At 45.8% G+C, this 71,678-nt stretch overlaps 4 protein-coding genes across 5 annotated transcripts; 1 reads left to right on the plus strand and 3 right to left on the minus strand.

Annotated features, from left to right (window-relative positions):
- Positions 1–23,963: 23,963 nt before the first annotated feature.
- On the minus strand, positions 23,964–28,847 carry LOC136501356 (phenylalanine--tRNA ligase beta subunit, cytoplasmic-like). 2 transcript variants are annotated; one of them, XM_066496868.1, is made up of 8 exons: positions 28,649–28,847; positions 28,498–28,548; positions 28,298–28,401; positions 28,065–28,194; positions 27,405–27,520; positions 27,237–27,303; positions 24,779–24,820; positions 23,964–24,443 (listed from the first exon to the last, which is right to left on the minus strand). In XM_066496868.1, the coding sequence occupies exons 4-8, from the start codon at positions 28,080–28,082 to the stop codon at positions 24,375–24,377; spliced, it is 312 nt and encodes a 103-aa protein (XP_066352965.1). In that variant the 5' UTR covers positions 28,083–28,194; positions 28,298–28,401; positions 28,498–28,548; positions 28,649–28,847; the 3' UTR covers positions 23,964–24,374. The 2 variants fall into 2 exon arrangements, with proteins under 2 accessions (XP_066352965.1, XP_066352966.1); XM_066496869.1 differs by having other exon boundaries at positions 28,645–28,847.
- A 1,744-nt stretch (positions 28,848–30,591) lies between these two features.
- Positions 30,592–31,323, minus strand: LOC136501785 (calvin cycle protein CP12-3, chloroplastic-like). Its single transcript, XM_066497319.1, has one exon. It carries the CDS (start codon positions 31,162–31,164, stop codon positions 30,754–30,756), a length of 411 nt encoding a protein of 136 aa, XP_066353416.1. The 5' UTR covers positions 31,165–31,323; the 3' UTR covers positions 30,592–30,753.
- Positions 31,324–36,189: 4,866 nt separating this feature from the next.
- Positions 36,190–38,218, plus strand: LOC136501806 (uncharacterized). The gene is made up of 5 exons (XM_066497341.1): positions 36,190–36,586; positions 36,653–36,865; positions 36,927–36,992; positions 37,052–37,360; positions 37,434–38,218. The coding sequence occupies exons 1-5, from the start codon at positions 36,206–36,208 to the stop codon at positions 38,127–38,129; spliced, it is 1,665 nt and encodes a 554-aa protein (XP_066353438.1). The 5' UTR covers positions 36,190–36,205; the 3' UTR covers positions 38,130–38,218.
- A 12,889-nt stretch (positions 38,219–51,107) lies between these two features.
- LOC136500530 (serine/threonine-protein phosphatase 7-like) lies at positions 51,108–55,098 on the minus strand. The gene is made up of 5 exons (XM_066495902.1): positions 54,289–55,098; positions 52,720–53,214; positions 51,947–52,093; positions 51,652–51,759; positions 51,108–51,511 (listed from the first exon to the last, which is right to left on the minus strand). Exons 1-5 carry the CDS (start codon positions 54,745–54,747, stop codon positions 51,419–51,421), a joined length of 1,302 nt encoding a protein of 433 aa, XP_066351999.1. The 5' UTR covers positions 54,748–55,098; the 3' UTR covers positions 51,108–51,418.
- Positions 55,099–71,678: the final 16,580 nt, after the last annotated feature.

The following is a 71,678-nucleotide window of genomic DNA, read 5'->3' on the forward strand; positions in this document are numbered from 1 at the left end:
AGGTAAAAGGCATAAGGCCAAATAGAAAAATAGAAAAATAGAAAAACATGAAAATAGAGGAATCAGTGACTTACTCTGGCGCTGTTGGGTGGTAGGAACATTTTAGGGATGAACCCCTAGATTCCTGCTCCAACTCATTCGGGCGGGATCGCTTTGAGCCTGCCCCCTGCTCCCAGGTAGAGAGTCTCGCCTCCCTTATCTCTGAGGGCACGGCGGCAGAGCCACCCCTCTCTGTCAGTACCTTGGGCATGGCAGTAGGTCCGCTCGCCCCATCGGCTGATGAGGCACAGCAGCGGAGCCACCCCCTCCATCAGCACCTTGGGCGCGGTGGTAGATCCGCCTCCCCCCATCCACCAATCCTCCCCTGGCACCCTAGGTGTGGCGGTGGATCCATCGGCTCCCACCGGTCCCGAGGATGAGCCGATGATTTGGCCCATCTCCGCCATTCTCAAGGACTCACTTCCCCCCACGTGGAACAGGAAGGGTCCCTACGTGGACAATTGGGTGCCCGTTAGCGATTCTTCGCCCTCTAGGACATCCCAATCCACATCGGCAACTAACTCATCAAAATCCTCCTCGTTGTCGTCGTTGTCACTGCCTGTCTCCTATCCTCGATCCCGTGCTTGCTGCTTCCATAGCATCTTCTTCTTGAGCTCCCTCGTCCTCCTATCCTACTCAGCCGTGGTGTGATTCATAGTTGCCAGGATCTAGTCCTTCGGCAGCGAAGCCGAGCTATCCCCGAGGACGAGTCTCTTTGGCTGGTCCTGCTACCATGAGGTCAGCTTCAAAGGGTCAGAAATTCAAGTGAAGAGGAGGCACAGGAAAAGGGAACTTATGAAATTGATGAACCTCAGTTCTGGCCGCATTGGGGGATGCCTCGGCACCGGATACACAAAATCAAGGACAACGCCAGCGTTGTCCTTCGAAGGCTGTATTGCCTCCTTGATCCGCTGTGCCACCTCGGTGGGGGGAGCACTTCGTCGACGAGCGCCGTCCCTTCAAGCAATGCCCCGGGTGCCATCAGGTATAGGAGGAGCATGCAGCTCATCAGCGGCGCCACCCTCCGCGTATGGTAGGCACCGATGATCCCCGATCCCTTCACACCCCTCTCCTTCAGAATTTGGAGGGCGATGAGATGGTCCTTGATCCTCTTCTTGTCTTTGTCTGGGACACCCCACTTCCACGACCCCGGGACATCTTCGATGATGCGTTCGGAGAACACCAGCAAGGGGGCGGCGACATCGTCCTTGACGTAAAACCAATGCGAATGTCACCCCTTGTTGGAGGTCGACAGACACATCGACGGGTAGTTGTTCACCCAGTTGTTGCGTAGATGAATGCTAGCACATCCTATTGGCATGCTCAGCTCTTGCTTCCCATCCTGCTTCTTTGACAGGTTGACAGCGAAGAGATACTGCCACAGATCAAAGTACGGACTAATCCCCAGGAACCCCTCACATAGGGCGACAAACATCGCAATGTGCTGGACCCCATTGGGAGTAAGGTGCTGCAACTCCACCTAGTAGTAATCCAATAGCCCCCAAAGAAACTTATGAGCAGGTATGGTGAATCCCCACTCGTGGAAGTGAGCAAAGGACACGACATATCCTTTGGGCGACGATGGCTCGTCCTCATCACCGGGCAGCCGCCACTCCTCGGCGGCGGTCAACGGGCAAAGGAGGCCACGGTGAACGAGGCCCTCTAGGCACTAAGGGGTGATGTTGGATATGCACCACGGCTCCATTAAAGCGATGGGGAAGGGGGTGGATTCGAGCTTGACAGTGGCTGTGATGTGGATGTGAGCTTGACGGCAGCAGCGATGTGGGTGCGGGAGGCTTGGGCGATTGGCTGCGGAGGTTGTAGTTACGAAGGTGAGGAGGCAAAGTATGGAACCCTGGGGGTGAACCCCGTGGCTTTATAGGGGCGACGGATGCGAGAAGAGCAACCGCCCACCTCGGTCTCCGAGCCTGCCATGATACACCACCATGTCACGTCACGGGATATGCGCCCGCGATCCCTATCCTTTTCCACCAAAATCACGTTGGGCGTTTCACCTTTCAAAGCAGACCAGGACTCTTTTCCCACAGTGGGGATACGGGTCAAAAAGCTTTTTCTCTGGCCCGCACAGGAGTTCAAGGGATGGCCCAACAGTCTCGACGGACGTCCCAACGAGGGATGGGCCTGCGAGTGACTAGAACTTAGGCGCACAAGCCTTAAGGGAATCTCGATTCACAAACAAAGTCTCAACTAGGCTAACCCTGGACGAATCCCCATGAACGGGATACCAAGGTTTCCTTTTAACTATCCAATTGACGAAAAACAAATCTCATAGCCATACCCGCGAAGGGTCCGAAATTACCCCCCGAGCGATTCTGCCTGAATCACCCGGGGGCTCGGGGGCTACACCCGACGGGTGCGCTCGCACGCACCCTCTGGCAAATCAAAATACCCCCTATGCGATTCTGCCCGAATCACCTGGGGGCTCAGGGGCTACACCCGTCGGGTGCGCTCGCGCGCACCCTCTGACAAATCAAAATACCCCTCGGGCGATTATGCCCGAATCACCCAGGGGCTCAGGGGCTACTGTCGAGGACCTAATACCGGGGTACCCAATGAGGTGGAACTAATAACCATCGAACGTTGACATTTTCGGTCAGACCAGAATGCTTTTGCGCTTCTTGCCCGAACGATGAAAGATTGGTTCCGCCTCGCCCGACCCCCGAGGGCTAGACTCCACCTCGCCTAATGGCTAAGGGCTAGCTTCGCCTAGCCCAATGCCTGAGGGCGGGCTCCGCCTCACCCGACGCCCGAGGGCTAGCCCCGCCTCGCCGAACATCCAAGGGCAGGCTCTGCCTCGCCTGACGACTGAGGGCTAGCTCCGCCTCGCCCGACGTCCGAGGGCAGGCTTTGCCTCGCCTGATGGCTAAGGGCAAGTCCCACCTCGCTCGATGTCTAAGGGCAGGCTCCGCCTCGCCCAACGACTGAGGGCTAGCTCCGCCTCGCCCGATGTCCGAGGGCAGGCTCCGTCTCGCCCGATGGCTGAGGGCAGGCCCTGCCTCGCCCAAACATCTAAGGGCAGGCTCCGCCTCGCCCAACAACTGCACCCTGATCCTTCCTAAAGACGAGCATAGGGTACGACAGGATATTTCAAGTCAACCGCATTATCGAGGGCCATGTCCTGTACGCCTACAGGAAGGCACCGTCAGGATACGATGGGACGGACGCTTTAAGCCCTTTCTGACCTAACAGTGCCCGAACAATGTTGTAGGCGTCGACTTTTGTCCCACAGTGTTGTAGGTGCCTCCATCAGCCCTCGGACGCGGATACTAACACAAGCATGCGACAACCACTACGATCCAAGACAGAATTCACATCATCTACAGTGACGGACGTATGGTCACTTTCCCATCTACTCCCCGAAGGGTCGCAGCTTGGCCCTCTAACACGCCGCACCGTCCATCGGCGTAGGATGGGACGCACCCACTTGCTGACAGAGGCCAGGGCACGGCCCTATAAGGATCAGCGAACATGCCATCCCTGACACGGTCTGCCATGTTAGCAGGGTAGGCACACGGAAAAATAAAGACCCGGCTCCCTCGAGAGACCTTCTCTGTCTTTGGTTTTTTCCTCTTTCTCCCATTTATAACCCCTGCTCCTCCTTGGTCTATAAAAGGGAGGGCAGGGCACCCCACTAAGGGGACCAATCGTTTTGACACAAAAAATAGCCAAGCAGCAACCGAGCTCTTGGCGTCCTTTCGACCCTTCCATCAGAGACTTGGGATATGTCCCTCTCTCGATCGTTTGTACCCCCTACTACGAATCTTTTTTCGGTACTAATAACACGAGCAGCAGCAAACTGGACGTAGGGAACTTCTGCTCGTACCAGTATAAACCTTGTGTCCTTTAGTACACCATCCAAGCCTAACGCGCAACAATTATAAATTTACTAGTTAGTGTTTGTTCGAAACACCGACACTAGGCGGTGGCTGATCTAGCACCGTGTCGGCCGGAACTCAAGCCCCCTTTACCTTGGTCGGAAACATGAAATCTCTCCCTCATCCTCAAAGTTTGTACTCGCTGAAACTTAGAATAAGTTAAATATAGAAATTAAAATAAGGAGGATGAGCCCCCTACTATTGTTTGTTCCCCCTTTCACAATGTATAATACTATATTTGGAAGTTTGGAGTCTACATGGATACTTTTTTTTCCTTACTTGTATTTCTCCGACCAGAGTAAATATTAGGCGTTCTTTAGAAGCTGACCGTCAAGGACAAATTTGGACAACAGTATATGCTATCGAATGCACGTACGTCTTTCCGGCCAGATTGGGTAGTAACTGATGAATTACCGGGCACACATATATAAATGGTGGTTCGAGATCTGTACAAAGAAATAAACAAACCAAGCTAGGCGGTTCAACAACTTGTCGTGCGTGCCTAGTTACTCCCTCGGCTTAAAAGAATGTAATTCTCGTTTTTTATGGAGTCAATCGATTTAAACTTTGATCAAAATTATATAAAAAATACTAATATTCCTGATGCAAAATTAGTATCATTAGATTAGTCATAGAATATATTTTCATAATAAATTTATTCAGAGATATAAATATTAATACTATTTGCTATAAACTTAGTTAAATCTGAGCTACTTTGATCATCACGAATCTATAATTACATTCTTTTCTGGATGGAGGGAGTAAACAGAAAGAGTTTGCTATCTAACGGCCTGTTCGCTGGTCGGTTTCTGGGCTGGTTTGGGCTGGCTGGTGCTGGTTTATTGTGAGAGGAAAACACTGTTGGCTGGCTGGTTTGGGCTGGCTGAAACCAACAAGCGAACAGGCCCTAAATGTCATCAAGCTGCTGGTTTATATATTCCTCAAATGCACGCAGTTGTTAGGCGGTGTTTGGATCCAGTGACTAAAATTTAGGAGGTGTGTCAGGGATGTTGCATGGGGTGTTCAGATACTAATAAAAAATAAATTACATAATCCGTCAGTACTCCACGAGACGAATTTTTTAAACCTAACTAATCTATCGTTAGCACATGTTTACTGTAGCACCACATTGTCAAATCATTGACTAATTAGGCTTAAAAGATTCGTCTCGTAAATTAGTCGTAAACTATATAATTAATTTTATAATTAATCTATATTTAATACTCTATGTATGTGTCCAAATATTTAATAGGACAATGACTAAAATTTAAAAAAAACACCTAAACACCACCTTAGCCGACCGCCTTTGCTAGCAATTAGCAACGACCAACACGGTGGCACCGGAACCTATTATAACTAATAAAACCTACAGTAGCTAGCTAGTGTACCCCAAGGACGAAGCACGTACGTACTACAAATCACCACCCTACTTGCAAGATTAATTAACGATACTGGCCCCGTTCGTTTGTCTTAAAAATGGCTTGTTCGGCTTCTTTTTTCAGTCGGAACAGTGTTTTTCTCTCACAACAATTCAGCCAGAATAGTGTTTTTCAGCCAGTTTCAGCCAAGTTTCAGACCAGCGAACGGGATGCACCTGCTATCGTGCCGCCAATACCATCTTCACTCGTACCGCCTCTAACAACCTAGCCATTATGTCACTTAAACAAAAAAAATGTATGGTTCACGTTGCTTTTGCGGCAATAAATAGGATTCAACAGACTAGGCAAACTTAGTACCCATTTTGGGTGGGAGGCCAGGCACAAAAAAAAAAAAATGCATGTTTCATGTTGCTTTTGCGTCTTCCGCTCTCATAGCCAGAACCGTGTCCGGTCGCATGTTGCTCCTAGCTCCGGTAGATTTGGCGTTGCTGCCGGAGAAGACAGCTTTTAAGTGTATGACCTTTTTCTTTAAGTGCGACGCAAACTATAAATAGATCTCCTGAATAGAGTCGTGTCGTCGAAGAAGGTCTTAAAGACAGCTTTTTCTTCGCGTGCCTTTTGTTATTCCGCGTGCCTTTTGTTACTATACGTGAACTAAAAAAAATCCTTTGCAACAGAACAGGCAATCTAGCCAAATAAATATAAACTAGTAGTGCCCCACAGACACAAGAAGCTGTAAACCTTAGACAAGACGATTGGTGCTGGCCGGCCGTACGGCACGTCGACGCCCGAGCACAAGTGGGCTCCCACCCACCTCCCTGCCTCCCTCCCTGTGCTTACTTGCTTACTAACCACTGGCTGTCACGAGCTTATTACAAGATAGGATCGGACTAGTAGGAGTATATAATGCGCTCCAGATGCCCTTCTTTATTTATTACAAATACAGTAATACAAATTGCACTTGTGTTGAAGTTGTCAAAATGGGAAACGGATTTCACCATTGCGTTCCTCTCGCCGAGACGGTAAAAAAACATATATGGAACGTCTAATTCGAACTCCGGATAAAGAAGTTGTGCCCTCGAAAAGATGCATCGTTGTCGGGAGTTCCGACCCAAATCGGGACTTCCGACCGTCGGAAGTTCCGACGCGTGTCGGGACTTCCGGTAAGTCTGAAGAAATCTGCTCGGGTGTCTAGGGTTATCCCTACGTCGAGAGTTCCGACAAAAGTTGGAAGTTCCGACTATCGGGAATTCTGACCCAAGTCAAGACTTCCGACATACCTAACAGAAAATCCTGTTCGGATCTGACCTTTTGGATTCCAATTCGAACTGTTCCAAACTCATGGGAAACTTGAAAAATAAAGCTTGGAGAGGTTTTCTACTGAGATAAGACCACCCCCTCTATATATATGAGAGGATCATGGCCGATTGAGTTCCCATCTATCCAATCCACAAACAAATCAATCTATTACCTCTACCCCAACCCTTTTACCCTCTTCTCCAACCCCCATGCTGTTCATCCTTTGATCCGACGACCAAGGATGGCGTCCTAGGCTTGCCGGCCGACCTAGGGCAACCCGGCGACGTCCTTGCCCGGACGAGGTCCCTCTCAGGAGAGCTTCGATGGTTTCTTTGCTAGTTTGCCTGAAAACTAGTCGGTTCTTCATCACGTATGCACGTTGGTTATCCTTTGGTGGTTTGCTTGTAAACCTCTCCGTTCTTCACCACGAAAGAGTGACATCCTCGCTGCGTTCTTCGGTCCGTAGCGGCCCAGGCGTCCAAGGTCCTATTGGTGTTTGATTCGGATTACTTTCGACGTCAACACATTTTTTGACGACTCCGCTGGGGACGATTGGTTTGGCTATCTCTTATAGCCGATCTCTCTGACCTAGCCTTACTCCTCGTTAATATATCTTCTTCAGCTCGCCATTACCGTTGCATCTGGCCCAAAAGGCTGATCGCATCTGGTTTTGACATCTTGTGATCTTGTTTGCGATTTTGCAAGAGGTTGCATTGCTTATCGGAAAATTCAGCAAGACGGTCAAGTTATAAGTCATGAAGTACCAAGGTGTTGCATCACAATATTACTACAATCACTCTGAGGTACAACTTGCAATTGTATCTTATGATCCTAATAGTTATTTTGCAAGTTCTATGAGCTCTCATGTTGGTGTTGCTAGCTGTAATGATACTAGATATGTTACATCGGTTAATACCTTTGTTAATGCTCCTCATCATACACATCATAATTATGAATATTATGGTCAAGAGCCGATGCATGTTGTAAATTCTTCGAGTTTTGATGCTACTAGCAACATACAACACATAAATTGTTATTCATTGGCTATAAGTTCACAATATGTGGTTCCACCACAAGACATGTTGATGAATGAGAGAATTGGCTATAACAATGCTAATTATTTAGCCAATTGCTCTGAAAATTCAGCACCATATGCCAATGCTCCTATTCATAATTCGGCTCCATATGTTACTCCCAACTCGAGCCAAATTAATGAAAATTCAGCAAGGTGCTTAAGTACTAATACTTATGATTCGGCTTCACGTGTTACTAGTAACCATAGCCGAATCAATGAAAATTTAGCACCTTATGCAAAGATCAATGCCCACAATTCGGCTTTGTATTTCGCTCATGACCATAGCCGAATTAGTGAAATTTCAGCAAGGCATTCAGGTGCTAAAACTCGTGATTTGGCTCCACATATTGCTAATAATTATAGCCGAATCAATAAAAATTCAGCAATGTGTGCACTTGCAAACAATCATGATTTGGCTTCATTTGTTGCTCTCAAATCAAGCCAAATCGATGAAGATTTAGCCCATGCTAGGAATCCATATGGTTCCTCTAAATGGAAGGTGCCCACTTATCATAGAACGTACCCATTATGCTATGATTACTTGAAAACTCCTAATGGTTGGTGGGTACCTGATTTTTATGAATTTAGTGGTGAAGATGATAAAACCACTATGGAACATATTAGTATATATCTCTCACAGCTGGGTTTTGCCGGTAAAGAAGACTATATGAGAGTGCAAAATTTTCCTTTATCTCTCACCGGTATTGTCTTTGCATGGTTTACATCTTTGCCGCAATGTACTATTGGTTCATGGTCTCAATTAGAGGAGCAATTCTATGAATATTTTAGAAAGACTAAAGAGAAAAGGTCGATCACAGTTGAGTTATCGGCTAAAAGAGGATTGCTAGTGGGCATGAAACAAAGAATTGATTCGGATGTAAGCAAAGGTTCGGCTACAAAAGCCAAACAATACAATATCCTTTCTGAATCAATCACATCTAAAAAAACAAGTCTTGCTACAGAAAAATATGGAAAACGCCAGAAACCAGCTAGACTTGATTTTTAGGAGCTAAAGGGGTTGTACACTTATCTAGTGATTACCGCATCATTGATGGAGATCAAGCCCCTACAAGCAACAAAGAAGGGCTACCTACCTACTCAGAATCGGCTAAGCCGACTTCAAAGTTAGCTGAGCCGATTGTTGTCTACCCTGAGTCAGCTAGGTCGACTGCTAAAAGCTCTAGTTTGATTTTGGTTAATTAATGAAACCCTAAGTGCTAACCTAGTTTATCAAAGTAATTATGAGATAGGTAGCACTACTTCAAGTGATGAAGCAATGGCGAAGATCATGATGATGGTGATGGCATGGTGATGATCAAATGCTTGAACTTAGAAAAGAAGAAAGAGAAAAACAAAAGGCTCAAGGCAAAGGTATAAATAGTAGGAGCTATTTTGTTTCCGTGATCAAGACACTTAGCGAGTGTGATCACATTTAGGTTAGATAGCCGTTCTATTAAGAGGGGTGAAACTCATATTAAAATGTGGTTATCAAAGTGCCACTAGATGCTCTAACTCATTGCATATGCATTTAGGATCTAGTGGAGTGCTAACACCCTTGAAAGTATTTGTGAAAATATGCTAACACATGTACACAAGGTGATACACTTGGTGGTTGGTATATTTGAGCAAGGGTTAGAAATTTCACTGGCGGAGTGTCCGCCCGTAGAGTGCGGACAGTCTGACGGTGCCACCGGCGCCCTATACAGAAAAGACAGGGGTTCACAGAGTGGACCGAACGCTGATCACGTGGTGACCGGACGCTAGGGTCCTGCGTCCAGTCAGTGGCTGCAGAGAGCGTGCAGGCATTGGTCTTCGACCGGACGCTGGCGCTGGAAGTGACCGGACGCTGACAGGGTATGTCCGGTCAGGCTGACGTACGGCGACGTAGGTGGCACAAAAAAGTTGAAGAAGGACCGGACACTGATGCTGTGTCCGGTCGGTGTGGTCGCGACTGGTACCTTACTAGAAATAACCGAACGCTGGGGTTGCTACGTCCGGTCAGTTTGAGCAGCTGTGTCCGGTCATCACTTGACCGTTGAGATCAAGTGACTGAGGTTGAACGGAGGTGACACGTGGCGAGCATTCGTTGACCGAACGCTGAGGTCCAGCGTCCGGTTGATATAACCAGCATGTCCGATCACCCCGTGTTGTGTCCAGTGAAGGGGTACAACGACTCTATTTCATGAGGGCTTTTATTTAAGCCCTATGGCCGGCTCAAGCTCACTCTCTTGACCATTTGCATGGATATAGCAACCTTGTGAGCTTAGTCAAAGTCCTCCCACTCATCTCCATCATTGTTTCATCATCATTGTGAGAATGTGAGAAAATCCAAGCGCATTGCTTGAGTGATTGCATCTAGTGGCACTTGGCATTCGTGTTTCGCTGCAGGATTCACTTGTTACTCTTGGTGGTTGCCGCCATTTAGATGACTTGGAGCAGCAAGGATCGTTGAGCGGAGGTTGGTGATTGTCTCTGGCTCCGATTATGGTGATTGTGAGGGGTCTTGTGCCTTCCCTAGCAGAGAGCTGAAAGGTAACTCTAGTGGATTGCTTGTGTCATTGAGTTACCTCACTTGTGGGTAGATTCTTGTGGTGTCTAATTGTGTGGATGAGGTTCTTGCAACACCTCTTAGCCACTGAACCATCAAGTGTTGGTCGACACAATGGGGACTAGCGTGCCGGCAAGCACGTGAACCTCGGGAGAAAAATCAGTTGTCTCTTGCCCTTTGGTATTCTCTCGGTGATTGATTTAGTATTCATCTTGTGATTGGTTCACTCCTCTACACGGCGGTATAATCACCCTACTCACTTATTTATATTCTTGCAAACTAGTTGTGGCAAGCTCTTTAGTGTAATTAGAATTGAGAGCTTGCTTTGTTATTTTAAGTTCATCTAGTGGAGCTCTTTAGAGTAGCAAGATTGAGAGCTCTTAGTGAGTAGTAACATTGCAAGTTGTGTGCCTAGTAATCATTGCAACTAGAATTGTTGGATAGGTGGCTTGCAACCCTTGTAGAGCCAGAGCAAGTTTGCATTTCGCTATTTGTCATACTAATCAAATTGCTATAGTTGATTTGTAGATTTTTAAATAGGCTATTCATCCCCCTCTAGCCATATTAGGACCTTTCAACTGCCTATACCGCCTTCCCTAAGTCGGCTAGGCCAACTTCCCAGTTGGCCAAGCTGACTGGCCTTGCTAGTGCTCAAGTCGGCATAGCCGATTTCCAGTCGGCTAAGCTGACTTTCTCGGTCTCGGCAGCTATCGATGCATCTTCAGATGATTCGGCACTTATTGTTGATCATTATCTAGAGATGAAGAGCAACATCATGCAAATCAAGTGAAAGGTCCTTGTTGGTTTTGGTAATTGAGTGACAACTTAGGTGGACTAATTGTGTTTATGTGAGATACACAGGTGATTAGTCCACAGGTACATGTGTGTGAGCAACATATGCCATGAAGGTGAAAATGGCTTGGAGATGTTGCAAAGCTCACACATGTGATGATGAAGGAGCTTAAATGCACATGAGACATGACATTGAGTCATGTGATCAAGGTGGAGAAGATCAAGACAAGACTTGGCTTGATGGACGGTTGCATGCGTGAAGGGCAAGTCGAAGGCTTTGGAGTGATGGACCGCGTGGCGGTGAAGCTTGAGCAAGACTTGGCACCGATGGACGATGGCAACGGTGAAGAGCAAGTAGAGTCAAGATTGATGAACCAATATGATCATGTGATGATATGAAGTGGATCATATCATTGTTGATCGTGTTGGTGCATGTGTTGCATCGACATTAAAGGAGATGGAATGGAATGCGCAAGGCAAAGGTATAACCTAGGGCATTTCATTTCACCGGTCATAGATGTGTAGAGAAGTTTATGACCGGGTTTAGGATAGATGGCTGTACTATCAAGAGGGGCAAACTTATTTGCATATCGGTCATCTAGTGCCACTCGAGTGATCTAACTTTGCATTATCGCTAGGATCGAGTGGCGTGGCAAGTTGAGTGGCTAACATCCTTTGGGAAATGATTGTCAAAATGCTAACACACATACACATGGTGGTGCGCTTTCGGGAAAATGGAATGCCTATTTTCTATTGCACCGGATGTAAATTCTTGGTGGTTAGCTCATTGGAGCAAGGGTGAAGAAGTTAGAAGTGAAAACGAGTTGGTCGCAAAGATGCTGGCGTCGGTCAACTAACCGAACGCTGGATCTGAATGCACCAGACACTGGCAGGCTGCGTCCGGTCAGGCTGACGTACGGTGACACAGTAGCTGGAGTGTGACCGGACGCTGGCTGCATCCGATCACGTTCGACCGGACGCGTCCGGTCATGCTTGGGAGCTTACTGGAAACGACCGGACGCTGAGGGTCCAGCGTCCAGTCAGTTGAAGCTGGAGCGTCCGGTCAGGTCAAGTGACCGTTAGAACCGGGACACGTGGTCGTCTGTGAGCGACCGAACGCTGGGGTCCAGCGTCCGGTCAACACGACCAGAGCGTCCGGTCAACACGACCGGAGCGTCCGGTCGGCTCGACCGTTGCCCAGTGAAGGGGTAACGGCTAGTTTAGCCCTTGGGGCTATAAATAGAAGTGGCCTTTGGCCATGGCTGGTGCTGAGCACCTCAAGGGACTTAGTGTCCATGCTTGTGAGTGCTTAGGAGCCCTCCATCTCACACATACTTGATAGCGATCATCCGATTGTGTGAGTGAGCGATTCTAGTGCAATTGCATCGTGAGGTTGCATCGAGTGGCACTAGGTGATCGAGTTGCAAGCCAGTGGTGCTTGTTACTCTTGGAGGTTGCCACCTCCTAGATGGCTTGGTGGTGGTCTCCGTCGAAGCGCGCAAGAAGCTTGTGCGGCGCTCCGGAGAAGTGCTTGTGAGGGGCATTGTGCTCGCCCCGCGGGAGCCACGAAGAGCAACTCTAGTAAAGTGTGTCATTGAGCTACCCTCACTCAAGGGGTAGGTTCTTGCGGCGCCCGACGTGCGGGCTTAGCGGGTGATGCTAATTAGCCGCCGAACCACCAAGTGAGCGGTCGACACAACGGGGACTAGCGTGTTGGCAAACACGTGAACCTCGGGAGAAAAATCATCATGTCAACTTTGTTCTTCCCGTTGGTTTGCATCCCCATTACACAAGCTTGCAATTACTTTTATACATATTAAGCTTGTGTAGTTGCTCTTGTAATTAGATAGCTTGTGTAGCTTGCTAATTACCTTTTTACTTGTGTAGCATAGAAGTAGCTCCCTTGCGTGGCTAATTTGGTTTTAGTAACCTTGTTAGTCATATTGCTTAGTTTGTGTAGCTAAGTATTTGCGCTCTCTAATTAGGCATTGGTTGCCTTATTATTGAGTATTGCTAGTCAGCTTAGTTAGCTTTGTGCTTTTGCTTACTAGCATGTGTAGGACCTCCCTTGTTGCTTAAAGTACTAGTGGCATAGATTTGTGTAACCTTGCTCCTAGAATTGTTTTGGAGAGCTCTAACTAGCCCGGCACCTTTGTTGCATAATTGTTATCTTTGCAAGGTGCTAGTGAACATATATAGTGGGGTATAGTCTTGGCTAGACCAATAGTTTTAATTCCGCATTTGTATCGGTTAGCCGACGCGATTAAGTTTTAGAAAAGACTATTCACCCCCCCCCCTCTAGTCGCTATCTCGACCCTTCATCAAGGACGTGCACTTTTCCAACATGATCAACAAGGTAGAAAACACAAATATTTTGCTCAAATTCTAATCTGGTCATACTATTTTAATTTCTGCATCTATTAGAGATATTCTTGCTAATTATTGTAATAGACCGACTGAGAATAGTAATTTATTTGTTGATGATAAAATAAATTCAGATTCTATCGGCCAAGACATTGTTCCATATGGCAAGGCCGATAATGGTAATTCGTCAAAGCTAAAGCTTCTTGTAAGCAATTGCAAAAGTGTGACCGAATGGATTGATAATAAATCCGATCCATTTGTTTGCCTAGCTTTAAAGCTGACTCCACAAAAGAATTGGCTCAAGAAATCAAAGTACACCTTTGACTTTACTTTTTGTGATCATATCTTTGATATCCTACTTAAGAATAATTTTATTAGAATCATTGATCACAATGCTTTGCCATCTATTCAAAACTTAGAAGAGCTTACATATTGCAAATGGCATAATTCATTTGATTATAATACTTCTGATCGCAATATGTTTTGTCAAGTCATCCAATCGGCTATTCATAAAGGACGATTGAAATTTTCTAAAGCTCAACACATAGACCAATTGGATTCAATTGATCTTGATGGCAAACAGGTTTCGAATCGGCTTGCATTAGCCGATTCGCTCAAAGCTCAAAGCTTGAACACCCAAGAGAGAGATGTGGAGCCCTCAAGTGAAGGCAAGGTTGTTGTTGATGAATTGCAAATAGAAGATATTCCAGAGGACAGCAAAGTTATCACAGTTCTAGAAGGCACTAGGGGGTAGCTGAAATCTCTCCAACCAAAGCAAAAGCTGATTGATCTCATTGAGCAAGGGGAATCATCTAAGGATCCTCCTTTGGAGCATGTCTGTCAAGATGGAGAGAAGGAGGATGCTCGTTAAGCTAATAGAGGTAAAGGCCGTGACAAACAAAGAAGTAAAAGGCCAAAACTCAGCTTCGAGGAACTTCTACCTAAATACGAGAAGATAGGAGAAGCAAATGTCACCAAGTGGCCAAAGAAAGTCTATTCATCAAAATTGCCTCCAAAGTGTAAGTCTCAAGAGTGGAATCGGCAAGGAGATAAACCTCACGCAGCAGTAACATATTCTCCTTTTATGCAGCCAATTCCCATGTCGTATGGACCACAACCCACATATTTTTATCCTTATTCATCTTGGGGCTGGTTTGATGAAGAGGCACATGTTCCACCATATTTGAAGTCTGAATATGTAGAGTATGCAGCTCCTAGACATTTAGAGAGATCATCATCTTGTAAAGATCGTTTTGCTCAAAATCGGTCTGGAGCTCAACCAAAGAAGAAAGCGGTAAAGCAAGTTTACCGTGTGAAGTATGATGGCCGAAAGAAGAAGAGTTCAGATCTGAATTCAACTATTGAAAAGCCAATTATATTGCTGAAAAATTCAGCTATTGATGGCAAAGAAGTGGGGAAATCATCTATTGATATTGTAGGTGCCAAATCTAAACAAAAGAAGGTGGGAGTGCCCAAAATCAAGAAAGATTTGCCTCTGTCCATAACAGAAATAAAATCGATATGCTCAGTTAGTTTACCAAAGTGGCAAGAGAAGAAGTTACAGAAGCTTAGTGCAGAGAAGCTGAAGGGAAAAGGCTTGGCATGGGTTCCTAAAGGAAGTATTCAAGCCCAGAAGGATGATGTTCAAACAAGTGGTGCAACAAAAACAAAGGAGAGGAGATTCAAGAAACAATTGTCAAGTTGGAGGTTTGCACCAAATCATCAAAATCATTGGTCATGGCATCATCTGTATTCTTTGCCTATGCATATGTGGAATTCATCCCCTAGTATGCATGGTTATCCCTCAGCTCCTTATTTTGATCCTTGTTGTGGATCTTTATGTTATGGGGGGTTGCCAAATTATTTTACTTACCAATGATCAAGAGCCAAAATATTTTGTTTCGGCTATGCATATTTATGTGGATGAATCCATATGGCCAATATTTTGATATCACCCTTAGTGTAAAAATATAGCCGATGAACGCTTGCGACCATTGTGCTATTAGAAAGCCCCCATGGAATTTACTTTGATGGCCTTAAGGCCCGGGGGCATGATATATGCATTTTGATTTACTTCATGGATGTGACAATATGATTAGTCGGCTTGCAAATAAGGCCAAGGTGTTGGCATAATCATTATTTCTCACAATGGTGCTATTGGAGACGTCAAGCCGATTAAATTATATCTGCACCAACATTTAAGCCGAATGTGAAGTTTTCTTATTCGGCTTGGCCATATTGCAATCCATGGGGTATAACATGTTGAAGCCTATGGTGATTCCTTGCTGGTGGTACAACAAGTTGCTAGTGAATTTCAATGTTTAGAAGGGCCACTAAGAACTTGTCTTGATGCTTGCCTTGATATTATTGACTATTTTGCCAGATTTTGAATTCGACATATTCTAAGGCATGAAAATCAAAAGGCCAACATGTTAGCTCAACAAGCATCTGGCTATGATGTCAGTGGATATAATTTCCATTTTTAAGAACAACCGATGCATGAAGATTTCAAATTTTCCTGTGTAGGTATAGACCAGTCAGTTAAGCCGACTGACCAAGTCGGCTCAGCGACTACTCTTCTGCTATGGCCAAGTTGGCTAAGCCGACTGCCCTAGTCATCCAAGCCAACACCTCCAAATTGGCTAAGCCTACTGGCCCAGTTGGCTCAGCCGACTCCCCTATGACCAGCCGGTCAATTCACCCGAGAAGCTATTAAATTGGCCTGATATAACTTCCAGTGATGTTGGGGCTGATTTAGAAGATTAGAGGACTCTCTTGTTGAGATATCTACGTGATCCAAGTGCCAAAATTGATAAAAATGTTCGGCGGAGCGCTTTCAAATATGTATTGCATAATGATGAGCTCTATCGAAGAACCGCCGAAGATTTGTTGCTTAAGTGCTTGGGATCAGATCAGGTAAGAGTGGCTATGGGAGAAGTCTATGAAGGCATCTGTGGTACGCATCAATCAGCCCCGAAGATGAAGTGGTTATTGCGTAGAGCCGGTTTATATTAGCCTACTATGATGGCCGATTGTTTTCGCTACTACAAAGGTTGCGAAGAGTGCCAGAAGTTTGGGAATATTCAGCTTGTGCCTGCTACTGTGCTTCATTCTATCATCAAACCATGGCCTTTTCGTGGTTGGGGGTTAGACTTCATTGGCCAAATATATCCCCCATCTTTGAAGGGACACCGATTTATGTTAGTTGCTACGGATTACTTTACTAAGTAGACCGAGGGAGTTCCTTTGAAGAATATGACACACAAGGAAGTAATTGAGTTCATTACTGAGCATATTATTCATAGATTCGGCATCCCTCAAACATTAACTACAGATCAAGAGACATCGTTTGTGTCTAAAGAGGTGAGGGAATTTGCAAAATTATATAAGATCAAGTTGCTCAATTCATCTCCATACTATGCTCAAGCCAATGGCCAAGCTGAGTCTAGTAATAAGACTTTGATCAAGCTCATCAAAAAGAAAATTGAGGAGAATCCAAGGAGATGGCATGAAGTTTTGTCTGAGGCTCTATGGGCACATTGCATTTCAAGGTATGGTGCTACAAAGGTTACTCCTTTTGAGTTAGTATATGGCCAAGAGTCCGTGTTGCCTGTCGAAGTGAATTTGGATGCATACAGGCTTGCTAAACAAAATGATTTATCAGCTGTTGTGTATCATGATTTGATGATGGATAATATCGATGAGGTGACTGATGTGAGATTAAAAGCTCTCAAGGAAATAAAGAAAGATAAAGCTCGAGTTGACAAAGCATACAATAAGAAAGTCGGGAGCAAATCCTTCCAAGTGGGAGAATTAGTGTAGAAAATCATACTACCAATTGGATCGAAGAGCAATCAGTTTGGCAAGTGGACACCGAAATAGGAAGGTCCTTACAAGTGGTCAAAGTTATGTTCGGAAATTCATATGTGCTAGAGACATTGCAAGATGAACGTCTCACGAGAGCATTCAACGGAAGGTACTTTCCAAGTGTTTGGCAAGAAGCCTAAGTGCTCACCAAACAATGGCCGATACATGTATCGCCCTTAGAAAAAATGACCGATGTATACATCGCCCTTAGCCACTGAGCAGTCGATGAGATGGGTATCGTCGCTGTTTGGTTTTAATTTATTTGATTAAGTGTTTTCAGGTTTATGCATCATTCACCTGAAAACAGAGGGCATATGTTGACAACCAAAAATGTCCATTTTGTGAAGTTGTCAAAATAGGAAACGGACTTCACCATTGCGTTCCTCTCATCGAGATGGTCAAAAAACATATATGGAACGTCTAATTCAAAGTCTAGATAAAGAAGTTATGCCCTCGGAAAGATGCCTCGTTATCGGGAGTTCTAACGCGTGTCAGGACTTCCGGTAAGCCTGAAGAAATCTGCTCAGGTGTCTGGGGTTATCCCTACGTTGGGAGTTTCGACAAAAGTCGGAAGTTCCGACTGTCGGGAGTTCCGACCCAAGTCGGGACTTTCGACATACCTAACAGAAAATCCTGTTCGGATCTAACCTTTTGGATTCCGATCCGAACTGTTCCAAACTCATGGGAAATTTGGAAAAATAAGACTAGAGGTTTCCTACTGGGATAAGACCATCTCCCTCTATATATATAAGAGGATCATGGCCGATTGAGTTCCCATCTATCCAATCGACAAACAAATCAATCTATTACCTCTACCCCAACCCTTTTACCCTCTTCTCTAACCCCCGCGCTGTTCATCCTTTGATCCGACAACTAAGGATGGCGCCCTAGGCTTGCCGGCCAGCCTAGGGCAACCCGGCGTCGTCCTTGCCGTGGCGGGGTCCCTCTCGGGTGAGAGCTTCGACGGTTTATTTGCTAGTTTGTCTGAAAACTAGTCGGTTCTTCGTCACGTAAACACGTTGGTTATCCTTTGGTAGTTTACTTGTAAACCTCTCCGTTCTTCACCACGAAAGAGTGACATCCTCGCTGCGTTCTTCGGTCCATAGCGGCCCAGGCGTCCAAGGCCCTATTGGTGTTTGATTCGGATCACTTCCGACGTCAACAACTTGTCGTCGTGTATTTGTTCTATCTCTAGTCCCCGAGGGGGAGGCTATCTCGTCCCGTGTCATGTTCATGTCCAATCGATCGGACCCATCCTCCTCGACCACACACGTCCCGCCGCGTCGACACGCCCAACGACTGGCCACGAGGTACGTATCCCGTGTCCATCCTGCTTCCTGAGCCGCGGGCTCGCAGTGGTCTCCGGCACTATTACACAAATCTTTACCGACACACCGTCTCAGACGAAGGGTCACAGTTAATGAGACCTTTTCCAAGGCGGTTGGATGCCCGTCTCGGTAAATCAAATAAAAAACAAAAAAAGAAAACCCATGGAAAAGCCCGGCGAGCCCATCCACGCGTCACCGCCGTCGCAGCTGCTCGCCGGAGATGCAGGTCGGAGATGTTGGATCCACTGCACCCACGCCGGATCCGCTGTGTCCTCATGGGAGATGCGGGTTGGAGACGTCGGATCCACGTGCAGCCCATCCACAGTCGCCGGATTCGGGCGAGGAAGAGGAGAGGGTCGCCGGTTGGGGAAGAGCGCCACCATCCGCCACGCCACATACCTAGACATGCCGCCGCTGGATCTGCATCTGGACACACCGGTAGTGGAGGAAGGGACGCCCGCCGGATCTGTGCTCGTTGGTGAGGAAGGAGGCGATGGGGCACTGGATCTGCGGTGGTGGCGCCGGATCCGCAGTGGTGGAGGTGCTCTAGCGGTGGGGAAGAGGGGAAGGAGCCGCGCCCGCTCCTGGCCGGATCTACACACGCTGCCTCCTCTCCTCGCTAGATCCGCACGCGCCGCCTCCTCTCCTCCGCTGGATCCGCACGCCCTGCCCCTAGATCCACCGGAGGAGGCCGTGTGCCTTCGAGGCCATCGGAGGAGGCCGCTGCGGTTGGAGGAGGGGGCCGCGCAGCCACGCAGGAGGAGGAGGGGGCGTGTAGCCACGCCAGGGCGTCGGAGGAGGAAGAGGCAGCCGCGCGGTCACACCGGAGGAGGAGGGGGCGCGCAGCCACGTCGGGGCGTCGGAGGAGGAAGAGGCGACCGCGCGGCCACACCGGAGGAGGAGGAGGAGGAGGAGGAGGAGGAGGAGGAGGTCGCGCTGCTCGGTAGGGAGACGCGGTCCCCGTTGCCTGCGCCGCTCACTCGGTCGAAGGGAGAGGATGTCGGGAGGGAGAAAGTGAGGAATGACCGAGAAGAAACCTTAAGTCCTTGATTATATATGAGCCTGGTATAATGGATTTTGTTTGGGCCTGAGCTGGACCTGATTTACTGAGGCGGTTACGTTACGATGCTTGCCCGATTAATGATTTACCGAGGTGGTTATGTTTATTTTACAATATTCGTCTCGGTTAACCGAGACAGTTGCTGATTCGGCTGTCCCGCCTCGAATAAATGAAGCGGGCAACCGGGCCGCTCATCTCCAAAGCCATTTTAAAAACGCTGCACAGACGATTTTGTGCAGCAGCGCGCGGATGCGGATGGATCCATGTCCGCGGCGGCGGGCTGACGTCCAACGATCAGGATCGGTGCGTTCCGCCTGCCGGCGGTCGCTGTCGCGGTCCGCCTCACCCCTATTAGGCTATTACGACGCCAGCGCGGCCCCCTTCTTTCGCCGCTGGCCCACGTGAATGTCAACACCGTAGTAGCCTTGCCTTGTCCCGGTTGCCCGCTCGCGCACGTACCGGCCCGGCCGGCGCCATCTCCGTCGTCACCCAGCCGTCACTCACTCTAGATGTACTCCTACCCACTAGTAGTGATATCTACGAGTCGCTGTCCGTCTGGCTCGGTCTCGGGCCCCCGAGTGAATGAAGAGCAGAAAGACGGAGTGTGTGAACGATCCAGCGAGGGCAGCGTAATTGTATCTTTGCTTTCCTGGAGAGGAAGGAAAGTTGGAATATCGTGGGCGTGAGAGGGTTTAAGAAGGTGGAGACGTGAGCAGATGCGCCACTGAAACGCCCGCGGACTACGTGACGGCTTCCACTGCGAAGTTGCGAGCCAGCCAGCCGTCGTGGAGCGAACCTCCGCCGGCCAACATGTCAAGACCAGTTCAGGTGGGGCTGGACCGGATTCTGGAACGCCGTGTCCTGTCCTCCGCGTTCCCACCCGTGCTGACGGCGGAGGGTTCGCGGCTCGTCCTCGTCGCACCAATCCTTCCTCGGCATCGGCCACGGGGCCATGGGCGTACGTGGCCTGAGGGCTCTGTTCCGCAGGTATTAAAACGCGAGAGAGAAATACTGTTGCACGAGTAATTTGTACGAATTAAAAACTGACTAGCGAACACAGCGTTAGTTTCCGTCATCCTTGCGTGTACTCGCAGCTAGCCGCGTCACAGTCTGCCGTCAGCGGGCCGTCACTGTGCCCATCATAGTCCGTGAGCAATACAATAGCGCACAGTGCCACGCAGACACTTACGGTCCCTTCGTTTCGCTAAAAAAACAAATTGAAATATTGTTTCAGCTAATTTGTTTTAAGAGAAAATACTATTTCGATTAAAAATCAAACTAAAAAAGACGAATTACAAGACAAATAAACAGTGCCACAGTGTGTAGCAGCCGATCGAGCCCGAGGCAGCGGAACGTCCAGGCAAGCGCGTCGGCGCCGGTCTTCCTGTGCGGCATGGCATCGCGCGTTCCGCATCATTTCGACCGGCGCCGCGCCGTACGCTACGCCCTGTGCGCGCGCATCCTTTTTCCTTTTGATTTGATCGGTCCGGTGTCCGTCCTGCGCCACCACCTTTGAACGGGCACTGGTTGACGGCTTCACGCTTCTGCAGCTACTACTGCGAGTCTGCTACTTGCGTTGCGTTCGTGCGGCGGGGCGTTGACGAGTAGGAGTGGGGCCCCTCCGCGGCTCCTGCATCAGGACAAGTTGACTTGTTGGGTTTCTTTTGTTCTGTTTTTGTTTGAGTCTGTCTACCTAACAACCATGTATTTTATGCAGTTTCAGCACATAAATTATTTTACACCATAAAATTAAGATTCAACAACCTCTATTCTCCTTTTACTTTCAGCCTTCTTCTACCTCCAGCATTCTTTTATCTTCAGACAATCATAAATCACAAAATCACAGATCCACATATCACAAGAAATATTTTTTTTCTATGCAAGTACAAAAGGACAAATCGGATCCGATACAATCGGCAGGCCACTGCTCTCTGACTCATACGCTCGTCACCCCGCTGTTCAGAGCGTCACCAAGAGCAGCCACCACAACGACGTGCTGGCTGCTATGGACGCCATCGCAAAAACGAAAAGCAGCTACTACTATTAAACTACTGAGCTCAGCAGAGAGAGGGATAAAAAATTTTATGTGTTTTTTTATACGAAAACACATATGTGCTGACCCGTTCCTCTGCCGAGACCGGCGAGCTCCCCTGACCAGACTACTACAGTACGCGAGAGGCGAGACATCCATTCAGCAGGGTCGTAGGGTGCCAGCACGGCACCCCAACCACTCACCCGTTCATTAATTAACGAATTCTGTTCTCAGTTTCTCCAAGGCCAGACCTAGCTAGAACAACTCATAAACAAACAAAAACATCTCCGGGCGACTACCACGCGGAGAAAGACAACTATCTATGCGGCGTACTAGTACGTCTGTATAGGGAGGCGATTCGCGTACTCGTAACCCCGGACCCCACGTCGGCGCTCCCCACTCGATCAGGGCCAGCCCAACAAACTGCACGTACTTGCGGGTGCGGCCATGTTAGGCTGCCTTGTCCGAATTTGGATTTTGGGGCAACTGTAGCACGTTCGTTTTTATTTGGTAAATAATGTTTAAACATGGATTAATTAGGCTCAAAACGTTCGTCTCGCAATTTCCCACCAAACTGTGCAATTAGTTTTTCTTTTCTACATTTAATGCTCTATGCACGGGCCGCAAACATTCGATGTAACTGGTACTATAGCAACTTTTTGGAAGTTGGGGTGGAACTAAACAAGGGCTTATTAACGGAGTCTGTCAGCCTGTTCGGGAGGCCGTATCGTATCGTGGATTATTTACTGCTGGCTAGTTTGGTGCGAGAGAAAAACACTATTCCTAACTAAAAATTTACGATCATTTACGAGCAAGCGAACAGGCTGCGTACCATATGACAGCCACGGCCACGGCCATGCTGCATGCTGCGCCCACCGCGACTCTAGCTAGTACGCCCCTTCACATGTGCCTGGAATCTAATCGGGTACTACCTCGGCATGGTTCACTCGCACTCGGTGCCTTGTGACGGAGAAAACAACAACACTGCTAGCTAGTACTACATTCCAGTTCCTGGAACCACCACCTCGACCAATGCGGCTACAAGCACAAGCCCAAGCACACGCATCGGGTGTTTCTGCTGCATGCGCACAGTCTCAACATGCCAATGCCACCGCACCAAATGGAGCACCGGGAGAGTTTACCTCACGTGCCTATCGCGGTCTCAGCGATCACTGCACATCACGTCTCTCTCTCTCTCTCTGTTATGAGTGAGCATCGTTGACCGAGCTACCCACTTATCAATGCACATGCATGGACATGTGAGTGAGTGCTCCAGCTGAAAACGATACCCAACAAAGCCCTATTGTTTCTGCTGCATCCGGTTAGCTTCTCTATAAGTCGCTCCGCAGTCAGTACTCACCCATCACTGCCGTTGAGGACTCGCGCGATTCAGCACCTTGCCACAAGCAGAAATGCTCGTCACCTTCTGACAGGCTCTGGTTCCAGATGAAATGCCACGGGCTATATAGGTACTTCTTCCTGATTTTGTTACGTCTAACTTCAACTTCGTGGAGGAACAACTATGTGGGTAAAACGACTTGAAGCCACCCAGACAATTGGAGGAACTATGGGGGTATATATTCATTGAAAAGAAAATAGACATTTAAATTCGAGTTGAGAAGGACTTAGAATCTAAGAGCGTGTTTGGTGTTCTCGCCTTGCCAGCAGCAGAGAGCGGTTCTGCCTCACCTAAATTGGCAATACAAATCCTTCACGGTACGAGAATCAAGAAAACGTACCGGACATACAATTTCTTGCCTAGCCTGGAAAAGCAAACAGAGACAAAATATCCAAACGCACCCTAGGTGATTCACCAAACTCCACACCTCCCATTTGATGTTGTACATGTGCGGGTATTTTTCATAAAACTTGGTCAAAACTTAAAAAGAAAAGTTTATCGTGGAATAAAGCTGACGTTCCCCAGTTAAAAACACATAATAAGACAGGTTTGAGATTGTATTAAGCTCAAGTTTTAACTTTCAAATGAGATTCTTGCTTTCAGGTTATAGATTTGCAGTTAGTGGTGGTTTGGCTGTTTGACCACAGCAACGACAGCTATCATTCAATAATAGTTTTCGACTTTCACAAAATTTTGGAACATCCTAGGATAAACTGTCGCTGTCAGGCTCACATCCTATTTAGTAAGTTATTAGGACCATTAAGTTCTTTGATAATACTGGACAAACGTGTTCCATTTCTCACTAAGCCGACTCAGGGGGCGACAAAAAAATGTAGCAATCATTGATTCGTGAAAAGTTGAAATGTAAACACACAATATCAAATTTTGATGTCATTCACGATCACAAGAGATGGTTTTCATGGGAACCTTGTCCAATGTGTTTCAACAAGGAGATGTTACAAGTCTAATATTCTGAGGCTGCTTTACATCATGCTGATCTCATGTAGAGGTGCAAAGAGTTGCAGAAATAACTTTTGGACACCCGATGCTTTACAAAAAGGATATAAGGTACACTTTTGATAGAAAGTTGGATACGAATGAACTCTTACAATGGAAACATAGTGAAAATAGTCATCGTTGTACCATAGCAAAATCCAATGCAATTGACAAGCACATTGAGACATTCCAGCTTGGGTAATATGCACTTCTTGCTGGTACCCCATGCATTTTTACTGAACAAAACCGATATGTGGCAGGTATCAGCTTCAAGCATTCCTTTGTTTCAGGTTCACGGCATTACAACAGTGCTTCGAGGTCCATCTCAACGAAAGTACAGGGATCCGGAATGCCAAATTTCCTTAGCACCTGCAAGCAGAGTATGACTAGCACTCAAGGAATAGTGCTATAAATTTGGCAAAACAAATCACGTGTATCCATGTTATGATTTTCTTATTCTCAGATAATTTCATTTGTGTTCCTAAGTTCTTATTTCTGCGGGTACATCTCTTACTCTTAGTAGATCAACAATGGAATTGGGGTAGCTCATAATTCAAGCGTATAAGATTGTGCTACCTAACAAAAAGAAATATATAATATGGTGCTACCTTTATTCATTTCATCCTCAGAAATCTTCATTCATATGGCAGTTAAACTACTGGTACATAAAAATCATCTGATTGAACTAAATCAATTACTTTTACCTGCTTTAATGGGACAAAGTTGATTTCATGTGGTGGTAGAGCCTAGGGAGAGGGAAAAAAAATCAAATGTCAGATATAAAGGATGAGAGAAACCACCAGTGGTATTTATATAGCCACATGTCAGCAATGGTTATATCTTTGGTTAACAACAAAAAATGTTATATTTAAGAGGCTTGTTCATATATGCATGGTACGAAATATAACCTAGTCAACCAATTCCTAAGAAATTGATCCGCCAAAAATATTGACCAACGTAAATAAATTATTCAGCTGTAAGCTAGTTATAATGCCGCAAATCTCAAGTTAAAAATGTTTAAGGTTCGTCCATGCTAGAAGCTAAATAATAGTTTCTTTATAATAGTTGGTTTGGATATTCAGACTGCAGTATACAAAGATGGTTATTACTTTTCCTAGTCAAAAGGTTATTAAAATAACAATTTCTTATCACTTTTATGTGAAAGACTAGTTTACTTTCATGTATACATGCTGTCATGCATTCTGAAGAAATATAAACTCAAAAGCATAGGGAGTAGCAGTTGTTTACAAGTCGTCCGACTGATCGCGATTAGTCGCGATTAATCGGCCTAGTCGGTCTCTGGAGGTCGATCAGGGTTACCGAGGCGACTAGCTCGACTAGAAACCTAGTCGTCCGACTAGTCGTCGCCTAATCGCGATTAGTCGTCTGACTAGGAGTGGGAGGGCTGGATCCTGTGACTGGCTACCCTATTCACGGGCCTGCTCAACTGGGCATAGAGGTGTGCTATTGGGCTGCCAATTTGGCCTTTTAGGTTAGCATAAGTGTGTCCAGACTCCACCAAAAACACAGAGAATAAAGTCAGCACTGATTTCCTTCTCCCACGCTGCCGCAATTCCTCCCCCACGCGCCATTCTTCGTCTCGTGCGCACTATTCTTTGTCCAACACCGTTCCTGCAGTGAAGCCACCACCCTTCTACGTGATGACTCCGCCGATTGTGAGTGTGCCCTTTCCCTCCTCCCCTATTTCTCACTCCACAGCGCTAATGCTGCCTCCTTGCTTGCTTGCTGTGCTGCTGCCCCTCTGCTAGTCTGATTGCTTGCTCTGCTGCCCCTCTGCTACTCTGCCTGCTTGCTGGTACTTCATCCTAAGGTGCTGTGGTGCTGTACTGCTATTGTGTATATGTGCAGATGTGGAACATTGCAGAAATGAACTAGCCAATAATGTAGTCTTGATGCTTGCTTTATTGTGTATACTATATAGTATATATAGGTATATATATTATGTATGTTCTGAAATTTATAGGATGACTATATGGACGACTACGACCCTGACTAGGCTCGATTAATCGATCTAGTTGACGACTAATCGCGATTAGTCACCTAGTCGGTCCCATGGTGACTAGGTTCGACTATACGATCTGTAAACTTCCTCCAAATTGTCTTCTCGGTAAGCTGGCCAAGATGAGTTTTCTATTATCCATACAAAAAGGGCTTGAAGCCGACTTTTGATTAAAATTCGAGGAAAATACACGTCTTTGACTAGTGTCACTAAAACTCAGATTTTATGGCCATAAATGCTTCCTGAAGCCCCACTGTAAACAAATTCAGTGGAGCACTATCTCACTGATCCACTCCCCGATGAGAAATCTGCCCCAACAAGGCAGCAAAACAAGGACTTCGTAGATGAAGCAAGACTCCAATCTCATAGACTAAATGACGACAACTGGCTTATAGCTCTCTTCCCTGTCCTCCCCTGAGAGGAACTTGTTTAGTTCCCTTCTCCATTTGTTCTCGTTTTTAGCTTCGTCCTTTTGTTCAAGTACTTGTGCCTCTGTTATTTTAATAAAATTTGCAGTAGGAGCCTCCACTGCTGTGTTTCCTTTTAAAAAAGGCAGAAAAACAAAATAAGATTTTATTGATTTAGGCTTTTGAGAGACCTTATTATGATCATAAGGTATCATGTTAACTGTGACTGGTGAAAAAAAGGATGGCTCTTTTCTGCAACTAAGATAAGATCATAAGAACACATTTTACAGTCCAAGATTTACTCTAAAATTCCCCCCAAGGAGGAAACACACTTGGCGAAGTTTAATCTGCCCAATGACTTTAGACAAACTCAAATTTCGCAAAATAAGATTCAAAACCAGTGGAAGGGAGCTTCTACACCTCAATGGAGAAAGAATAAAATCAACCAAACAGGCACCAACATGTCCATGCATTTATCTTTCCATACGATGGTATAAAAGTAATTGCAGTTAGTTCCCTTGATAGTGCAAGGCCGCAAGCACATATCATGAGACATAATCATTTGCCCCATCAAAAGGGGGAAAATTGGATGCACATAAAAACCATGGAACACATAATAAACATAGGAACAGTGTGCAAGTCCATGACGGAGATTGCCATGAATGCAGGGCGAATAGGATACTACCCAAGATTGAGCTACAAAATTAGCTTATTGCAGCACTGGGATAATTTTACCTCATATGAGAAGGGTCCTTGCAGAGTGTCCAGATCATGGGTACCAATAGCAACGAGAGTTCTCTTCCTGTTATCCATCATGTAGTAGTCTGAGTTAATTAATCATTGTATTGGTACGATCCTGATATCAATACAATGAAACGCAAAAGGCAATAAGATAAGCTATACCGGCAGATATTTTGGTGGAGTTTGTCTTGAAGATCAATGAAGCTGTTGTATCTTGCTTCATCAAAGGTTACCCCTCTTAGGACAGCACAAACTACGTACGGCCTAATTTTTGAAGTCTGAAAAAAAAAACAGCAAATCAAGGCTTACATTGGAAGAAAATAAATAATACCATTCTGGAGAATACGATCAGCATCAACATTAGCAAATACAACACTAATCCATTAACACATAGCTTCTAGATTTAGTAATAACAGGCAAACATCAAAATCATGAATATGTTAATGTCTTAACATTTAGCACCAGCTTCAAGCTATAATCGTTTTCACGACAATAATAAAACATTACAAAGAGCATGCACCAAAAAAAAAAACATATTGAATGGCATGGAAAATGTCAGTAGGGTATTGTTCTTTTTTCCTTCAAAAAAGACAGTTTGACACATCATTTCTCCATTACTCCAGAGACATAACATTCCATATCCAATCCAAAAACCAAAAAAGAATCAACTGGTTCAAGAGCATTGCCAGGTTATAACATACACCAAACAGTGCTGCTGTACAGTTTTCTCTACAACCTAGAGATGGAAAACTGAAGGAATCTAGCTTTTTCTTCTAGGAAATTATTCGAAAAGCACTGCGAGTCCAAAGAACATGAACTTACCTCTGGTTTAACATGCATCTGAAGAATTGAACCACGAGGGATGGATGAAACTTGGAATACAGGGCTTGCTTCAGTCCCCGTGAAAACACGGAGAGCTCTTGCTAATCCTTCAAGACATAGCAAATCATACCTGCAAACATTGTTGCAAGTTTTCACCGGGTTTCCAAAATCCGGTATACCTACCTAGTATTCTAGTAACATCGATTCCATTGACGAAAACAAAATCTGCTGACCTGTTGGCGGCAACCTCTATCTTGTAGATGACCTCGTCATCGTCGTCCACCTCGCCGTCGTCCTCGAGGTGCTTCTCCTTCCTGATAATAGCCTTCTCCGTCGTCTGCACACGCAGACCCCAAAACACTCAAAATTCAGACAACGCCACTCTCAGCACAGTGAGTGAATGGGAGGGGATACGGCGAAGAGAGATGCTCACCACGTCGTCGAGCTCGATGCCGAACTCGAAGCAGAGCGCCTCGAACTCCTCCTGTGTTGTTGCCAGGAGGATGGGTTACGAGTTGTCAGTTGCCGCGGAGGGGAGAGCTGGGGTTTTGGGGCAGGAACTGAGCAAAGGAATACAAACTTACTGTAGGTCCGACCAAGGGCGGCGAAGAGACGGTCCCGGCCGACGCTCACCGTCGGCATCGCGGCTGCGGCGGCGGAGGAGACGGTCGATGGGAACGAAATCGTCACTTCGCCCGGGGTAACGTCGGCCTGCAGTCAGGGCATCCCACCGTCCGCTCCCATCCAACGGCAGCCTCTAAAACTCAGTTAGTAAGCCGCACGATAGGCAGCCCATCGATGCCCAACAACGAACAACAAGCCTATTGTTTTTTTTTCTAAGTTGCTCAGCGCCAGCGGTCATCCACCACTCTCGTTCAGGATTCACCAGGCCACACGTTGAAACGCCTATGACAAAAATAAACTGTTCGGTTGGCTGGTTTGTTTATGTGAGAGAGAAGTACTGCTGGCTGGTTCACTGGAACACAGTATCCATGTGAGGGGATTGGCCAGCCCAACCAGCCCTAGCCGAACACGGCGGCTAACGATGACTAATCGTGTCATTTTATTATCGGGATTTTCTAAATAACTCTCGGATGATATCACGTCATGTTTTCATTCACTTTTGTGTGGTTGAGGTTATTTGTAGATTCGTGCCGTTTTTAACAGGCTCGTTTTTTGTAATACATGGGTCCAATTCAATCCGTCACATGTTGCGAGCTGGCGATCGTGTGTTATTTCAGTGCCGCTTTAATCTTCCTGACGATTTAATATTGTTTTTATTCTGCTGCTCGATTCAGAGTTTCAGACACACCTTGTGCTCATGGGAAGAGAGACGGTCCGCTTGGTGCTTGGCGGAGGCGGAGCCGCGGAGGTGTCGGCGTCGGGCGTTGCCGTCGCCGTTGACGTTAGGACTTGCTTTTTTGTTTATTGCGTGCAGTAGCTTGAGCTCCGAAGGCATCACCATGTGATTTTTGATTTGTTGTGTTCGCGCACATTGAGGAATTAAACAACTGCACTTAAACTGATGTAATGCACAAAAGGTGATTCTGATAAAATATTAGTGAGCAGTGATTGGAATCCTGCTAAGGCCTCATTCGGTTTCGCAAGAACGACTCCCGGGAAGAATTCCGGTCGGGAATTGTTATTTAATTTATATAAGCTTTTGTTAACCGGAATGATTCCTAGCGTCAATCTGTTGTAACCAAATGAGCCCTAAGTGGTCTGAGTCGACTTGCACACTGCCTATATTAAGATTACCTTTCAGTATGTTTGTTAGTAGATAAGTTCATTAATTTGAGTTTATTTCCTTTTATGTTTGTTAGTTTTAGTTTTTTTTTCAGTATATATTGTTATTTTTTATATTGAGTAATATGCTGTTATTCAGTTTGTTCTTTTTAAGTTATTTTAGTTCAAGTCATTTCAGTATTTCAGCACATATTGTTAATTTTTTTAGTTGTTACCTTTTGCATGTTGTAATCGTATGTTTCAAGCAATATTGTTGTATTGTCAATTTAAGTTTCAGTTAATCTGATTTTTACAAACTCTTTTTCAATTTTAATGTTTTCATTAGTTTTAGTTTCTTGAGTTCATTAGAAACTCTATTTCAGTTTTGATGCTTCCATTAGTTTCAGTTGAATGAGTTCAAAGATTCGGTGTTTCAGGTTCCGATGGCTTCATAAATCCTAGATATTAGTTGTTCTTTAGGAATACCTACTTTCATTTAGTGGATTAGTTGTTGTTTGCATATTATTCATTTCGAGTTTGAGGTCATCAGTGTTTCAGATTGCCCTTCATGGTTCAGATATTAGTTGTTCTTCATTATTAAGTGTTTTCAGTTTTTGTGGATTCATTGTTGTAGTAATATTATATCCCTATTATTTATTTCCCCTTCCGTTATGGGGGAGCCTTGATCAGAATTTCAATCACTTTTATTCTGAGTGAATTATTTTCCCTTTATCTATCAGATTCTGATTAGGTTTTAGAACCTATGTGTCATGAAATGATTGGACACAACTGAAACAAAATCAACCGAAAGATGTCCACTTTTATTATTACCAACGAGTCCGTGATAATTGAATTGAACGCAAAGCTGAAAGCCCGAAACATGTTTCATCTCGAATCTCTCTGATCGATCACCCTACTAGAACGTACAGCAGCGACCTGCGGTTGACGCACGGATGGCGTGCAGTCACTCGTAGACGACGGCGCAGTCGTCGGCGGTGGGGTTGTGCGCGCAGAAGTGCTCGAGCGGGTCGCCGGGGGCCTCGGCGATGCGGCGCCGGAGGTCGGCCCTGGCCTGGCTCACCTCCTCCACCTCGTCCCACGCCACGCGGCACCCCTCGTCGTCCTGCCCGCGCTCCCCGCACGCCTCCATCGCCTCCGCCACCTTCCGTTCCACCAGCTCCGCCAGCGCCGCCTCCCTCCTCACCGTCCCCTTGTACCGCCGCCTCGCCGCTGCCGCCATCACCAGTCGCCTCGCCTGCTGCTGCTGGTGGTGGCGGCGGCGCCACGGGTGGACGGAGGACGGCGATCGGCGCAAGCCGGCTCCCGCGGGGAGAGCCGTCGAGGAGGAGGGGGAGCCGATGGATGGCGACGCCATTGTTGTTGATTACTGATTGCCTGATTGGCAGCAGCAAGATTTGTCTGGAGAGGTTTATTTTTTCCTCTCTTTTTTTTTTTTGGAAACGATTTGTCTGAACGAGTTGGGAGGACTAATCGAGGAAAACGCAGAGCCACTTCTTCTGAGTTCACAAAGAGCATTTGGCTTCTCTAACTCGTTCATACAGTCATGCTTATCCTTTCGGACTAGTATTTTCTTTAACGATTCGAGAAAAGCTGGAAATGTTTTTCTTGGAAAACAATCGAAATGATGAAAACGGAATGCATTCTTCTAACAGTGTATTAGGTTTTGGCCAAACATGCGTATTTTATTTACAAGCATGTCACATGTATATGCTGTAAATGCAGGTTTTGGCCAAACATGCGTATTTTTTATTTACAAGCATATCACATGTATGTGCTGTAAAGGCAGACGCTCTTCAGATAACATGAGATGCATGGACAAATCTTCCTTTTCCTCTGTGGGCTCTTCTAGAAGCAAGGGGAGCAAAACTCAGGGATGAAAAAATACCCCACTAAGCTTGATTTGGAAGCAAAGGGTAGGTAACCCAGGGGCATAATCCTTGACGGGGGATTTTGAGGGCACTTCGTTCCCGTGGAGGCAATCCACGAAGTGTTGTTCTCCCGTGTTGCCCTTTGGGAAACAGGGGTAGATCACGAGGGAGCTGGTGGAGGAAGTCCTCACGGGCAAGGAGGCAGAGGCGACGCAAGACCGGGCGACCCGAAGAACAGAAACGGAGGCGGCGATGGGCGACGCGAGGAAGAGAATCAGAGGCAGCAACGAGCGAGGGGAGCGCTTCCCAGCCTATTGGGTCGTGGATTTCTCCTCCGTGGAAAGCAGAGGGAATTGGGCTCCAAAACTCCATCACTTGAGCTTCCAAATGCTACGACAATCTGCCACGGGGGAGGACGGCCCGTGGACTCGTGGCCCCGGGAAAAGGGTGGGATCCCGACGGGAAACCTGACTGACAAAGTAGCTCTAAGAACTAGAATAATAATTAGAATGATATCCCCATAGATTACCCACCCAGAGAAAAGTCTAGGATCCCAGAGGGATTGGAGTTTCCAAATTAGGTCTGAGGGCTTTTTTGGAAGCAAGGGAGAGCAAAACCCAGGGATGAAAAATCCACTCACTAAGAACTAGAATGATAATGAGAATGATATCCCCATGAATTACCTGTTAGAATTTATATGGATAAAATTCCCTAAATGCATATGAAGAAATTCTAATAAATCTCAAATGCCCAATATATGTGTTCTTTAATGGGCTTTATTGTTTAAGTCTATGAGTAGAGGTGGAAGATGCAACGTCAATTAGTATCATATTGCTAGTTGATGTGGAGGTAGGGAGTTCTCGTCCCTATATATATGTACCAATCCTCCTGAAAAAGACATAACAACAATAGAACTATCATTGGATGTTCCTAGTTTGGAAAATCCTAAGATAGTCAATTAGTGTTTTCACTTCTCACTACTGCGTTGCCTTCTAAGTTTTCCCGTCCCAATCCTCTGCGCGCACGGAGAGTTGGGAGAGCAGGTCTCCGGAATCGTCGTCTGCATCTGTGATATCTTCTCGGGTGTGCAGGCGATCAGGTTTTTGAGGAGCGTTTTCGCGACTACTCGCTCCTTCTTGGTGACTACCGACGTCTTCTTCTTTATCCTCGGATCGTCTACTTCCCGGTGGACGTTCGAGAGACTGCACTGCGTACATCTTCCTGCACCGACTGTGGTCCACGACTTCGAGCAACTCACCATGAGTGGGACTGGAGCCATCGGTGCTTTGAGCTTGGGTCCCTCCGCAGGGTACATCTCTATTCTCAAATTAGTTAAATTCAATCTTATTTTTGCTATGATCAGTATGTTGTTTATAAACATATTTGCTACTAATCTGAGCAGTAGTAAAATTATACACGTGCACATATTTATCATCACAAATTTGTTATTATTTTTCTAGATTAATTTTAACATGAAAATGCCTAAATTTTTAACAATCCAAAAACCAGATATTAGACAATTTCCTGTTAGTGGTTTTGCTGCTGCTTTGAAGCCAAATGATTTTGATGGAACAAATTACAAGACATGGCGTGCTAAGATGGTGTTGTGGCTTACTGTTATGAACCGCTATCACGCCGCACAAGGAAAATATGAACAATTTACTCCTGAGGAGGAGAAAAAGTTCAAGGTAGTCAATAACCTGGTTCGAGGCGTCGTGATTAGTGCACTTCATAGCAAGTATGAGGACAGCTACCTTTGTTATACGTCAAGACAAGGAATTATGGGATACACTTGATGCTAAGTTTGGTGTTTCTGTTGATGCAAAAGTGATCTGCAAACACAAAGGGCTAATACCCGAATCGATATCCAAAGCGTGCCAGTCGATTTGACCTGCTAATCGACAAGGATGAAGGCACGAACACTTTGGTCCTGACAACAGCGATACGCCCGGAAGTCACGGCCAAGAGGTGCTCACACGGAACTCGAGAATCGCCGAAGGTCGCACTGAAGCGATGCAGCTCGCCGAATCAATGAGAACTCGTAAAAAGGAAAAATATGCAAATTGACGAAGTCGCCGAAAGGTAAGTAGATGCAAATAGGAGTAAAAAGTTGGTTTTGATATTGATTGATATTGTCTATTACATTGCCCCTTACTCCATATTTATACCCTGATCTAAAGAGACACAACCAAACACAACTAGGACACCAATCCCATATCTAAGGAAACACGTGACTCTTACACGAATCATAACCTAACAAATATAGAAAAGGAAATCAACTCCTATCTATTTCCCTGTCCGCCTAAATTACGATGGAAATCTCACTGTCCTCCTTCCCATCGGCATATTCCCTGCTTCATCGGCAGTAATCTTCAAGTCTTCCTTCATCGGCATACTCCCTGTTTCATCGGCAGTAGTCTTTAAGTCTTCCTTCATCGGCATACTCCCTGTTTCATCGGCAGTAGTCGTCAAGTCTTCCTTCATCGGCATACTCCCTGTCTCATCGGCAGTAGTCTTCAAGCCTCCTTTCATCGGCATCGACAACAACTCCTCCAACCTCATCGGCAACGCCCGAGTCCATATCAACCTTTCCATCGATCATCACCAACTATCGGCAACCATTTTTACAAACTGGCTTTCATTGGCTATCAAAGTATTCAATAACTTTCCCCTTGCCGATTGGTCCACTCCGATTATTTTGACACGTGCAAAAAACGGTGTCAACACATGCCCCCCAATTTCGGAGTATAAAACCATTAATGCTCCGAAATTTACTCCAGATAACGCTTGCCTTTGCCCAATTACCGTAACTCATTCCCCAAGCCAAAACTTGATTTGTTATCAAATCCAATCAAATCTAATCTTGATCCACGCACTTCAGTAAATATCGCACAATCGCCAACCACTCTTGCCTTGATTGAGATACCAAAACAACAACCCATCGGCAAGATCTTAACATGATAATGCTGCCATTTTAAGAATTAAAATATCATGTATCAATATCCCTTCCAAGTCATGATTACTTGTTATCAACTCATCTGTACAATCCCCTGATTATCGCGCGAATAGTTACCATATCCCCCTGCACCGCCTTGACCTATATGCGCGCGTCATAGAGATAAGTCCAAAATACCCTTATTCTGGCCGGCTTATAAATAGATTTCTCCGGAACCCTCATTCTCTATCTTCAGCCTCCAATCCTTGGCATTCTCTCTCTCCGGCGGCGACTCCGACGAACAACCGCGCGACCTCAACCAACAAGAACCCTTCTCCGGCGCTAACTTCAAGTTCTCGGCTCGTATCTCCACCTTCCTCAAGACAATGGCCATCAACTTCGACGTCCCCGCGGTTCGCTCCACTTCCACTACCTTTTACTTTGATCTTTTTGCAAATTTATTCAGTTGGTGATTTTTCCTTTCTTCTGTCTTCTGGATTCCATAACCTTAGGAACTGCGCAACAAATTAACTATCCCAACCGATCAGCCACACGTCCAATGCCTTGGACCAATGGGCAACCCAGATCCAACCGATCTGATCAACGCAGAGGTTAACAGAATCCCCTTTAGAGCCCAAAATTTCTCTCTGAACTTGTGGAAAGACACATTCCGATCTTGGCCCAAAACCACCAAAGGGTGGAAAGATTGGTATTTGAGGGTTAATAGATCGATGCAAGTATACTGAGCAGAACGAAAGTTAGACCAATGTATCAGGCTCTCTATTGCCGATATGCAGAAAAATGAATCAATGATAATTGCAGCTGCTTATTTCTGGTCAGATACGACCAATACTTTTATGTTTGGACATGGCCCAGCTACCCCTACCCTTGCCGATGTCCACATGCTTACTGGCTTGGACATCTCAACTGCCGATGAAGGCTCCATCTATGGTAGAAAGCCTGAATATAGAGTGAATACCCGTAACATCGGCGGTTGGACAGGATATATTCAAGAATACCAGAAAACCGGGACACCTAGCCAGAGGGAACATGCCACATTCCTGAATATGTGGTTAGAAAAATTTATCTTCTGTGGTCGATCAGTAGGACCAACCAACGCCTTCCTCCCTGCAGCTGAACTTCTGGCTAATGGCGTAAGGTTTCCTCTTGGCCGATACCTTCTGAGCTCCACTTATCATCTTCTTCACCAAGTGTCTCAGAAACTTCTGCTTGGCGAACCCATCGGCAACCTGGGAGGCCCGTGGTGGTTCATCAACATGTGGCTGAATGCCCATATGCACAAACGTTTGCAATGGGACTTTTTTGCTCAACAATTCCCACGAGAAATTACCGAAGATTATGTGCTCGGGGATGATGAATCGGCAACACGCTCACCCCTCAATTTTGGTGAAGCCATAATTGTCCTTCCTAGAACAGAAGCCAACGAAGACCAAATCGGCAGATTCTTTCAAAGCTTCTATAATGGTCTTTCTCGTGATCATAGGGCCTGGGTGCCTTATATCGACGAAGAAAACAGATTCCCCCTTCTTTTCAACTTTGCCGATGACACTCTGAATCAAGATAATGAGCTCATGATGGCTATCATCACTCCCAGGGCAATTCCAGTAAACACATTCGGCAGCGGGAAAAACACCAACATTACATATGAATTTTACAACCCATCGGCAGTATCCCGCCAATTGGCTTTTGGGCAACTGCCAATCAAACTCTGCTTTGCCGATGTGATCAAACCCAGGGAAACAATCACCTGCGGAACAGACTGGAACAAGGTAGTACAACTTTCTCCTGATGCCGATACCACAGATGTTGATATATCCACCTGGACACCAATATCTTTCATCACCGAGTCATACAAGCAATGGTGGCGAGAGTGGAAAGAGCAACTGTTCGCGACTTCTGCTCACACATATCGGCACATGATCGATTCTGAATATGCCATCCCTGACGACGCGGTAAGTTTCTTTGAACTCCCTTCTGCTTTTCCTTTCATTTATCAATAACTGACTCCCTTGTAACAGGTTAACCACCCAGCACCATCGGTGAGCAAAAGTGGGAAACCCTTCAACCTCCGGCCTATTTCCCCAACATCGCCGATCGGCTACAACGCTCCCACCTTAGCCGCTTTGACCCACCAGAAGATTCGTACCAAGACCATCACTTCTAAGTCCAAATTGGCTATATCCAGGGCTACTCCATCGGCCGCTGCTACAACCTTGGTCAAAGCCTTTAAGGTAACAACCTTGTTTATTTTCACTTATGCCAATCACAAACTATATTAACCTTAATCATCAGGGGGTAAGAGCTGCTACTGGATCATCATCGGCAATTCCGCCGATATCAAGCACCACTCCTTCAGAGGTAGCTTCTTGACTTTACATTTTATCTGTTAAATATCATATCTCACACTTGTTTTACAGCAACAATTGGGTACATCGGCAAACGTACCAGATGCCCAAGCTTCACAACCAACAAGTGTCGATGCCCCCCAGCCAATCGTTGCCGATGTCCAAGCAAAGCGCAAAGCTTCAACAGATACTGAAGCACAGCCAAAACGACAAAGGTCTATGCCGATCCCTACATCTGCCCCAATGTCATCGGTCATCATACCTCAAGAGCCTACCACCGATGAAGTCACAGAGGATATCCCATCGGCAAGCTCAGCCGATCCACACGACATACTCCAGGTTGCTTCCTCCAGTCAAGCACAGGAAATTGCCTTGAAACAGGTAAACCGATCAACCTATCTGATTTTACAATACTCATACTTACCCCTGATTGATCTCCTTGTCTTTCTTTCAGGAACAAGATTCCCCGAACAGCCTATTTTCCTTTGCCATTGACATTTCTGACGACGATGGAGAGGAAACAAGTTCTTCCCTTGCACTGGGAACAATATCGGCAGAAACTAAATCCAAGTTGGAAACCCTCCTGAACTTGCTACAGCAAAGTACCGCCCAACTGGTAGATGACTCGGACCCCGCAAAGGCAATCTTCAAAACAATTCGTGGCCAGGTCCCTGCCGATGTTGAAGAAATACTCTTCCCAGCAGCTCACTTAGAAAGCCATCAACTGCAATATCAACGGGCTGCTCAGCGCATTGCCGATAGAGCAGCTCAAGCTCAACTTAAAGGAGAGATGCTACAACTGAAACAAATCGCTGATGAGAAGCACAAGGGCATCGTCAACTTGCAGACTTCGGGTGCTGCACTTAAGCAGAAAATCTTGGATCTATCGGCAAGGAAGGCAGCTCTATTGGCTGAATTGAAAGAAATTGATGCAGCCTTAACTCATGCTCAACAAGAAGAAAGCCAGCTACCCAATGCCGTCAAAGCCCTTCAGCAAGAAAGAGATATCCAAGCTCGCAAAGCTTTAGCCATGAAGAAGAAACTCAAGCCTGTGGAGGGTGCTGCCGATGACGATATCAAAGAAATGGAAGAAGCCGACCAGATTCGCCTGCGTGCGATATTAGCTATCCAATCCTTGCTGAACGTGTAATCTTATTTATTGTATCGGCACTTTATGAGACATTGATACCCTTGCATAATTCTTAGCCGATAGTACTGTTATCGGCACTTATACTTTTATGCATCTGTCCAGATACTAGGGTAATATTTCTTTAAATATTTTCCATTTAACGCTCTGGGAAACACAACCCCTTCGAGGGTTTCTAAAATATATGCATTACCAGGAATAGACTGATTTATCCGATATGGACCTTCCCAATTAGGAGACCACTTTCCAAACTTTGAACTTTTAGTCCCAATCGGTAAAATCAATTTCCAGACCAGATCTCCATCGGCAAACTCTTTTACTTTCACCTTCTTGTCATACCATCTAGCTACTCTTTTCTTATTTTCTTCAATACTAACTAAAGCCCTTAACCGATGACCCGCCACATCTTCCAACTCATCTTTCATAAGAGTATTATACTCATCGGCTGTCAGCTGATTTTGAGAACGTATTCGTCTAGAGCCAACCTTAATTTCCCAAGGCAACACTGCATCGTGTCCATATACTAACTGATAAGGCGTTACTTTGGTTGCACCATGGCATGACATCCGATATGACCACAAGGCTTCATTTAATACTGTATGCCACCTCCTAGGATTTTCTTCAATTTTGCGCTTAATGAGTTTGATGATCCCTTTGTTAGAAGCCTCAGCTTGACCATTAGCTTGAGCATAATATGGAGAAGAATTTAAAATTTTAATTCCCATACCTACAGCAAACTCATCAAATTCTCCTGATGTAAACATAGTACCCTGATCGGTAGTGATAGTCTGAGGAATACCAAATCGGTAAACAATATGCTCTTTCACAAAATCAATCATATTGACCGATGTCACCTTCTTTAAAGGAATTGCCTCAACCCACTTTGTGAAATAATCGGTAGCAACCAGAATAAATTTATGTCCTTTACTCGATGGCGGATAGATCTGACCAATGAGATCAATAGCCCATCCCCGGAACGGCCATGGTTTGATTATAGGATTCATAGCCGATGCAGGCGCTCTTTGAATATTACCAAACTTTTGACACCCCTGGCATCCCTTAAAATATTTAAAACAATCTTCAAGAATAGTCGGCCAATAGTACCCATTCCTTCTGATCATCCATTTCATCTTGAAAGCCGATTGATGTGCCCCACATACTCCTTCATGAATTTCACCCATCAAGCTTTTCGATTCATCATTGCTAACACATCTGAGTAAAACTCCATCTATAGTTCGATAATATAATTCATCATCGAGGAGCACATATTTGGTAGCTTGGAACCTTATACGTCTCTCGACCTTTCTACATGGATCCTTTAAATAATCGACAATCTCTTTCCTCCAGTCATCGGTATCAACTGCCGATGTTAGCACTTCCTGAATAGGCTGATACCCTGAAGCATGCTGAGCTAGTCGATTAGCTTCCTCATTATGCAATCGAGAGATATGTTCAAGACGAAAATCTCTAAATCCTTTCAACAATTGCAAACATCTTTCATAATACGGAATCAAAGCTTCACTTCGGCATTCATAAATTCCATCTAATTGATTTATAACTAGCATAGAATCGCCAAAGATTTCAACAACATCGGCACGTATCTCCTTCAGCAATTCTAACCCCTTTATCAAGGCTTGGTATTCAGCTTGATTATTTGTCGCTGTAGCAACAATCGGCAATGAAAACTCATACTTCTTTCCTTGAGGTGAAATTAACACAATGCCGATACCTGCTCCTTCACCACATGTGGACCCATCGAAGAAAAGTGTCCAGGGAGCAATCCCCAAAGAATCCACCGTATTACAATGCTGAGTGACAAAATCAGCCATCACTTGCCCTTTAACTGCCTTAGTTGATTTGTAGCGTAGCTCAAATTCTGATAATGCTAAAATCCATTTGCCGATTCTACCACTTAATATCGGCATCGACAGCATATACTTGACCACATCGTCTTTGCATATGACCATACACTCGGCAGATAACAAATAATGCCTTAATTTGACACAAGAAAAGTATAAGCACAGACACAATTTCTCGATAGCCGAATACCTCGTCTCAGCATCCACTAATCTTCTGCTCAAATAATAAACAACACGCTCCTTCCCTTCAAATTCTTGAATAAGAGCTGAACCGATAACTGTATCATCAGCTGACAAATACAACCTGAAAGGCTTCCCATGTTGAGGTGGAACTAGCACTGGAGGATTTGATAAATATTTCTTAATTTCATCAAGGGCTAATTGCTGTTCAACTCCCCATACAAATTCCTGATCAGCTTTTAATTTAAGTAGTGGGCTGAAAGCCTTGATCTTACCCGACAGATTAGATATGAATCTTCTAATGAAATTAATCTTACCGATCAAAGATTGCAATTCAGTCTTATTGGCAGGAGCAATCACCTTGTTAATTGCATCAATAGACTTCCCACTGATTTCAATGCCCCGTTGATGCACCATAAAACCCAAGAATTGTCCTGCCGATACACCGAATGCACATTTATTAGGATTCATCTTCAATCCATGCCTCCTTGTGCACTCCAGTATCTTTCGCAGATCGGCTAAATGTGCTGTGATATCTCCAGACTTAATCACTACATCATCAATGTAGATCTCCACTAATGTGCCGATGTACTCATGAAAAATAAAGTTCATAGCCCTTTGATAAGTAGCACCGGCATTTTTCAAACCAAACGTCATGACTATCCACTCGAACAACCCCACATGTCCTGGACATCTGAAAGCAGTCTTGGGAATATCCTCCTCAGCCATGAATATTTGATTGTAACCTGCATTACCATCCATGAAGCTAATAATTTGATGTCCAGCCGCAGCATCAATCAACAAATCAGCAATCGGCATTGGATAGCCATCCATCGGTGTGGCTTTGTTGAGATTCCTGAAATCAATACAAACACGAAGTTTTCCATTTTTCTTATAAACAGGAACCACATTAGAGATCCACTCTGCGTATCGACATTGCCGAATAAACTTTGCTTCAATTAATTTAGTTATTTCGGCCTTAATGTCAGGAAGTACATTAGGGTTGCATCGGCGCGCTGGCTGCTGATGTGGCCGAAATCCAGATTTGATAGGTAACCGATGTTCAACTATCGATCGGTCTAACCCAGGCATCTCAGTATAATCCCAAGCAAAACAATCTTTATATTCTTTTAACAAATCTGTTATTCGCTGCTTACACTTAGAATCTAACTTAGCACTAATAAAAGTAGGCCTCGACCTATCACCATCACCGATATCTACTTCTACTAAATCATCTGCCGATATGAACCCTTGGCCTAATTTTCCATCATCGGCAAACCTATCCATTAAAACTCCTCTTCAGAACCGACTGCTTGGATCGGTGGAATTTCATAATCAGCAACTCTAAGGAACTCTTTTTCCCAAGCTTCTCCTGATATGCATTTAGTTCGCTCATAAGTATCTGATTCTGCCGATGCGATGATATAAGAAGAATCACCAGGGACGACCTCAATCTTATCCCCAATCCACTGTACGAGGCATTGATGCATTGTAGAAGGAACACAACAATTAGCATGAATCCAATCCCTCCCTAGAAGCAGATTATATGCACCCTTGCCGTTGATAACAAAGAACGTCGTTGGCAAGGTTTTGCTGCCGATGGTCAATTCAACGCACACTGCCCCTTTAGCCGGTGACACATTGCCTTCAAAATCTTTCAACATCATATCGGTTTTGGTCAAGTCTTGCTCTCCCCTACCAAGTTTCCGATACATCACGTAAGGCATAATATTAATCGCAGCCCCTCCATCAATAAGTACCTTAGACACAGGCTGCCCATCAACTCTGCCCTTCACAAATAAAGCTTTAAGATGCTGTCTCTCGTCATCGGTAGGTTTCTCAAAAACAGCCATCATTGGATCTAGTGTTAGCTGAGCCACTTGATCAGAGAGAACAACTTCTTCCTCATTATCAGATATTGCCAGAAACTCCATCGGCAACATGAATACCATATTAACATCTGCCGATGGACCCTTATTTTTGTGTTTTACCTGCCACTGCTGATGACCAGGCCTTTCATTGGAGGAATTTTCCTCCTGGTATAAATCCTCCTGACGCTCACGTTGCATCCTCCTTCTCTGCGTCTTTGTCAGACCCTCTGGGCACCATCGAGGAAACTTGGTCTTCCAAACCGGCTGATAACAAGTCCTAGTTGGTTCTACGCGACGTATATTAGGGTCCCTGTAGAATATTTCCTCATCGGGAACTCTTGCGTTTGCCATCTCCTCAAGCTCCTCTTGATTCCTTGGAAAATATCCAGCGCGTTTACCAAGCCTCTCATGTACACTAAGTCTGCCCCCCAGCCGATCATGCACTGATGCTCTGCCTCTGATCGGCTCGTTGATAGACAAACCCTGATTACCACGTTGAAACCTCCTTTCTGAACGATTGACTCCGTAATAACCATTACACTCAGGGCAATTTTCAACAGTTGGCAATTTAATACCTTCTTCCCAGCAATGGATGAAGAACGGACATCTCCAATGATCTTTATGTCGATTCCACTCTTCCTGACGTCTCATTTCTTGCTGTTGCCGATATCGGTCATTACGTTGATGCCAACCCTCCTGCTGCCTTCGATGAGTAATCACAATGCCAGGTCGAGGAGGTTTTTTGGAACTACTGCTTTCTCCTAGCAAACCCTTACTTTTTGCATCATCGGTAGTTATCCGATGTTGGGGGTCTACTGACGCGTTTTTCTCAGCAGCCTCTGACGTCAATACCTTGGTCTTTCCTTTGGCATCCAACATATTTGCTGGAAAAGGGTGTTGATCAATTTTCATCAGGCTTCTGGGTCTTGGAAGTACCAAACTTAATTCTCCCAGATTCAATAGCCGATTGTAACTGTTGCCTGAATACCTTGCACTCATTTGTACTGTGTGAAGTTGCATTGTGCCATTTGCAGTACAAAATCTTCTTCAACTCTTCTGCCGATGGGATCACGTGATTAGGTGACAGCTTAATTTGGCCCTCTTGAAGCAGAAGATCAAATATTTTATCGGCCTTGGTGATATCAAAGGTAAACTTTTCTGGCTCTTTTTGACCAAAGGGACATGATATCGGCTTTTTATTCTTAACCCACTCAGCTAAGCCGATAACTGGTTCTTCATCAGAGTCAGAATCTCCTACTTCTTCAACAAATGATACCTTTTTACTCCAGTTCTTTTTAGGTTCAAAAACCCTAGTATCTTGATCAGAGATCCTTTGCACAAGATGACTGAGGCTTTCAAATTCCTGAGAAGCATATCTGTCCTTAAGATGTGGCAATAACCCCTGGAAAGCTAAATCGGCAAGCTGCCGATCATCCAGCACCAGGCTGTAGCACTTATTTTTTACATCTCGTAGCCTTTGTACAAAGCTCTCTACCGATTCATCATTACGCTGTCCTCAATTTTACTAAATCGGTAAGCTTCTTTTCATGGATTCCAGCAAAGAAATACTTGTGGAATTGTTTTTCTAGATCAACCCAAGTAATAATAGAATTTGGTGGCAATGAAATGAACCATGTAAATGCTGATCCAGACAAAGATGATGAAAATAATCGAACTCTTAATTCATCTCTGTTAGCTGCCTCTCCACATTGAATAATGAAGCGATTGACATGTTCCATTGTTGATGTATCATCTTGCCCAGAGAATTTAGTGAAATCTGGTACCTTGTACCGATTTGGGAGAGGAATTAAATCGTATGCAGGAGGGTATGGAGTCCGATAAGAATAAGTATTGACCTTGGGCTTTATTCCCAAATTGATCCTTCATAATCTCTGCTATCTTATCGGCCCAAAAAGCATCAGCCTCCTGCTGACGAACTGGTTGAATTTCTACAGGAGGTGCCTGCTTGACATCCTTCCACATATCTTTGTGGCCCACGATCTCCAGCAATCGGCATATTTGCCGCTACTTGTGGTCCATTAACCTGTTGGAAAGGATTCATCGGCTGGGCTGCCGATGCTTGATTCTGGAAACCAGCTTGCATATGACCTTGTTGAATCCCTGCAACCTGCTGATTTCGCTGAACTGTATGTTGAACAGGTAACTGTCCTGACCAATCATTATTAGAACTCATCGGCACAAAACTTACCGATGGCTGGTAATTTGCTGATATTGTTGGATAATTATAACTGGTTTGAGGCATGAACTGAACCCCAGTTTGACTCATAGCAGGGGCTTTCTGCTGCATCGGCAGTACGCTCGCCGATGGACTTGAATTGAATGTTTGAATCATAGGCATCTGGAAACCTCCTGGAGTTGGTTGTACAGAAGTAGTTGCGGCATATTGAGGCACTTGAGCCATCGGCGAAACGGCCGATGATATAGGCGCTCTTCCTGCTGCATCAAATACTTGAGGTAATCTAGGATTGAAAGCAGATGACTCTGGAGGCATGCCATATCCCCACCAATTAGTAGGAATCTGGTTATTCTGAGACACAGGGCCTGACATAGCTGATGCCGATAGATCTGTATTAAGCTGAACTCGCCCTCCTGGTAACACCTGATCTGATTGTATCGGTGTAGATTGTATATTAGGTGAGCCTGCCAATACTGGAGGGGAAGTAACTTCTGTACCCACAACGGCCGAAGGAGCCGATGGAGTTTTGACAGATGCCGGCTCTGGTTGATGATAGGCAGGCCCAACGTAATGTGGTGCCGCTTGTCCTTCTTTGAGAGTTCGAACCACAGCATTATGAACAGTATTGGACAGCACATTGGAATGATTAATCAAAGCATGATTTACTGCAGAATTAACCATCTCTTGAAGTTTACCAGGATTGGAGTCAAAGGTAACCTACCGAGGTAACGGCAAATCTTGCTTCTGGATGACTTGTCCACTCTTGTTCAAGCTAAACGACCTCAGACAAAGCTGCTTGTATTCTTCTACAGCCTTTTCCATAGCCTGCCTCTGTTCTTCCTTGAGATCTTCTTCTGATACTGCGATGATGTTCCCTGGATCGATCTCGGAATTGAACATATTGATTGATTTGTCCCACCGAGCGTGCCAAAAGATGTGTTGATGCAAAAGTGATCTGCAAACACAAAGGGCTAATACCCGAATCGATATCCAAAGCGTGCCAGTCGATTTGACCTGCTAATCGACAAGGATGAAGGCACGAACACTTTGGTCCTGACAACAGCGATACGCCCGGAAGTCACGGCCAAGAGGTGCTCACACGGAACTCGAGAATCGCCGAAGGTCGCACTGAAGCGATGCAGCTCGCCGAATCAATGAGAACTCGTAAAAAGGAAAAATATGCAAATTGACAAAGTCGCCGAAAGGTAAGTAGATGCAAATAGGAGTAAAAAGTTGGTTTTGATATTGATTGATATTGTCTATTACATTGCCCCTTACTCCATATTTATACCCTGATCTAAAGAGACACAACCAAACACAACTAGGACACCAATCCCATATCTAAGGAAACACGTGACTCTTACACGAATCATAACCTAATAAATATAGAAAAGGAAATCAACTCCTATCTATTTCCCTGTCCGCCTCAATTACGATGGAAATCTCACTGTCCTCCTTCCCATCGGCATATTCCCTGCTTCATCGGCAGTAATCTTCAAGTCTTCCTTCATCGGCATACTCCCTGTTTCATCGGCAGTAGTCTTTAAGTCTTCCTTCATCGGCATACTCCCTGTTTCATCGGCAGTAGTCGTCAAGTCTTCCTTCATCGGCATACTCCCTGTCTCATCGGTAGTAGTCTTCAAGCCTCCTTTCATCGGCATCGACAACAACTCCTCCAACCTCATCGGCAACGCCCGAGTCCATATCAACCTTTCCATCGATCATCACCAACTATCGGCAACCATTTTTACAAACTGGCTTTCATTGGCTATCAAAGTATTCAATAACTTTCCCCTTGCCGATTGGTCCACTCCGATTATTTTGACACGTGCAAAAAACGGTGTCAACAGTTTCTGACACCGATAGCGAGTTGTACCTCATAGAGCAGTTGTTTGACTAAGATAGTTGACAACCATTCTATGATCGAACAAGCTCATGAGATACAGGCACTGGCTAAGAAACTCGAATAGTTCCCATGTGTGTTGCCTGATAAGTTTGTGGCCGGCGGTATAACCGCTAAGCTGCCATCTTCTTGGAGGGATTTTGCTACCTCTCTAAAACACATGAGACAAGAGTTTAGCGTGGCTGAGCTTATTGGGTTTCTTGATGTTGAGGAGAGGGCGAGAGCAAAAGACACGCATGGGAAAGGCGTTGAGTCTTCTAGTGCCAATATGGTGCAGAAGAAAAATTCAAATGCATCTCGTAATAAGAAGAAGAAGAACAAGCAAGAGAACTACTCGAAGCATAAACAAACAACCACTTTAAAGAAGAAAAAGAACAACAAAGATGGTGATTGCTTTGTTTGCGGGAGTGATGAGCATTGGGCAAGTTCATGCCTAGACCACAAATTTAAGCAAGAGAAGAAATATGCATACATGGTTGTTAGCAAGGCTGAAGGAGGAACATCTGGGTATGGTAATTTTTTACCTACTGTTCTTTTAGTTTGTCATTCACCTGAGTGGTGGATGGACACTGTGGCTAATATTCATGTGTGTGTTGATGCTTCTTTGTTTTCTTCTTATCAGGTCGGTGGGACTAGAGTCTTGCTGATAGGGAACAGGTCCCATGCGCGTCTTCTTGGTATTGGTACGGTCATTCTGAAGTTCACTTCGAGAAAGACGGTGCTACTAAAGAACGTATAGCATGTCCCCTTCATAAAAAAGAATCTAGTTAGCATCTCTTAATGTTGTCGAGATAGTTATAAAATTGTCTTCGAGTCCAATAAATGTGTATTGTCAAAGTATGGAACTTTTATTGGTAAAGGTGATGATTGCGGAGGCTTGTTCCGCTTATCCTTGCATGATGATGTGTGTAATAAGATTGTGAACAATGCCATTATCCCTGATGAGTCAAATATTTGGCATTCATGTCTTTGTCATATTAATTTTGGTTGTCTATCACGACCTGCAAATATGAATTTAATCCCAAAAATTAATTTGGTCAGAGGTTCTAAGTGCCATGTGTGTGTGCAATCTAAGCAACCTCATAAGCCTCACAAGGCTACGGAGGCGAGGAACTTGGCGCCATTAGAACTAGTCCATTCTGATCTATGCGAGATAAATAGTGAATTGAGTAAAGGTAGCAAAAGATATTTCATGACTTTTTATAGACGATTGTTCTAGATTTTGCTATGTATATCTGTTAAAAACAAAACATGAAGCGTTGCATTATTTTAAGATCTATAAAGTTGAAGTAGAAAATCAATTTGAGAGGAAAGTTAAACGGTTAAGGTCTGATTGTGGTGAAGAATACTTTTTAAGTGAATTTTCTGATTTCTGTGTAGAACATGGAATTATTCATGAGAGGACACCGCCATATTCATCACAGTCCAATGGGATTGCCGAAAGAAAGAACAACAATATAACTAAGTTGGTTAACGCCATGTTGGAGATAGCGGGTCTATCTAAGGAATGGTGGGGTAAGGATATTTTGACAGCATGTCATGTCCTGAATAGAGTTCCTACAAAGAATAAAGAAATCACACCATTTGATGAATGGGGAAAGAAAAGATTAAATCTCTCATATTTACGCACTTGGGGTTGTTTGGTCAAAGTAAATGTGCCAATTAACAAAAAGCGCAAACTTGGACCTAAAATTGTTGATTGTGTTTTCCTTGGTTATGCTATTCATAGCGTTGGATATAGATTCTTAATTATAAATTCTGGGGTACCTGACATGCATGTTGGTACTATCATGGAGTCCAGAGACTGCTACATTTTTTTAAAGTGATTTTCCCATGAAAAATGCGCCTAGCACGTCTAGTCATAAACCTATAATTCACCATGATCAGTTTATTCCGATAGAACATTCTGAGGAACTTCATATGCATAATTCTGAGGAGGATGACATTGTAGTCACTCAAAAAGAGTAAGAGACAACGGACTACAAAGTCTTTTGGCAATGACTACATTGTGTACCTTATGGATGACATACCAAGAACCATTGAGGAGGCATATTCCTCTCTTGATGCTGACTTGTGAAAGGAAGCAGTATGGACTGAGATGGATTCAATTATGTCTAATGTCACTTGGGAAATTGTTAAACATCCTTATGGATGTAAACCAATAGGATGCAAATGGGTGTTCAAGAAAAAGCTTAGGTCTGATGGTACAATTGAGAGGTATAAGGCAAGGCTTGTGGCCAAGGGTTATACCCAGAAAGAAGGTGAAGATTTCTTTGATACTTATTCACTTGTTGCTCGATTGACCACAATTCGAATGTTATTTTCTCTGGCTGCCTCTCATGGTCTTATCATTCATCAGATGGATGTAAACACGACTTAAACACGACTTTCCTAAACAGAGAGTTAGATGAGGAGATCTATATGGATCGGCTAGATAGATTTGTAGCAAATGGTGAAGAGGGCATGGTGTGGAAGTTATTAAAGTCCTTATATGGCCTAAAACAAGCTCCTAAGCAGTGGCATGAGAAGTTTGACAGAACTTTGACATATGTCGGCTTTGTTGTAAATGAAGCTGACACATGTGTATACTATCGGTATGGTGGGGGCGAAGAAGTGATCTTGTGTTTATATGTTGATGACATACTGATCTTTGGAACCAACCTTAATGTGATTAAGGAGGTTAAAGACCTGTTGTCTAATAATTTTGAGATGAAAGACTTAGGGGAAGCTGATGTTATTCTTAATGTCAAGCTGTTAAGAGAAGGCAATGGTGGGGTTACACTTTTACAATCCCACTATGTGGAAAAGGTATTGAATCACTTTGGGTTTAGTGACGGTCAACCTGCTCCTACGCCTTATGAACCTAGTGTGATATTAAGGAAAAATCGAAGAATAGCAATAGATCAATTGGGATACTCCTAAATTATTGGTTCGCTTATATATCTGGCTAGCGCTATGAGGCCTAATATCTTATTTGTTGTGAGTAAACTAAGCCGGTTTGTGTCAGATCTAGGAGACAATCAATAGCGTGCTCTTGAGAGAGTACTACATTATCTCAAAGGTACTAGCTATGTCATTCACTATACGGGGTACCCGAAGGTACTAGAGGGTTTTTGTGATACTAACTGGATATCTGATGCTGATAAGCTTTATGACACAAGTGGATATATGTTTTTGCTTGGAGGTGGCGCTGTTTCCTGGAAGTCTTGCAAGCAGACCGTTTAACAAAGTCAACTATGGAAGCAGAACTCACAACATTAGACACCACTGGCGCTGAGGTCGAGTAGCTTCGTGAACTCCTTATGGATTTACTTGTTATAGAGAAACCTATACCGGCTATTTCTATGAACTGTGACAACCAAACTGTAATAACTAAGGTAAACAGTTCTAAGGATAACATGAAGTCTACAAGGCATGTTAAGCGGAGATTAAAATTTGTTAGAAAATTGAGAAACTCTGGAATAATAGCGTTGGACTATGTCCATACATCTAAAAATCTGGCAGATTAATTCACTAAAGGACTGTCATGTAATGTGATAGATAGTGCATCGAGTGAAATGGGTCTGAGACCCACATGAAGTCTATCATGGTGGTAATATTCTATGTGATCGGAGATCCCGTGAAATAGGATGGTGAAACAAGCTAGTGGTAGACTTTGAAGAAAGACCTTTTAACTTGGTCCATGTCAGATGCACGTCTTTCCTTTGCTGTAAGACATGTTAGTTTTTACCTTAATGTGTTCCAAGTGGCTTGCTGAAGCAAAGATGCTGCCCTACAGAACATCTTTTGAGGAATACACCTATATGAGTTCGACTACTAGTCATAGTCTATGAGATTTGGGGGATCTCTAGATACTCATGAAAGGCCCAGGAGTATTACTTATATGCTCCAACCAGAGGAGATGCTTTTAGCAATCTAGTATCAGTAAAGAGTTTAGGTGAAACTTATTCACACAAAACTTACAATTCAAGGCGTAGTCCATTGTTCAAGTTGTGGATGGATGTAGTTTGAAGCTCTAGGCGGATGTCCAACTTAACAGTCTCTTCTGAAAAACATTAGTATATAGACAGTAGTGGGAGAAAGAAAATCTCTATATTGGGCTTTTGAGATTTGGTGGGGATTGTTAGAATTTATAAGGATAAAATTCCCTAAATCCATATGAAGAAATTCTAATAAATCTCAAAGGCCCAATATATTTATTCCTTAATGGGCTTTATTGTTTAAGTCCATGAGTAGAGGTGAAAGATGCAATGTCAATTAGTACCATATTGCTAATTGATATGGAGGTAGGGAGTTCTCCTCCCTGTATATATGTACCAATCCTCCTAGGAAAAGACATAACAACAATAGAACTATCATTGGATGTTCCTAGTTTGAAAAATAGTCAAATAGTGTTTTTCACTTCTCACTATTGTGTTGCCTTCTAAGTTTCCCCATCCCGATCCTCTGCGCGCACGGAGAGTTGGGAGAGCAGGCCTCCGGAATCGTCGTCTGCATCTATGACATCTTCTCGGGTGTGCGGGCGATCAGGTTTTTGGGAGCGTCTTCGCGACTGCTCGCTTCTTCCTGGTGACTGCAGACGTCATCTTCTTCCTCGGATCATCTACTTCCTGGTGGATGTTTGAGGGACTGCACTGCGTATATCTTCCTGCACCGACTATGGTCCATGATTTCGAGCGTATATCTTCCTGCACCGACTATGATCCACGATTCGAGCCACCAGTGCTTTGAGCTTCGTCCCTCCGTGGGGTACATCTCTATTCTCAAATTAGTTAAATTCAATCTTATTTTTGCTATAATCAGTATGATGTTTATAAACATATTTGCTACTAATCTGAGCAGTAGTAAAATTATACACGTGCACATATTTATCATCACAAATTTGTTATTATTTTTTGGATTATTTTTAACATAAAAATGCCTAAATTTCTAACATTACCCGCCCAGGAAAAAGTCCGGGATCTCGACGGATTGGAGTTTCCAAATTAGGCCTGAATGATCGAATGCATCAGCATTTTCAGCAACAAGAAGGTTTACAGATTAAGATCCTTGCAACCGCTGGTTTCACACGTTCAATCTTTGGATGCCATGTTTCTGGGTCACTTAATTTTAAATACAGATCAACCTAAACCGAACCAACAAATCAGATTGGCGTGCTTGACATGAGGCCATCCAGAAACCTGCACCGTGACTACGTTGGCATTAGCTACAACAAAAACCATGATGCCACGCTTCCTTGGCAACAATCGGAGTGATAAATACAAAAGGTACATGGCAAGTCATCATGACAGGCTCGACGTGCCACTGTCCATGGCGTCCAAATTCAACTCTTCGTCTGAGTCGATCACTTCTTCGAAATCATAGAATGGGTGGGCCTGCATATATATAGGAAAACAAAAGAAAAAAGATACTCCGAGTCAATTGATTTGTTTCCCCCACTCCAGATTGATTGTTTAAGTCTCACATTACAAAATCAAGTAGTTCTGAGTATATTATTGAGGATTGAGTCACATACCGCAGGTCGAGGCTTTACAGCTTCAAAGCTACGGAAAACAGGAGTGGCAAAATCAGGTGGATTAAGGACAATATATGCACCACGATTGTTATGTCGCTCCTCTGAAGCCTATACCAGGTCCAGAAACAAAGAGTTAACACCATATTATTATTACCATAATATGCAAAGGATACAAAAAAAGGCAGAACTTATATATTAGTCACAAAGTTTTAGAAGCTGAATAAATCTCTTACAGAACTTGCAACAAAAAGGCAAGAAGGGATTCAATATCGAAGATGGAAGCAAAAATTATCACCTGAAATTGTGGGTAGTCTGGTGCACTGAAGAGAGTAATCAGTTTCCCACATTCTACTTCATGATCAATTGTATATCCATTATCCATTCCTAAGAGATCATGTCGCTTGTCTCTTGCGTCTGGACCTTCATGTGACCTGATGATTAGCTTTGTTGAATGAAAAGATGAAGTAAGCATGTGAACTTAAAACAAATACAGTTCTACCATGATGCTAACTTTCAAATATTATGGAACTAAAATGCTCAACGGGCTACACGACAAAACATACCAGCTGACCAAGTTCAAAGATGACTAAAGCCATACCATTGAACACTAACACAGAAGAAATTAGAATCATGTAACTCAATTCAAGTACGTTAATAAGTAATATCTCACATTCACTGCATCCACATATTAGGTGACATCTATACCAACATAACAATTTTCAAAACACAGAGCGGGAGCTCTCTGCACTGGGTACGTCCTTTTTTTAGAAACGCTGGGATGTTACTACACGCTTGTCGCCTGAAGCTATTAAGGAGTTTTATATAATCCTCAACTAGACAACCACACAGTTCAATCAATTGGATATTCTAAAAATAAGCAAGGATCACTTTACAGACTAGGCCGGGGGTATACACATGCAAATCAGCTTACAACACTTCTTTATGTGCATCTTTATGTGCACCATCAGATTTACAGTATGATCATACATTGCAAATTTTTCATATGATTGGTTGTTCTTAAAATTTTGAAATATTAACAGGAAGAGTAATAAATGAAACAAAACGAACCTTCAAATGATTTGTCCGCAAAAACTGTTGAGTGATATCTGGACCCCAAAGCAAACCGATGCCTCGTTCTTTATTCGGTGAAAGACCCATCTGCAAGGAAGGGTCAGACCAGAGCACATCCCCAGGGATCAAATTTGAGCCTTCCCAAGAAGGGTCAAGAACAGTTCTCCTTGCTTTCAATAACTCATCTAAGGATCCAAGTTTCATAGCAGTCGGATCAACAGTAAAATCCGCTTTGAATTTATGACCCTTCTTTGATCTCTTCGATGGCACAACAATCGTTCCACGAAAGACACCTCCGTGTGCAGTGTACACGCTTCCTGCTATTATTGTCGCTAGAGGAAGGTCCTCAAAACATCTTAAAAACTTCCGATAAACTTGAGGGCCCTGATCTTTGTATTTAGTCATTACCTCCTTCTCGAAACCATATACTGACGTGCAGTATTTGGATTCGTGATTTCCCCGAAGAAGGAACACACAATTCGGGAGTAGCACCTGAAAGAAAACAAGAACCACTAATTAGCAACCATTTATGTTATTACACTGTTTGATTGTTGAAATAAAAGTTTTTATAGATCACTTTTAGAATGCCAAAGGAGGACAAGCATGCTTGTGCAAGTTAACAGCCAACTGTCTAAATATATATCACATCATTGATATTTCAGCCATTGAATGCTGAGGAAACGAGAACAGATACTCCCAAAAATAAATAATGTGTGGAACATGACTCATAATTCTATGTTGATTTCATTTAGTTGCATATCGCACAAAATGAGCAAACTTATAACTGTTATTAAGTACAATCCAAACAAAGGGGAGACATCATTATTCGTTAGAGTCAACACTGCCATGAAAACAACTCAGCCAGTTTGCATTACCTATGGAAAACCTATTAACTGTCTTTGTTATCTATTGTTATATAAATCCAACACAAACAAAGGGGAGACATCATTATTCGTTATCTCAGCCAGTTTGCACATTACCTATGGAAAATCTATTAACTGCCTTGCTATCTATCAATCTATTTCCCATAAATCCAGCAAATCCAACAAAATAAAAATGGAATCCAAGTATGCTTGTGTGAGTTAATAACAGTCAAATGTCTAAATATATATCACATCATTAATATTTCAGCCGTCAAATGCTGAGGAAACGATAACAAGTACTCCAAAACAAATTGTGTGGATCATGACTCATAATTCTATGCTGATTTCATTTAGTTGCATATCGCACAAAATTAGCAAACTATAGTTGTTATTAAGTCCAATCCAAACAAAAGGGAGACATCATGATTCGTCAGAGTCTGTGCTGCCATGAAAACAACTCAGCCAGTTTGCATTACCTATGGAAAATCTATTAACTGTCTTGCTATCTACTATTGTTATACAAGTCCAATCCAAACAAAGGGGAGACATCATTATTAGTTATTAACTGGTTTGCACTAGCTATGGAAAATCTATTAACTGCATAGCTATATTCTCATAAATCTCGCAGATCCAACAAAACAAAATGGAATCGAGATGCTCATGAAGCTTAACAGCGAGTTGGAAAATCCGCAGCAGAATTCACCTTCCAGGCGAGGAGCAGGAGGAAGGTCTCGAGGCCCCAGGCGCCGCGGTCGACGTAGTCGCCATTGAAGACGAAGATGCGGTCCTCGGAAGGGAACCCGGCGTCGCGGAGCAGGAAGAGGACGTCGTGGAGCTGGCCGTGGACGTCCCCGACGACGACGACGGCCTGGCCGGGGCGCGGGTCGACGCGGACGAGGTTGGGCTCGCGGTGCAGGATGGCGGCGGCGGCCAGGACCAGGCGCTGGACCAGCGCGGGCGGGAGCACCGCCGGGAGCCGGTCCCCGGGGAGGTGCCGCGAGCACCAGTCCAGCGTGGATTCCAGCCCCGCCACCCAATCCCGCGTCAGCACGCCGCCCTCGGGCCACTCGACCACCGGTGGGGCCGGGGCTGGGGCTGGGGAGGGATCCGTCGCCGGCGCCGCGGCGTCGGCGACGATGGCGTCGGAATCGGGCTGCGACATGGCATGGGCCAGGCTTGATGCGGCGGGTTCTGTGATTTCGTCTTGGGTAATTGGGTTTCCTTGTGCGAGTCGGGGTGGGGGTTTGTGTTGTCTTGGGGGGTAACGAGACGACGTGAGACTGGGAGTGGGGCAGGGTTCGTCGTCGTCCCAGTCGGCGGCGGCGGCTTTTGCGCCATCGAGGGATTCGAGGCCTCTCTACCCGTGACGCGGCTGCAGAGCTGCTGGTTCCAGTTGGCTTTCGCAGCTGCGGTGTCGCGGGTCTCCACCGCGTGGAGCTGACACGGCTGCGAAAGGGAAAGCCAGCCTAGAACAAAAGGAGGTCGGGCCTGCGGCCACGGGGAACGTGCGCTCGTTCCACCAACGCCACCCAAAAATACAAGATCCCCGTTCCATATCGAGTCTTTTAGCTATGTGCCATTATAAAAGATTGAAATTATCTATATATTATTGAAATTTTTAAAAGTTTTCTGGTATCCTTGCACGAAATTTCTTTTCCCTACATGCCACTTCCATCTATTTTGTCGGTAACAACAGCTAACGGCCAACCGAAAAGACGATTTTGCCCTTAGTGATAGAATGCATCAAAATTTTGATTTTTCCCCTGGTGCCACTGTAACCGTCTGTGTTGCAAAAAAACTTCACTTTTTCCTCTATACCACTATAAAAAATTCACTGTAATAACTTGTATATGTGCATATAAAAATTCTAATAAATACAGTAAATTTGCGATACATCCAAAAAATTTGACAATTGCGACAACCAAAATAAGTATTTAAATTAAGTACATTCAGACATAAAAGAGGTCCAAATTTATCATCGATATGCATTTTTCATTTTAGCAAAACTAGATTTTCATTTTTCAACAAAACTGGATTTTCCATTTTAGCATTTTTCTACGCTTTGCTATGGATTTTCTAAATTTCAGCCGATTATTATATGTAATAAATAAAAGAAAAAGAAAAACCAGAAACATGCACTTTGCACTAGGCACCGTGGACCTTTCACTAATCAATCCGTAGTCAACTAGCATTGTTCACACCTGTTCATACGAGTCACGAGTTTCGCATCTGGACCCAGCTAAAGTTTCTATTTCTTTTTCCACTCCCTCTTTCTTTCGGTCTTGGAAGCAACTGCACATCAGAAATAAAGAATTATTACACTCCCCCCTCTCCCCCCTGATTTGAAAATTTAACGTCTAGGTGCAATAGAAGAGGAACCTTTTGAAGCAGTTGGAGCTTGCCTGATGCAGCAACAAGTGAAAGAAAATCATCTTCTGGTTGCTGTATAGTGTCCAGTCCTTGAAAAAAATACTGAAAGGCAAGTTCAAGAAATTATTAGTTTATAAGCATTATAACAATTTTATAGGGTAAACGGCACATCTGCACCAGAAAAAAAGAGCTCTCTGCAATCCATGAATCACAGTAGCAAGTACAACCTCTGTCCTGAAATATAATGGATCTGAATGTCCCTAAGTCAAACCATCCTAACTTAGGCCAAGTGTATAGAAGAGAATTAGTATTTAAAAAAACAAAGAGGTAATTATAAAAATATATATTGCATAATTTATCCAATGATGCTCATTTGATATTGTAATACAATTATTCTTTTATATAAGCTATGCCAAACTTAGGACAGTTTGACATAGGACATAACAAAATCCATTATATTCAAGGACAGAGGTAGTAAATCATAAATATACTCAAGGGCAAAGGGCATATATATGAACAGCAGCTTAGGCTTTTCCTCTGCAACATATGCACTCTGATAACATACCCCGTACAAATCATTATCAAAATTAGATATTACCACTGGAATACTTTCAAATAGCACAAAACAAAAACAAAGGACACCTGATTACATTCAAGTAATCAAGTGTATATGTACCAACTGGGTGGTTGTAAATGATTAATTAATCAACTAGAAAGGAAGGAAAACCTACTGGATGGTTGCAGCATTTTCTCAGCTGCATGAGTATGTTGTTCAGAGCAAGCTTCTTGCCTGCAGAAGTATCAAGAATAACAAAGTGATCGATTAAAATGTGAGTTAGCCAAAATGTGAGTTATCAAGAATATTGAAACAAGCTAAATAACAAAGAGGAACCTTCTTCTTCCTCTCGACGCAGGAAACAGAGGAGGCGGCGGGAATTGTCGATTGCGGCGGCTTGGAGGTCACCGGTGGCGGCCTGGCAGGGAATGGGCGCGAGAGCTTGGCGGCGGCGGGCCTCACCCGCGCCTTGCCCTGGCCCGACCAGCCTTGGCACGTGGCGGCCTGTCCACGACAGCCGAGGGCGGCGGCAGAAGCTGCCCCAGATCGTATCTCCCGCGCCCGCCCTGACGCCCCACGCGCAACGCTCCGAGGCCCAAGCGGATGCTCCCTCGCGCTCACGGCCGCGCCTCCTTCCGCGCACGCTCGGCTGCCCACGCCTCCCTGTTCCACGAGCTCTACGGTTTCCCTTCAGGTGGTGAACGAAAAGCTCGGAATGAACCAGAAGCCACGGAGATGCGGATTGACTAGAAATAGTGATGGGCAAAAGAGTCATTTGGCATCTAGTTGGCACCCAGCTCTGTTAAAATTAAACTGTAGAGTGACGGGAGTGGCACTAAGGGAAAAGAAATTTCATTTGATGGTAGTGAAGAACTTTTGAAAATTTCGATGGCACACAGGTAATTCTGATCTTTTATAATGGTATGTATATAGGTAAAAGGCTCTTCCATATTTGGATATCAAAGAGCTTGTTTTCTCCGACGACAACACCCAGAAGAAAACTCTTTCTGTAAATAGGTCTTCATAAAAGAGAATATTTAGATTTATATTGTGTCTCTTCTGTCACCTAAAATTGGTCTCCTACATACTCTGTTGAAGAATGATACATTACCATCCGAGATCCATTTTAGGTTTAGGTACTTTTTTATCACCTATTAAAGACAGTCTAACGTGACCGTATAGAGTCTGATGGGTTACTACATTAAGGATTATACAGCATAGGCTACACCTGCATAGGTGAATGCAATCTAGTGTTGTTTGGTTGTGTTGCACTACTCTGATGCACTGGTTGTGCCTCTGTTTGGTTGCGTTGTATTATTATGCTGCATTGTGTGTGCATCTGCTTGGTTGTTTACAGATGAAACACCAAATTGGCAACGGCATTTCGTCGAACACCCTCACCTCGTGCTTCCAATCCAGCATCTCGAGCTCTTCTCTCCCCCTCAAGCTAGTGCTCTGCCACGCCAAGGAAAGCTGAGCATGTTCCATCCTCTCCCACGCCCAGCGCCACCACGCCATGTCTAGCGGCGCTTGAGATCCACTGTTAAATCGCCCTGCTCGGAAGCTGCGACACGCAGGTGGTCGACGATGGCTACGGCGAGCGACGCGACGGAGAGTGTAACAACCCAAAAATCCACACACTGAAAATACCAACTACAAAATTGTTTTTAAAAACTTCCATGTGATGATGAGTGTCATGTATAGTAACCCAACCTAAGAAATGCATTAGGTCTAACCCCAACCCAAGTTAACACATAAGCATGGCATGTCATTAGTTAATTGCGTTTATTTAAATTCTAACAAATAAGTGTTGCATACATTGAATGTGATTTGGATTTCCATTTGAGTTATGATATGCTTAACAACTTCAATAAATTAGGTGCACCAATTTAGAATTCAAATTTTAGAACCAAATTCGAATTCAAACAAAAGAGATGAAATCAAAAACAGAAAAAGAAAACGAGGAAGAAGGCCTCGCAGCCCAGGCTGCTCGGCTTCGCGGCCCACCCAGCCCAACCGCGCCCACCTTGCACCGGCGCGCACGTACGCAGCCCACGAGCCGGCCCAGCGCGTCGCCCACGCCCGCGCACCCGTCTGCCTCGCTCGCAGCCACTGGCCGCTGGACCCCGCATGTCAGCCGCACCCCCGTCTACAGTGTCGTCTTCCTCACCCACGCCTCAACCGCCTATGCGACCGGCGCCCGACAGCTGTAGCAGGGGCGGGCCAGGGGGTCACGCCCGGGGCATGACTCTGTGCCCTTGCGCCGCGCCCACGCAACCCCGCACCACCGTCTGATGCGATGCACATGCCTCCACCGCATGATGACATCCACCCTAGGAGGCATGGCGCTCGCCTATAAAGCTAGCCCGCACGCCGCTCACGCCCGGCACCCTAGCTTCTCCCTCAGCCTCCGCCGCCGCTTGGTGGCCCAGCAGCCGCACCACACCGAGAGTAGAGGGCCGAGAAGGAGATCGTGAGAGGAGGATCGGAGCCTCGCACGCTGCCGAAGTCATCGGAGCCGAAGGCAACGCCGTCGTCGTCATCACGATCGTGGGTCGGCACTACACGGCACTGCTTCCGGAGCTACACGGCCGCAACTCGACACTGCACCGCCATCCTTTCTTCCACAGCACCCACGGTGAGCCCCGGTTCATTCCCTGCTCGCCACTGGACCTTGCTACTCCGGCCATGGTGCTCTATACCGTGAGCGCGTAGGCCAAGGCCATCCCCGGCCTCTAGGTACACCAGCACAGCACACTCACGTTGACCGTGACCATCCCTGAGCCCTTGGACGCTGTAGGCCTCTCTAGGTTCCCCGGACGCCGTAGCCGAGCACGCATGCCGCGCTCGCAACGCCGCCGCCATGACGCAGCCACCACTGGTCCGAGCACTTGACTATCGGTCCGAACATCAGACCACTGGTCCGAGCACCCGACCACCAGTCCGAGCACCCGACCACCAGTCCGAGCACCAGACCACAGGTCCGAGCACCCGACCACTGGTCCGAGCACTCGACTACCGGTCTGAACATCAGACCACTGGTCCGAGCACCTGACCACCAGTCCGAGCACCCGACCACCGGTCCGAGCACCGACCGCCGTGGCTAGTATCGCCGGGAGCACCTGGCGCCTCCTTGACTCACCTGTTCCGTTCACTGAAGCCACGGGTAACTCACACGCACGCTGTGACCACCCCGCAGGAGCCCGTAGTGAACTGCGCGCCTCGCCGTCGTCACCATGTCGCCGTGGCCGCCGGGAAGACCCTACCGGCCACCTAGAAACTAGAAGTCCTGCCCTGAGCTCTAGACGCCCTCACCGCGTCCACACGGATCCGTAGGAGCCTACACGCCCCACTATGACGCCCTCTGAGGCCATAGCCCCCACACCGCCGCCGCCGATGTGATCGGAAGGGCGTCCGCCGTGGCCAAAGCCACCGAAGGCCCTAGAGGACCCCTCGACCTACCCAACATGCCCGCTGGAGCATTGTGACGCCCATGCGCACCACAGAGCCGGCCAATGCCGCTGCACCCGTGCCATTCCCACACGCCGGTTGTGCTCGAGCCGCCGTTCGCCGTGATCAGTGACTTAGAATGCACCATCCGTCGCCCTGACTCCACCATTGCAGTTGCCGTGGCACAGGGAGGCTTTTTCCCACCTCTATTGGATGCCTGAGCCGTTGCGGGAGCTCGTCGGTGAGCACGTCACCGGTGGGAGCGCGCCGTGGAAGAAACAGAGAAGGGGCAAGTTGAGCCACGCGGCCCTGCACCCGGTGCACATGAGCCGAGCCGAGGAGAAATGACGGTGGACTTGATCCACCATGGACCCTGCCTTAGGACCATGGACCAGGAGTGCTGGTCCACTGTGAGCCACACGGTGTGAACCATGCTGCGGACGAAGCCCAATAAGAGCCCACGGCCGTGACGTGGCTGCGCCACAGCACGCCACGTGTTCGGCCCGGCCCGGCCCACACCGGCCCGACCCGAGCCCACCAAGGCCCGTTTGAGACCCGACACGTATTGATCATTGACCTGGCCCCACATGTCAGCAGCACAGACACGCTGGACCCACACATCAGATGCTGACGTCATGACGTCACGAGGGACCCACATGTCTGCGACCCAAGAGTCCCTAGACCCGCCTATCAGCTCGGAACCGGGACGATGACGTCATGCTGATGTCAGCAAGCCACGTGGACCAACCCCAGCATGACACGTGTCAGCCCAGGATTAATTCAGCCTTTTCCATTTTTAGAAATAGATTTAATTTTCAGAAATTCATAACTAATTCATACGACCTCGGAAAAATACGAAACCAGGACCAAAATTCATCTAAAATCAAGCTCTACGCAATGGACCCATGTTTGAGTGCATTTGACTCTTTTGAATTTTCATTGCTTCTTTGTGCTACTCTATAGACGTCGCTAACGCGACTATAATGCAAACGTTGTAGACTCGGAGGAGAACCTGACAGACGAGGATCGTGAGTACCATGAGGAGTACGGAGACGACTACACTGAAGGTGCCACATCCCACCCAATCTCATAGCACCTATTACGCATGGCTAATATAGAACTGCTATTGCTTTACTTTACTGTGGTAATCATACTATGATAGGACTTGCATGGTAGTATGCTTGCTTGAAAGCCTTTACCTTGGCGCAACCTTACCCCTGCATACCCTGCTATTAGGCTAGACACACGCTTACTGCTATACATTTCATTGCTCATACTTCTACTACGCTTATACTACGTGCGTGGTGGATACTGGTATTATCTGGACTATGGGGAGAGTGCTGCATGTGTGACTTGGGTGTGTGGAGGGTAAGGGTTGTGTCGACCAAGTTGGAGTATACAACGAGCCTAGGGCAAGTCTTGCTATGGGATGCTACCTGGGCACCCCTGGAATGGATACCTGTGGTGGATAAAATGGTATGTGAGGTGGACCTGGGTGTGAACCTATGACGGGTGGAGCCTGGGATGGAGGTGCTGTGGTGGCACGGTAAATGGAAACCCTGATGGAGACATTCTGGCTTGGTCATCCCTAAGGACTTACTAGTACTCAGATTCACCGGGAAGCCTTACGTACCACTCGCCCTATATGGTGCGGGACAGTTGGACTACTTAGTAGGATATTGCCACTACTGCTAGGTTGATAGCGGACAGTGTAAGGAGGTACGGGGCGTAGAGGATTTCCCCCACACCCTTCTGAGACTTCATGGAGACCTTGTGGACCCGGCTCATGACTCACAGTTTCAGCCACCCCAAACTTGACTTGGGGTGAACCAGGGCTGAATGGTAGAGTGGCATTATCCTAGGCTAGCAAGCAGCCAGAATCAGCCTAGTTGACGATGGTCAGCGAGGAAGGCGGATCTTGTGGTTATGTAAAACCTCTGCAGAGTGTATGGTTGATCGATCGATACATGTGCCGACTCGTCGGCTATGGACCTTTCCTGGGTTTCGCTTAAACTAGATAGTGAGATGAGTCCTTCTCTTCTCCCCCTGGGAGTGAGTGTTCGGTCGTAGCCAGGGGCTACGGGCCTTGAGACAGTGCTGAGAGGGAGTTGGCCTGTTGACTGAGTGATGGTATGGTATGGTATGATGATGGTGTGGAGATGGTGGTATGTCGATCCCAGGATCGAAACCTGGCTCGAAAAAGGGAATGGAGTGGAATGTGTGTGGGAATGGTGTTAAAACTTGACAAACTATTATTTACTTGATATGCTACTGCATAGGAAACCCCAGCCTTATAGGTTCATTTTGCTTATATCCAACTTGCATCCAATTTCCACAAAGCAATGCTCATAGGGATGGGAGTGGCCAGTACAAATCATACTGATAAATTTTGGCACACAGGTTCTGTTGAGGAGTATAGCTCCAAGGAGTTTGACGGATGAGGGGTTCATGCCTACGCTTGAGTTTGGCGATCTTATCTTCAAGCTGTTCTGAATGAATGCTACTTTTGATTCCGCTAATGCGGCGATGTAATAAAGTATGTAATTCTGCACTATTTGTACTCTGATATTATCGTTGTATGGATGTGATATTCGACTGGAATTTGGGTAATATGATCTACAATGATCTTATTACACTTCGACGCTGTGGTTTTCCCTTCATGGAAAATGGGGTCGTTTCAGTTGGTATCAGAGCCGTACTTGACCTTAGGATGAAACCCTTAGAAATGGACGATAGAATAGGACGTAAACAGCCCTTCTTTCGGTTATATACCGACCCTACATTTACTTTTATGCAAGGCTTATCTATTATTGACCTGCTAACACCTGTCCCCTTGAAACATGTAGATGGCAACGAACGTCGACTGGCTGCCACTAGGACCGCTACCTCTGGACCACGCCAAGCTTACCTTTGACCTACGTGAGCTCGGGGGTTTTGCACTGACCCTCTGCCGAGTTCTCGTCATGTTAGGTGTCCCCAACGAGCTTGTCAAGGTCACCTGCACCGGGAAGCCAGCTAAGGAAGGAGGAATCGAAGGACCGATTGTCACCTCAGTGGAGTTCCCAGCTAGCACTACCTTACCTTCTGTCCTAGCTTCCACCGAGTTGACTATAGAGGACACAGTCGAGGAGGGACTACGAGCTATCTCACACAAGGCACTTCGTAGAGTGATGAGGGACCACTACGAGCACTTGAAGACGATAGAGTTCCGTCTACTTCCCTAGGCCCTCGACCTTAGCCTTACCCCCAGTGAGCAGAGTTTCGCAGCAGGTAGAGTTATCCTTACCGAGGAGGATAGATGCCTTCATGTCTCAGCTATTCACCTACTAGAGCAGGACAGGTACGTGACCCAGCTAGAGTAGAGGAGACGTCAGGACCAGGCCCTCCGGTGGGAGTACCAGGAGCGAGACTCACAGGGAGCATGGGAGCGAGCTAGTCTACTAGAGACAATTGCCAAGCTACAGGACGAGCTCAACCGTCATGAGGAGGACCACAGAGCCAAGGTCACTGACCTACAGGACAAAGCAGCTAACCTAGGCAATAGGAACTGCTACCTCGACAGCAAGGTCTTGGAGTTGCAGAGTGAGTTGGACGACAAGAAGGCTGAGTTCAACCATAGAGGAGACAGAGAGAGAACCAAGGGGATTGATATGCTGAAGATCCAATCTCGAAACAAGACCCTAACTCAGGAGCTGGAGGAGTTCAGGAAGAAGGCCGTTCGCAACTAGGGTCACCTAATCGAGGCACTTAGGCAGACCGAGTACCTACAGGACAAGTGTGAGAGGACCTGGTAGGCTTGGCAGAAGTCTGACAGGAAGCGCCTTAGGGAGATGAAGGGTATGTGGGATCAGCTACCCAAGGAGGTTCGCAGCAAGACGAAGCCTAGGATAGAGGAGTTTGAGTTAGCCCCGACTCGCCTCAACCTAGATGCCTGCCCTACCCTACCTGGAGCCAAGCCTACTGAGGAGCTCGCCGAGGCCTTGAAGTACGTGTCTCGACTTCACAAGTCTGATAAGGAGATCGAGATCGAGAACAGTCGTATCCCAGCTGCGGTGTATGAGTTAGAGTAGATGACCCTGCATGGTCATGAGTCATGTCAGTAGCTTCCATAAGTTGTACCCCATGATGTACCCCTTATGAGATGTATTATGAGACACTATGAGTAGAACGATTCTCGCACATCTTCAAGTGTAGCTACTGGAGATGATGCTATGTAATAAAAACCATGTAATGAATGTTTTGGATCTTATTGCATCTTTATGGATCTTATTGCTTCTTTTGTAATGAGTGTTGGATAGCATAAATGTTTTTCTTAAATTGTCAAAATCATGTAATCATATTGAACTATAAGCACTTATGGCACAAGCACTAAACTCTCTATGATCCGTGTCGTAGATGCCGAACCACCGTTCTAATCGCCTAATGAATCGAGGACGTGCGCCCACCCCTGAACCAGTTGAACCCAATGGGGGACGTGGTGGCAACAACCATGGTCATGGCCATGGCCATGGACATAGAGGGATACCTTTCCACCTAGAGAATACTCCGCTGCCTAAGGAGAACATTCCTCCACCACCACCACCGAACCTGGCAGAAGTGATGGCACAACAGACCCAGCTTCTTGCAGCTCTTGTTAAAGGAGCAAACCGTCGCTAGGGGGGTCAGCAGAACAACTTCCAAAGGAAGCTAGAGGGATTTCTGAAGCTAAGGCCACCTACCTATGATGGCATCGACCCTGACCCGCTTGTAGCCGATGACTGGCTCAAGGAAATGGAGAAGAAGCTTGACCTCACTACTTTCACTGATGATGTGTGTGTTGGAGCAGCCACACACCAGCTCACGGGTGCAGCACGCGCCTGGTGGGACAGTTTCAGTGATTCCCATGAGGACCCTGCCCACATCTCGTGGGATGAGTTTGCTGAAGCATTCACTGAGTATCACATTCCCAAGGGTATCATAGAGGCCAAAGCCGAGGAGTTCTGCAACATCAAGATAGGAAAAGACAGGGTAACTGAGTACACTACTCGTTTCACCAACCTTCTGCGCTATGCACCTTCTTATGTTGTGAACTCTGAGAAGGAGAAGCTATACTATTACCGCAAGGGACTTAACCCGCACATCAAGCTGAAGTTTGGCGGTATTGAGAGCAACACATTACGTGCTCTGGTGGATCACTGCATCCAGATTGAGAAGGACCATGCTGAAGTTGGAGAAGAGTATAGGGATAGGAAACATAAGCCTGAGGAGTCTCTCCGTGGTTGTGATCGCAAGAGGTTCCGTAGAGATGCACCATCCAGGGAACGCTCTCGCCATAACAGGGATGACAACCCTGGATCGAGTAGGGGAAGTGGAGGCTATACCACCAAATACTCCCGCCCTGCTCAGGACCGTTACACCCGGGACCGTTATGCTCAGGACCGCAACAGTTAGGACTGTTTCAACCGTCCTCGCACAGTGAATGAACGCCCAACACAGAACCGCTCCGCACCAAGCACTAGAAACTGGAAGGCACCCGCGTCAACTTCGACAGGCGGTACGCCTTTCACCTACTTTGCTTATGGCCAACCAGGTCACAAAGCCATTGAGTGCCCTTAGAACTCAGCTACTCAGAAGTCTCAGTTCAAGGGATCTACTACTCGTGGACGTCTCAACCATCTAGATGCTGAGGAAGCACAAGCTACCCCTGACATTGTGTACGGTATGTTTTTAGTTAATGGCAATACTGCATCAGTTCTATTTGACTCTGGAGCAACTTGTTCTTACATATCATCTAAGTTTGCACAAGAACATGACCTATCTGTAACCCCACGTGAAAAGACTATCATCACCAGCTCACCCTTAGGAGACCTAAAGTGCACCCACATCTGTAAGGGAGTGAGTCTTACCATTGAGGGTCTTATCTTTAGAGCTGACCTAACCCTGTTACCTTCCATGAACCTAGATGTCATCTTAGGTATGGATTGGTTAACCATTCACTGAGGTATCATATCATGTTCACCTAGATATGTCCAAGCGACCCACCCATCAGGCCAAGTCATTAGATGTGAACCCCAGTTTGGAAAGTCCACCTCTATCCTGTGTGCCCTTAAAGCAAGTTTAGGATCACAAAAAGAAGAGGAGACAGTTCATGATGTGCCAGTAGTCAGAGACTATCCCGATGTATTTCCTGAAGAATTACCGGGTATGCCACCAGACCGTGATGTAGAGTTCATCATTGATCTGTTACCAGGAACGGGACCCATTGCCAAGAGACCCTATCGTATGTTAGTTGATGAACTGGCTAAGCTGAAGAAATAGCTTGATGAGCTCATCTCGAAGGGATATATCAGACCCAGTGCTTCACCCTAGGGATCCCCTATTCTGTTTGTCAAGAAGAAGGATGGCTCAATGAGAATGTGCATTGATTACCGGAACTTGAACGCAGTCACCATCAAGAACAAGTACCCTCTGCCAAGGATTGATGATCTGCTTGATAAGCTTCGAGGTGCCAAGTATTTCTCCAAGATTGACCTCAGATCCGGCTATCATCAGATAAAGATTCGAGAGAATGACATCCCGAAGACAGCTTTTGTGACTAGGTATGGTCAGTTTGAGTTCACCGTGGTGTCCTTTGGACTCACGAATGCTCCCGCATACTTCATGAACATGATGAATAAGGTTTTCATGGATGAACTAGATAAGTTCGTGGTGGTATTCATTGATGACATCCTTGTCTATTCATCCACCGTTGAAGAACACGAACATCATCTGAGAACGGTGCTTGAGAAACTAGCCCAACATCAGCTATACGCAAAGTTCAGCAAATGTGAGTTTTGGCTATAGGAAGTTGCCTTCTTAGGCCACGTACTATCAGCTGAGGGTGTTGCAGTTGATCCAGCCAAGATTGAAGCTGTGAAAGAATGGGATCAGCCCCGCAATGTGACAGAAGTCAAAAGTTTCTTGGGATTGGCTGGATATTATCGCCGATTCATTGAGAACTTCTCTAAGATAGCCCGTCCAATGACCAACCTCCTGAAGAAGACTAAGGAGTTTGAATGGATGCCCGAGTGCGAACAAAGCTTCTAGGAATTGAAACTGAAGCTTACCACAACTCCTGTGCTATCATTGCCTGATATCAGCAAAGATTTTGTGGTCTATTGTGATGCATCCCGTCAAGGACTTGGCTGTGTATTGATGCAAGATGGAAAAGTAATAGCTTATGCTTCTCGATAGTTGAAAGAACACGAGAATCGATACCCTACTCATGATCTTGAGTTAGCAGCAGTTGTGCATGCCTTGAAGATCTGGAGGCACTACTTGATAGGCAACAAGTGTGATATCTACACCGATCACAAGAGCTTAAAGTACTTTTTCACTCAAGAAGATTTGAATATGAGGCAATGCCGATGGCTAGAGTTGATCAAGGACTATGATCTGGAAATTCACTATCATTCGGGAAAAGCTAATGTAGTCGTAGATGCTCTTAGTCGCAAGAGTTACTGTCACACCTTGATCATTGAATCAGTACCACCTGAGCTCAAGGGAGAGATTGATGATTTCCAACTAGAGATACTACCGCATGGTTTGCTGAATGAGCTCCGCATACAGTGTGATCTCACAGATCGCATCCGTCAAGCTTAGAAAAGTTGTGAAGAGATTGAGTATCTCAGTGGTCTGATGAAACTAGGCTACAAGACCAACCACCAGGAAGATGAACAAGGAACTATCTAGTTCAAGAACAAAATCTGTGTTCCATCTGACCTAGCACTACGAGAGGAAATTCTGTTAGAAGCCCATGATTCTAAGTATTGTATACACCCTGGGAATTCAAAGATGTATCAAGACTTGAAGAAACACTTTTGGTGGAAAGGCATGAAGACAGACATTGCAGGACATGTGGCATGTTGTGACACCTGCAACAGAGTCAAGGCTGAACATCAAAGGCCTGCAAGATTGCTAAAGCCTCTGGATGTTCCTGAGTGGAAATGGGAGAACATATCCATGGATTTCATAGTTGGATTGCCCCGTTCACAGAAAGGCAATGATTCCATCTGGGTGATTGTTGATCGTTTGACCAAGATTGTTCACTTTGTACCAGTTAAGACCAAGACCAATGCCGAAAAACTAGCAGATCTATACATTGAACATATTCTCAGATTGCATGGAGCTCCCTCTAGTATTGTATCCGATCGTGGCCCTTAGTTTGTGTCTCGATTTTGGGAAGCCCTACACAGGTCCATTGGAACAAAACTTGATTTCAGTACCGCTTACCACCCATAGACAGATGGACAGACAGAACGAGTAAATCAGATCTTAGAAGACATGCTTCGCGCTAGTGTACTAAATTATGGCTCTGATTGGGAGAAATGTCTACCTCATGTAGAGTTCTTGTAACACCCTAGTGTTACATTATAACGTTTTGCTGAAACATTTCATAAGCATCTGATTTAGGTGCATTGGTGTATGATAGGCTTTATAATCCATGTTTGGCTTTGAAACATTTTTACGAAATGGAAAGCATAAGGTTATGTTTCGTGTCACATAACGCGTTTATTATCTCAATCGAATTATTGTTAACGCAAAATGTTATAAAATGTTTTGTGTTTGGCGATAAAAAGTTGCGGTCGATGACATGGATGGCTAGCGCGTACGTCCTGGGGGTCGAGTTTGGGGTTTCGACATGAAACCTTTCAAATCGACGTCCTTCGTGTAAGTATTTGAAGTGGTCGATGAAGCCACCTTTGGCATTAGTTGTAAAACAATCGGCTTAAGAAGTAGCACAATGTCGTGACTGAGAGTGATGGCTCGGTGTACTCCTTTTCACATCGAGCAATTGGAATAGCATTTGGAGCGTGGCGTACTCATTTTCTAGCTGCTTTAAAAGTCGTGCACGTCACCTGGCTCAGCTCTGGGCGCGGTCACCACTCTGTTTGGTTGCCAGCGCGCTCTGCCGCGCGGGCCAGCGCCACTGCCACGCCCGGCTGCGCTCGCTGCACCATGCACGAGCATGACCCGCGTGTCCTGGCCTCCTGCTCGCTGCTGCCCGCCTAAGCGCTCTGCTCGCCTGCCGCCATGTCTGGCCTGTCCTGCGCGCCGGCATGACCACGTTTTCCTTGCCACCGAAACGCGACGCGCACGTCTGCTCTGCTCTGCTTTGGCTGGGAGCGCACCGGTCCCACACTGCACGTCACCTATCGCCACGGCAGTTCTGCGCCGTTGACATCGCCTTGGTTATTTGTGCGCTGGACGACGGTCTACCCGCCGTCACCTCGCGTCGCACTCGCACTGTGGACCTTGTCGGATGCTGCCCGCTGCGTCGCCATATCGTGATTCGTCGGCTTGCTGCCACACCTTGCTGGCTGGTGCCTGGAGCCACGCCCTACTATTTCCCCATGGCCGTGCAGGTCAGTAATTGCCTTGGCGACCACCGCAGGACCGAGCCATGCCGTGCCTGGATTTCCCCTGTCTCCACTGTCTCCTTGCCGTCGAAGCAATTTTCCCCAATTCGCCTTAACCATAGCCGTGGGTCTTAGTTCGCCTTAGGCACGGCTCTGTTAGGCGTCTAGCTGCGCCTCGTCCCCACCTTGCTGTGGGTGTCCTTGCACATGATCGGAATTTCTTAATTCCGCGGCACCGGCTCCATAAGACCGAACCAACGTCCTCCAACGGTGAACCAGCCCCGCTGTGCATCTCGTATCGATTTAGTGCACCCATAGTCTTGCCATATCCTCCTGAGCACCCCGCGCACCTTAGTCGTAGCATCGTAGCAGGCCAGCCCCACCGCCACGGTAGTGCCCCCATCGGTCATCACCGCACCGCTGCGAGCTCACATGGCCAGCCTTGCTCAGATCGCCTCCAACCTAACCGTCAACGCAAGGGTGTCGGTGAGTACTCCCTGGTGCTCGCTAGCTCGTGCACTGGCCTCGCCTTCGATGTTGCTCACGGGAACGCGCTCGCTCTTGCAGGTCAGGAGCCACCGCCGGGGAGGGAGTTTGTGCCTACATCTCTGCTCATCGTGTCGCCTCCAGTAGCTTCTACGTGCTATCCAGGTACCTATTGACCCCTTAGGTAGGCTGTAGGGGTTCAGGTGAGGCCGGCGTGGTCGCCCGATGCCGTGCCGTCGCACCGGTGCGCGCCCTGGGGGGGGGCCAGGGACCTCCTCGTGGTGAAGAAGAAGAAGTGGGAGGATGTTGGTGTAAAACGGTAGACTAGCGAAACATTACCATAGAGCTCATAGCAAATGCTGAGTTCGTCGGGGGTGTTCATGCATTTTTACCGACACGCGCAGGCCTTCCCCTTCACAGGCCATTGGCCATCTAGGCCACGCCTCCACGTGGGCCGCGCGCCTGACTGCTGTCGCGTGCGGGCGGGATCACGTGTTGGACTGGGCTACGCGTGGTGGGCCAGCAAAAGAGGATTCGATTTTCATTAATTCCTGGAATTTGAAATGCTTAATTATTTCCTGTTATGAATACAACTTCGATAAATTGTAGTAAATTGCATGGTTGTCCAAAAATAGCGAAACTAAGTTTGTTAGGTTCGCAAAAATGTCACCTACCTGTTAGTACAGTTAGTTCACCATTAGCGGTTAGGATGGTAGGCTCATAAGCTTGAAGTAGAAAGCTTAGCGGTATATCGATCTTTAATTGCAAGATTTGTTGTGGTAACCCGACGATAACTTTAGCTTTGAAATCATTACCATAGGTTCCTTAGGCATTTATATACTTGCTGTAAAATGGTAACCATAGAATGAGTCGTTTAATGCCGTAGTTATTATCCTTGCTTTATCATGAACTGGCATTAGGAGTATGAATATCCGTAGTCATCGTATGAATGTAGGACGTGGTCATACATGTTAGTAGTACTGGTATATAGCTTAGACTTTAGTAGGAAGACCTTGCTTAGTAATGTAATAGAGGTACTTTTGCATTGAGAATTGCTGTTGCCATAGTGTAATCATTGCATCATCATTTCATGTAGATCACGAACAGGTAGACTTCGTACCCGTTGGTGATCCGGAGTACGACGAGGTGATCGAGGAGTACGAGGAGGAGCTTTTCACACAGGAGGGAGCCTAGGAGCCTGTTGGTACTGACTTTGCTGACTCGGCACCTGCCCAAGGCAAGCCCCGGTGCATAACCCCTATTTTTAAATGATCACTGAATATATTTATATGATATGCATTTACGTTACAGGCATTTTATGGAAACTACATGCATAGATATATCCACCCTGAGTCCTACTAGTGCAGGTCGAGTAGCTGCTATGCTCAGGATGTCGGTAGTGTGAGTAACTTGACGTTACTCGCAAATAGGTGATTACACTATAATATCATGATGAAATAATTGGGAAGGAAAAATGATGACCGGACAGGGATGTGGATTTGATACTGGTGGGTGTGAGGGGTTGTGTCCTGTGGCCAACAGGGCATAGCCCGGTTACACTTTTTTCCCTGTCTGTGTCGATTAAGGACCGGTCGTTGCATATGACTCTAGGCAAGTCACAGACTATTGTCCCAAGCACATACTTGGGTATGGGCGTAGGGAAGACTTGCTGCTCTCTTGTCGTGGATCCGGCTCTTTCTGGACCGACTGATGGGAAGAGGAGGTGGTGGAGGTCCTTGCGCCGCACTGAGTCTGGGATTCAGAGGCGGGGGCTTGGAGTCCAAGTTTGGACGGGGACCTAGACACCTAGGGCAGGAGAGTGGTAGGTTAGTCCTGCTTGTGCCTAGGGTACAA

The sequence above is a fragment of the Miscanthus floridulus genome, chromosome 13, assembly GCF_019320115.1.
Source record: "Miscanthus floridulus cultivar M001 chromosome 13, ASM1932011v1, whole genome shotgun sequence".
In the NCBI taxonomy this organism is placed as follows: domain Eukaryota; kingdom Viridiplantae; phylum Streptophyta; class Magnoliopsida; order Poales; family Poaceae; genus Miscanthus; species Miscanthus floridulus.

Coding starts and splice junctions, on each gene's coding strand:
- LOC136501356 (XM_066496868.1), bottom strand. Junction 27,304..27,404: donor CTCCACCAAAATATCTGCCG/GTATAGCTTATC, acceptor GATGGATAACAG/GAAGAGAACTCTCGTTGCTA. Junction 24,444..24,778: donor ACTTTGTCCCATTAAAGCAG/GTAAAAGTAATT, acceptor CTCTGCTTGCAG/GTGCTAAGGAAATTTGGCAT.
- LOC136500530 (XM_066495902.1), bottom strand. CDS start 54,747: ATGTCGCAGCCCGATTCCGACGCCATCGTCGCCGACGCCGCGGCGCCG. Junction 53,215..54,288: donor TCCTGCTCCTCGCCTGGAAG/GTGAATTCTGCT, acceptor GTTTTCTTTCAG/GTGCTACTCCCGAATTGTGT. Junction 52,094..52,719: donor TGCGGACAAATCATTTGAAG/GTTCGTTTTGTT, acceptor CATTCAACAAAG/CTAATCATCAGGTCACATGA.
- LOC136501785 (XM_066497319.1), bottom strand. CDS start 31,164: ATGGCGTCGCCATCCATCGGCTCCCCCTCCTCCTCGACGGCTCTCCCC.
- LOC136501806 (XM_066497341.1), top strand. CDS start 36,206: ATGATGGCTATCATCACTCCCAGGGCAATTCCAGTAAACACATTCGGC. Junction 36,866..36,926: donor CCTTGGTCAAAGCCTTTAAG/GTAACAACCTTG, acceptor CTTAATCATCAG/GGGGTAAGAGCTGCTACTGG. Junction 36,993..37,051: donor CAAGCACCACTCCTTCAGAG/GTAGCTTCTTGA, acceptor CTTGTTTTACAG/CAACAATTGGGTACATCGGC.